The sequence below is a fragment of the Mustela lutreola genome, chromosome 3 (genome assembly GCF_030435805.1).
Source record: "Mustela lutreola isolate mMusLut2 chromosome 3, mMusLut2.pri, whole genome shotgun sequence".
In the NCBI taxonomy this organism is placed as follows: domain Eukaryota; kingdom Metazoa; phylum Chordata; class Mammalia; order Carnivora; family Mustelidae; genus Mustela; species Mustela lutreola.
This window is the reverse complement of record NC_081292.1, coordinates 50,003,387-50,054,995: the sequence shown is the minus strand read 5'-3', so window position 1 is coordinate 50,054,995 and position 51,609 is coordinate 50,003,387. Positions and strand designations below refer to the sequence as shown.

General features: G+C 37.5%; 1 protein-coding gene across 2 annotated transcripts; it reads left to right on the top strand.

Annotated features, from left to right (window-relative positions):
* The first annotated feature begins 34,114 nt into the window (after positions 1-34,114).
* Positions 34,115-43,506, top strand: LOC131826650 (solute carrier family 7 member 13-like). 2 transcript variants are annotated; one of them, XM_059166111.1, is made up of 5 exons: positions 34,123-34,227; positions 34,693-34,830; positions 35,732-35,863; positions 39,321-39,682; positions 42,632-43,506. In XM_059166111.1, the coding sequence occupies exons 1-5, from the start codon at positions 34,164-34,166 to the stop codon at positions 42,905-42,907; spliced, it is 972 nt and encodes a 323-aa protein (XP_059022094.1). In that variant the 5' UTR covers positions 34,123-34,163; the 3' UTR covers positions 42,908-43,506. The 2 variants fall into 2 exon arrangements, with proteins under 2 accessions (XP_059022093.1, XP_059022094.1); XM_059166110.1 differs by having other exon boundaries at positions 34,115-34,830.
* Positions 43,507-51,609: the final 8,103 nt, after the last annotated feature.

The window sequence follows — 51,609 nt, the reverse complement described above, 5'->3', positions numbered from 1 at the left end:
ACCTGGGGCGCCTGGGTGGCTCAGTGGGTTAAGCCTCTGCCTTCGGCTCAGGTCATGATCTCAGGGTCCTGGGATCGAGTCCTGCATCGGGCTCTCTGCTTGGCAGGGAGCCTGCTTCCTCCTCTCTCTCTCTGCCTGCCTCTGCCTACTTATGATCTTGCTCTGTCAAATAAATAAATAAAATCTTTAAATTAAAAAAAAAAGAATAAACTGTGGAGAATTACCAAAAGTTATAGCTTAAATATCTTCTGAGTTAAGGGTGGTGAGGGAATATTATTTTAAAGCTATCAGCAGACTTCCTCTTAAGGAGAAAAGGCTTATTTAGAAAAATAAAGCCCTCAGGACAATGGCCAAAATGGACTAAGACAGACATAGAACTGAACTGTTCTGCCTAATAGACTTGGAGAAACTTTGAATTCTGGGGTCTGTATGAGAAGGAAATTAATGAATAGTGAGCTTTTTGGAGAGCCTGGAGTAGCCCAAGGCAAAGGGATGGGAGATTTAGGAACAATGTTAGTTTCCTGGAGTGAGGAAAGAAAAATATAAAATATTCAGTTTTAGTTCATCCAGCACCCTATTCCAAGATATAGGAAATCCTCCAAAAAACAAAAGTTCTAACACATGTAAATGGCTCTGTAAGTAGTGTTTTCAGGAAAAAAAGGAAAAGGATGGTAGTCCTTTGAGGTTGACTTAAGAGAAAATATCAGGAATAGAGGACAAGATATGAGTAGCCAACAACTCAAGAAAAAGAATTAGAAGCAAGAGAAGCCATAGAAAATTTTTAATGGAAAAGATGTTGGATATCTCATTACAGTTGGAAGGATTCAAGACATTGCTATTTTTTTAAAGATTTTATTTATTTATTTGAGAGAAAGAGAGCATGAGTGGAGGTGGATGCAGAGGGAAGACTCCCTGGTAAGCAGGGAGCCTGACAGAATGACATGGGGTTCAATCCCAGGACCCCGGGATCACTACCCCAGCTGAAGGCAGACACAACCCACTAGGCCACTCAGGTGCCCCAAGACATTACTATTTAAATAGTAGAAGAAGAGTAACTCCAAAACTGAACTGGATAGAGGCAGGCAATAATCAAATTTAACTACTAAAATTACGTTTGTATTCAAGTATTCACAGTACACTATGCATAACAATAAACTATGGGAATGAATCAATCAGTCAATGTCAAAGAATGAAATTCATTTAAGAAATGAAATATGAAATAGCTAGCCATGATTTCTCACTGGGTAGTACTATTTATATATTATTTGTATATACAGGGGCTTTGGAGTTCCATTATATTTTTGCTTTCCAAGCTAACATTTATTTTTAGCTGACTGCGTTCCAAATACTTAGTGTTTTATAAGAACTCCATAACCTAGGTATCATTACCACCTCACTTTAAATATCAGAATATCAAGTCTCAGATAAAGGTATTTGATCAAGGATGTATAATCTTTTGGGAAAAAGAGGGCAAAACCAGGATTTAAATTCAGACTGAGGATTTCAGAGCCCATACTCTTACTTATGTCCCTGTATTCTTCTGTTTCACATGTCACACATCCATCATCCTGTTTCAGCTCACAAACATGATATTAATTCAAAACATGGAAGAACTGAATCTATTTGGAGAAAAATCTATGAGCAATACTAAAATGTACAACTGGAGGATTTCAAATCCCATTAAAAACTAACTAGTGTTTACAGTAGAGGCAATCTAAATATTGTAATACAGAAGAGAAATGGACAAAGTAACCTCATTCCACAGGATTAAAAACCAGAAGAAAGAAATCACCTGGAGTCATAACAGCTTTGAAGAAACACATTTTTAAAACATTTGTTTGGAGCCCCATGTCCTCAATACAGCTATTCTACAAGTCTGATCCAGGCACCAATGCTATAGTTAGGATATTCTAGCAACAAAGAGAACTGGAGATTGTACAATTCTTGATACAAATAAGAGGAGTTTTAACCAACATGTCTTGACCAAGGTTATTGTGTGTGTGTATATGTGTGTGTGTGCGTGCGTGCGCGCGCACGAACACACTTAATTCTTACAGCTGCTTGCAAGACGAATTCAAAATGATGAGTCAGCCATCCTGGGCTTGTGGAAGACACAATCGAAGTATAACATGATTAGATAATAAGGGAAAGGACAGAAATCTCTTTCTGTCAGGAAGAGATTAAGAAAGAAGAGCCCTGAGATGCTGATAAGACTTAAACTTACATTGACAATTTTTTTTTTTACTGTAACTAGAAAACGCCATAACTTATAAAGTGAGTGCGAAGAAGTAATGAGGTTTTTGCCCTTGAAATACTTTTTTCTGAAAAAAATAAAATTACTTCCAGTTTTATGACATAATTGACTCTAGAAAGAATGTATAAACAATCAATGGAAATTAATGAGTGTCTGGTATCTCAGGTACTTCTGCAACTGCTTGTCCTCGGGGTTGTCAGCTTTCTTCTAAAAGCAAAGCGGTTCGAGCGTCCTTTCCCTCTCTTTACGAGCTCAGGCAACACAGCTACACGCATTCAACATGTGAGTCTGTCAAACACCGAGGAGACACTGGATATTGTTCATCTAACAAATATTGATTAGCCATCTACTATGAAGCAAACACTGTCTTACGATGGGGGATCCAAAATTAGAAAGACACAGTTCCTGCCTTGACTTACTCTTGGTCCAGAGGAGAGTAAGACATGCAAGCAACTGATAGTTGCCTAGTGTGCACCAAATGATCCTTCTACCTGTTTATAACTGGGTTCCTCCTATTATATAAGTATCTATGCCAAAGTGGCCATTAAATATTTTTAACAGCACCCCTGTAAGCAATTACAATATAATGTGGAATGTTCTATATTGAAAGCACATATATAATGCCAAAGAAACAGACAGAAAAGACATTCATCACATCTTAAATTGAAATGGAAATGATAGTTAATAACCTCACATCCTCTGTGACACTCTCTCCAAACACTCCAGCCCACAGTGATATTTATGAAGAACGACAAATTCTTAAGTCTGGAAGAGACCCTAGAAATTAGCTTGACCAACCTCCTCACTCTAAAGAGAGAGAGTTAGAATCCCCCAAATGCTTCACGGACTTCCCACAATCACCCACCTAGTTAAGATCACAGATAGAATAAGAATGCAGATCTTCTCATATCCAGGCCCAAAACTCTCTGAACACTATCCCACAACGAGTCAGTAACACATACTTTTGTACTTAACTGAGCACTGGTTTATGCTCATTGTCCTGCCTTCAATTACTTCCATCCACATTTCTTTTTTTTTTTTTTTTCAAGACTATGATATGTTTTTTTTTTTTAATTTGTTTTCAGCGTAACAGTATTCATTGGTTTTGCACCACACCCAGTGCTCCATGCAATCCATGCCCTCCCTAATACCCACCACCTGGCTCCCCCAACCTCCCACCCACCCACCCCTTCAAGACCCTCAGGTTGTTTTTCAGAGTCCATAGTCTCTCATGGTTCACCTCCCCTTCCAATTTCCCTCAACTCCCTCCTCCTCTCCATCTCCCCTTATCCTCCATGTTATTTGTTATGCTCCACAAATAAGTGAAACCATATGATAATTGACTCTCTCTGCTTGACTTATTTCACTCAGCATCATCTCTTCCAGTCCCGTCCATGTTGCTACAAAAGTTGGGTATTCATCCTTTCTGATGGAGGCATAATACTCCATAGTGTATATGGACCACATCTTCCTTATCCATTCATCTGTTGAATTGCATCTTGGTTCTTTCCACAGTTTGGCGACCGTGGCCATAGCTGCTATAAACATTGGGGTACAGATGGCCCTTCTTTTCCACATTTCTTACCTAAGGACGAATAACTTCTCCAGAGGAATGGCAGCAAAGATGAGATCAAAGCAGCTGGGCTAAGAGGCATGAGGCCAAATCCCTGTTCCACCACTTTCTTGCTCATATCATACCCTTGGAGAGAAAATGACCTGATTCCTTTAAATCTCAATTTCCTCATTCATTTAACAGAAATAACAATATCTGCATTTTCATGAGATTTACAATAGACTCTGCATATAAACCTCCCTGTGACTCCTTGCCCTCACACCCTCCCCACTTCAGTCTATTTCCAAAGTGAAACTTCCTAATACAGATCCAATCAAGTTATTCCTCTGCCTAAAAGGGGAAGGCTTAAACATCTAAACATAATATACAAAATTCTTTACAATCTTGACTCAACCTTCTTTGTAATCTCATCTCCAGTCACTCCCCACAATATTCTATGTCCCACTGACATTGAACTACTCACTCATATTTCTTAAATATGCCATTGTCTCCTACACCTCCACTTTGCACATTTCTACTCCCTGGTGTGTCCTCTTCCCTCTAGAATTGCCTCCTACTCGCAGATTCATTTCCCTCCCTAATTCATCCTTAAAGACCTTGCATTCGTGTACTACTTTTTTTAATTAAAAGACTAAATAATGTTCTACTCCAGAGAAAAATGTATGACAATATTTAAATGTTACATTTTCTGTTATAATTTCCTAACTCCCCTCGCCCATGTAATGGCATTTCTATGGTAACTGTGTAGCTGTACACTCCTCTGTTATTAATATCGTAATAAGTTTATGTATCTGCCTCTACTCTGAGTCACTGACACAGGAAAAAAATCCTGTATCTCCCTCATAAGCAAGCTGAAGCAAACTAAACTCATAAAGAATGCACAAAATTCATCCATGGGAGAGGTTACACAACATGGAATCAAGGTTGCATCTGCTATTCTTGGACAACCCAGACTAGGGCACATGTTAGAGCTTTGCTTTTCCAGGTCAAAAATCTGAGACAAATGTCAGGAAACCCAGTTTAGATTTCCATGCAGTACCTTAAGGGTGATCCTCCTTCTCCTCTGAAAACTGCTATATGTCATGTTGTCTGATATATTGGAGAAAATCACTAGATTAGACTTGTCCTTAGAAACTGTTTTTTCCTTAAAACTCTTAATACTAGACATGCATTTTCTTCTTTTTTTATTTAAATTCAGTTAACTAACATATAGTACATCATTAGTTTCAGATGTAGTTTGTTATTCATCAGTTGCATATAACACCCAGTGCTCATCACATCTCGTGCCCTCCTTGATGTCCATCACCTAATTACCCCATTGCCCCACCCACCTCACCTCCAGCAAGCTTCAATTTTTCCTTATAGTTAAGAGTTTGTCATGGTTTATCTCCCTCTCTGATTTCTTCCCAGTTTTCCCTCCCTTCTCCTATGATCCTCTGCACTGTTTCTTATATTCCACATATGAGTGAAACCATATGATAACTGTCTTTCTCTGACTGACTTACTGCATTCAGCATAATACCCTCCCTTTCCATCCATGTTGATGTAAATGGTAAAATATCATCCTTTCGACGGTTGAGTAATATGCCATTGTATATAATTTCAACCAGGCACTACGCACTCTTGAACACGTGACCCCTGTGGAAAAGTAGTGTTAGAGAAACTAAGGCATGGTTCTTGTCCTTTTCAGGGTGGATAAATAAGAAGTAGATAGCATACCATCCACGGAAAAATATTAGAATATAATTATGAATGTCTTACAAATATTAAATGAAGATGTCTCAAAGATATTATTAGACTCATTAATCTTGAGAAAAACAGTAAGATGTTACAACTCTTTTAAAGTATATTCCAAAGAGCAGGGGGAGGAGATGGTAGATACATAGTTGATTGATAGGTACATAGATACATAGATATGCACAGAAATGTTGAAATAATAGATTTGTTGGGGTGCCTGGGTGGCTCAGTGGGTTAAAGCCTCTACCTTTGGCTTAGGTCATGATCCCAGGGTCCTGGAATCAAACCCCACATGGGGCTCTCTGCTCAGCGGGGAGCCTGCTTCCTCCTCTCTCTCTCTCTGCCTGCCTCTCCGCCTATTTGTGATCTCTGTCTAATAAATAAATAAAATATTTTTTTAAAAAATAGATTTGTTTAAAACACAAAGTTGGCCAATACCAATAGGACAATAACAAACTATATCTGCATGGGACACAAATTGTCTTTCTGTGGAAAAGAATCATTTAATCATTAGCAACATCCTACTGCTTACAAAGTTGTGAAATAGTTTTTGATCTATAATATATAACCCGGAAGTGTATGTTAGATAATTCTAGCTTTCCACTGAAGACATCCAATAATCTTTTTGTCCATTTCTAAGTTTTTTTGCAATTTTTCCTATACCATTATAATGTATTAGCATATTATAGCACTAATGCATTTCCTTTTTTAAATTTTTATTTATTTTCTTATTAACATATAATGTATTATTTGCCACAGGGGTACAGGTCTGTGAATCATCAGTATTACACAATTCACAGCAACTAATGCATTTTCTATAAAAATGTTACTTCTATAAGTTTAGCAGCTAGTATTTTTTCTGCTTATCCTATTCAATATTCTGATAGCCCTTCAATGTTGACTTAAAACAATATGATCCACAAAGTAGAATGGTGTCTCCCTAATTATTTATTCATAACATTTAATTGGGGGTTCTTTTTAACATTCACATTTTCCAGAACCTCATATCTCTAGGTCCTCCCCTGGAAAATCTCATTGAGTAAGTACGGAAAGGGACCTGAAAATGAGTATATTTTAATAAGCACCATACATGATTTTTATGACCAGGTTAGTCAAGAAGTGTTTCATTAAAGCAAGGCTGAAAGTAATCCCATAACTAAATATAGTTTTGAGTACCCTTAAATTAATTAAACAATCATTAATTAAAGTTTTACTTAACTCAGGAGGTTTACTGAATCTTTTTTTTAGAAATGTCTAAATTTATGACTACTTCCTATCTCCCAAATCACTTAAGTATTTCACCAAAGCATAAATATTAATTGCATCTGAATTAATTGCACTAATTGCATCTTTTAACTTTCAAAGGTCCCTATGTTGTCTCTATATTTTCCTCATCTTATATTGAATAATGTAACAGCATCCTTTGAACTGTCAAAATTATAGCAAAATAACCATTCGTCGGGGCACCTGGGTGGTTCAGTTGGTTGGGTGACTGTCTTCGGCTCAGGTCATGATCCTGGAGTCCCAGGATCAAGTCCTGCATTGGGCTCTCTGCTCAGTCAGCAGGGACTCTGCTTCTCCTTCTGACCCTCCCCCTTCTTGTGTGCTCTCTCTCTCTCTCTCTCTCCCATTCTCTCTCTCAAATAAATAAATAAAATCTCAAAAAAGAAAAAAATCAACATCAAAAAACTGAGGTTAGTCACCAGGAACAGCAGAGACAGTTGATTCACCAAATCCTAAAATATCAGGGCACTTGGGTGGCTCAGGGCTTAAAGCCTCTGCCTTTGGCTCAGGTCATGGTCCCAGGGTCCTGGGATCCAGCCCTGCATCGGGCTCTCTGCTCAGCGGGAAGCCTGCTTCCTCCTCTCTCTCTCTCTCTCTCTCTCTGCCTGCCTCTCCACATACTTGAGATCTGTCTGTCAAATCAATAAATAAAATCTTTTTAAAAAATCCTAAAATATCAATAGATGTGAGGAGAGGCAAAAATGAAATCATGAGTCTTGGTGATATCTGAAGAACAAATCTATGAATTCATAAATGGCTAAGTGGAGGAGTTTAAGAAACAAATAAGGTAAATCCAGATAAATTTCCAGCACAGCAGTTTTCAAAGAAACTATTCCCATAACGAGGGCTAAATCTCAGCCAGAACATACCAGTCCATTGAAATAGCTTTTTTTTTTTTTAAGATTTTATTTATTTATTTGAGAAAGAGAAGAGCAACAGAGGGGAGAAGGTCAGAGGGAGAAGCAGACTCCCCATGGAGCTGGAAGCCTGATGCGGGACTCTGGGATTATGACCTGAGCTGAAGGCAGTCGCCTAACCAGCTGAGCCACCCAGGCACCCAGTTCATTGAAATATCTTTATTCTACTAGTAAATGGTTACTAAGTTCCTGATCCCTTCCTCCTAGTCAATCCTGTATCCTATAACTGAAGGATAATATCTGACATGGGAGGGATCCCCTAAACCTTGCTTCTATAAATATTAAATGAAGCTCGATTGCCAGCAATCTTTCTGTTTTTGTTTTAAGCCCACATCTCATCGTGGTTAAATACTGTGATTATCACTCCTACTCACAGGATGTCTCCACTGATATTTCATGATGCTCTTAACCAGACTCTTAAAACTAGCAAAAAGAAATCCATTTTCTCCTAGGCTGGGGGGGGGGGGGGATGAGTATTTGTTCTGTTATTCTAGCATTTGAATCTTTATGTCTTACTGACCTGAAAATGAGAGTGATGTCCTTATATTCACATTGTGACTTTAAAATGATATAGCACACTAATTGGGGAGTTATACTTAATTCTTTTGCCAATTCTTAACTGAGAAATATTTTGCCACTTCTTCTCTACTAATTCCTGTGCAGCTTCCTACTAAATACTCCTAAAAAGAACCAGAAAAAAAAATTATTGGACATCTATTTACCTGTAAGGGACTATGGTAAATACTATTATACCTAATCATCGATCTAAACGAAGCAGTACAATTTAAAAAAGAAAACTACTTTAGCTCATACTGCTACAATGTTTTTTTTCTCTTTCATAAGCCCACTGTATAACTCTTAATTCCAGTCTTCTCTGGGAACTCTATTATTAAAATAGCTGGGCCATCTCTTTAAAACAACTTATATGAATTTATTTACATATCAGCATATTTGTGTAGGGAATAAAATTGGTGAGTTTCCTGCACTGAACATCTAAGGGCAAGTCTTATTTCTTTCATTAGGACCTGGAAAAATCTATTTACAACACTTATCCTCAGTGTCCACCCATGAAAATGAGTATTTGGACAAGATCAGAGCTTTCCCAACTTTGCAATAGTATAAAGCTCTCTTCAAAGAAAACATTGCACAAAAGTTATATAAGCAGGACTTCTCCAGTTAAAGGGAAAAGGTGGGAGGACCTTTGCCACCTTGAACCTTTATCTTCTTCCCAGGCAATCCTAAGACACCCTAAAGGAACTACTTCAAATTCCACAAAATGGTGTGAAATGCACAAAAATATGATCACTAATATCCTTTCCAACTCTAAAAATTCTATGAAAATTCTATAATATGTTCCTAATGCTTGGTTGTTCAATTAGATCACATGAAGGCTCAAAAGATAAAAGCTAAACTAGTATAAACACACAGCAGAGGACAATATTAAGTTACACATAATATAAAAGAAATGACCAAAATTAGGCAAAGTTATGCCATTGTAACTCAACATTTGTCCCTTCACACTTCATGATATAATCCAAACCAAGTGTCAATTAAAGATAAAGTAATAGCAGAAAAAATAAAATCATTATAATGTAGGTCATGTTGACTGTGACCATGCATCTGAGGCTTGCTTTCTCTCTCTCTCTCTCTCTATATATATATAATATATTCATTATATATTCATACATTATACATACTCATGCAAACAATATGTATTCATACACTCATACATATTTCTCTTCTAAAATTTTCTTGGATCGTTTTATTTTAGGGATTTCTATGTCTTCTAGGTTATATCCTCAAAGCCCCTGCTCCTATACCCAGATTTCAGTTATTCCTGGTGACCATTACCAAGCCAGTGATTTGAATGACTTGAGAAAAGCTGGAAACTTCACAAAATTGAATTTGTGTTATGTTGCACAGGCTAACAAGAGTTATGTGTTTAAAATGTAAATATGTAAAAATGTAAATATGTAAATATGATCAGTGTGCTTAAAACACTGTATGGCTTGTCACTTCTCCTAGACTCAATATGAAATCCAGGACCTTGAATAATTTTCCTCTGTGGGTCTCCGCCGTTTTATCTTGTCCCACTCTCCCCCTGCTCACTTCTGCTCCTGAAGTGGCAGGTTGGCCACATTCTGGGTTCTCTGCTCTGTTGCTGGGGTCTTAATTATGCCATTCCTCCACCTAGGAAACACATCTTTTCAGCCTACTGTCAATTCATCCTTCGGACTTCAGCTTGTGTCTCCTGTTCTCAGCAAAGCCTTCCTGCCCCAGTCTAAGTTAGGCAACGTGACATATATTTCAAATAGTGTCTTATACCTGATTTTTGCAGAACTTTACATATTTGAAATTGTTTAATTTATCATTTGTAATTATTTATTTCATTTCTGAATTTTGGTTGCCAGGAAATTCCCTACAGACAAGACTGTGTCTATCTTTCTTATCCTTAGAGCTCCATTACGTCTCATATTACCTGGCATTTGGCAGATATTTGACAAGTATTTATGTCACAAACGGCACTTAGAAAGTTTACACATTTCTGAATTCACTAGTAGTGGTTTTAAACTCATTTTCTTATAACTAAAAAAATTAATTTTCATTTGTTATCACTTTATGATGTCTTTAAATTCTTGAACCAAATGTAATGTTCCGAATATATATGCTTTTACAGAGCCATCTAGTGTCCATTTTGTTTAGTGAAGCTTAAAATGAAATCAGGCATAAATAAATAAATAAATAAGGCCATAATTTACTTAACAGTGAGAAATGAATAATCTCCATCTGGCAGTAGCAATTTAATGCATCAAATGGCCACTTGAATAACTTTTTTTTTCCTGAGCTTCCTCTGCCCTTCACCTTATAGATTTTGTATTAGCCATTCCATAATTTTAGTTACTAAAACTTTGACAAGAGATCTCTGTTTCATGTGGTACAGTGAACATATATGCGGCTACTTACTCCCTCCTAAAACGCCACTAAAATGACCAGTGATGAATAAAATATGCATAGACATAGAAGGATGAATAAAACGGGATAGGAAACTACAGCAGATAAGAGATGTAACAAAATTTTGGAAGTTAGAGAGTAGAAGGATGGATAGTAACTGACATCGCCATCAGAGAAAGCTAAAAGTTAAGGAAGGGGAACCAGGAAGAAGAAAAACCTCAGAACATCTCAAAAATTGAAGGCACTAGTAAAGTTACAACCCTTCTCAAGAAGCTCCTATAAGATATATGCTCCAGGAGAGGATAAACCAAGAAAACAAAAAATAACAACATATCTAGGACACAGGATATCCAACAAAGGAGAATGTAAAGGGGATGCTCAGAATGGTTAAGAAGGGAAATCTCAGGACTCTAATTGAGAAGTAGGATAGAAAACAACCAGTGTAAATTGGAGCAGGATGGGGTCTCTAAGAAATACCAAAAAGAAAAAAGAAAAAAAGAAACAAAATAATGCTGTTTAAATATGGGGAGAAGGTACTGAAGCACTGCCAGAATATTTGGGAATGAATGTCATGGGTACATGAAAAATTTAGAAAAATTTTAAAAAGACAAGAAAAAATATGAGCACAATAAACTGCCCAACTGAGCATCATATTTAAAAGGTAGTAACAGGGGCGTCTGGGCGACTCAGTGGGTTAAGCCTCTTCAGCTCAGGTCATGATCTCAGGGTCCTGGGATCGAGCCCCGTGTCGGGCTCTCTGCTCGACAGGGAGCCTACTTCTCCCCAATCCCCCACCTGCCTCTCTGCCTACTTGTGATCTCTGTCAAATAAATAAATAAAATCTTTAAAAAATAATAAAATAAAAAAATTAAAAATAAAAGGTAGTAATAACGTAGAAACTAAATATTGATTTAATCCACTGTGGCAGAACTATACTCAGAAGATGGGAAGAAAGAAAAATGGGGGGAGTGAGTTCATATAAAAGAGCTAATTTCTTTAGCTAAATATTTTGATATCTAAACTAAAAATGTTTTAAAAGAACAATAAAATTATATTATTTAAAAATGGGGACAAAGTCTGAAATGAGCAGAAAGTCTTTTCCTCGGGGAGAAGGAATCAGGAGTAGATGGAAGTGTGACTGAGGACAGATTTTTTTTTTTAAATTATAACTTAACTTTGAAATTATGAGGTATACATAAAAAATTTTAATTGGCTTAATAAAAATATACATCATATATATTTTTTCTTTTCTTTTTTCCATTGTGCATTCTCACACTGAGCTGTATGAGACAATTCATCTTCAAGTTCTTTCTAAAATGTATGAGTATTGAAACCTCATTTGGTTTCATCTATAACTTGGAGCACACAATACTGACAACAAGAACACTTAATTTAAGACATGCACAAAAGACCTCTCACCACTTTTGTAGTCATTTCCATCAACGGTTGTTTGAGTATATACTGTCCACTGTGTTCTCTCTGTGGGAATATTTTTGTGATGTCTGGCATCACAAAGCACTTGTTCTGAAAGATCTGCAGAGCTACAGTACCTCATCCTTGAACAATTTCATACCAGATTTTTTCCGAATAACTCCTTTAAAATTTGGAGCCAATTGCTGGCATTTTGTAGTGGCCTCTTTGAATCTGTCTAAATAATCAGCTTCTTGGGGTACTATATGGGTCACTATTTCACTGAGGGCTGCCTGTCAAGTATAATCTGTCATCAGCGAGGGCATTTCTTTTACACTAATGTTCTGCCTTTTTGTAGGGATCTATGTTTATAGTCACACTTGTAGAAAGCATTAAAGTACTTAAAAGTTAAGCAGTTGATCATTTTAAATTGAGGTTTCTACAGAGGAACATCTCTCATTTTACAGCTTTCCCAAACTATAGACTGCTTCAAAGGCATACTTGTTATGAGTGTATATATTAACTATGATTATCACTTGCAAACTCTCAAGCTTTGGAGAGTGCGGTAAGTTCTGCCATCAGATTCTACCTCTGAAAATAGGTCATATTCTAGGCAACAAACAGTGAACACATTGCTTACACATCTCATATTTTGTGTCTCTTCAACCAAAATGTTAGACTGCCTACCATTATAATCTGAGAAATACGCATTTCCCAGCAGACAACTGGTATGGAGAGATCTTTTCTAGAACTAGACTCTCATGGACAAAATAAGACCAGCATAGGAATGGTGTTCATCACATTTTTGATAAGTGACAAAGATAAAATGTATCCAAAGGATGTCATTCTTTTTTTTTTTAAGATTTTATTTATTTATTTGACAGAGATCACAAGTAGGCAGAGAGGCAGGCAGAGATAGAAGAGGAGGCAGTTTCCCTGCAGAGCAAGGAGCCTGATGAGGGGCTCAACGCTGGGTTTGATCCTAGGACCCTGAGATTATGACCTGAGCCGAAGGCAGAGGCTTTAACCCACTGAGCCACCCAGGCGCTCCCCCAAAGGATGCCATTCTAAGGAGAAACCTGAACAATCATGTTCCTAGGACTGACTTGAAGAACAGATCTCATATTTCACTTTTGATCACATAATCACATGATTTTTTTTAAAAGAGATTTTATTTATTTATTTGACAGACAGAGATCACAAGTAAGTAGAGAGTCAGGCAGAGAGAGAAGGGAAGGCAGGCTCTCCACAGAGCAAGGAGCCCGATGTGGGGCTCAATGAGGGGCTCGATCCCAGAACCCTGGGATCATGACCTGAGCTGAAGGCGGAGGCTTTAACCCATTGAGCCACCCAGGCGCCCCAATTACATGATTCTTAAAAGATATCTAATTTCCTAGGTGACAACATTAATTTAGCATTTATAGGCACAACACAGAGCACATCATTGGTCAGACCCAAGGTGAACTTCATCCCACTATTGTGATAAGAGAGACCCGCAAGCAAGAGACTCAGAAGCTCCATGGAGCTTACTGTTTTTTTTTTTTTTATAAATTTTTTATTTTTTTATAAACATATATTTTTATCCCCAGGGGTACAGGTCTGTGAATCACCAGGTTACACACTTCACAGCACTCACCAAAGCACATACCCTCCCCAATGTCCATAATCCCACCCCCTTCTCCCAAACCCCCTCCCCCCAGCAACCCTCAGTTTGTTTTGTGAGATTAAGAGTCATTTATGGTTTGTCTTCCTCCCAATCCTATCTTGTTTCAACTATCATATGATCTCCCTGATATGAAGAAGTGGTGAGCTTACTGTTTTTGAGTTGAGGGCAATGAAGGTTTCTGACATTGACCTTTGTAGAAATTCCACATCATTGAGTTCCTAAAAATATCACCAAATCTTAATCAAGCAAAGTTAACTTATTACAATTTACTGCAGTAAGCTAGAACTTCACTTCATTTTTTTTAATGTATCAAGTACACAGAAAAAAAAAAAAAGTGTTATGCTTTGAAGATCTCTAATTTGCTAATTTGTGAGGCTGGCATCTCTCTCTCTCTTTTAAAAAAACATTCCCTGACGGAAAATCCTCCAGCCATTTATTTGAATCTTTCTTAAATATATTATTGATAAAGGAAAAAGGGTCCTTTTTGTACAGACCAAATATACATAACTGCTCACATAAAATTGGGCCAGACTGGGCAGCTCCACCACAAACTTCCAGTGTTATATGAAATGCCAGCTTAAGGCTCAGGAACCCACACTAGACACATATTCGTGTCATCTTCTGCAAGTCAGTAAATGGTGAAATAACAAATAAGTGCATAACATGTTACCAAAGATGGTATCTTATAGTTTTTACTTTCTTCTTTCTTAAATACTTTTGCTTCCCTGGCTTTACATGTATTTTAAGGAAAATATGCAGAGAAGTGATATCATTTATAAGTTAATTTTGTAATTAACTTATAATTTGGTAATTTTATAACTTATCATTTATAAGTTAATTATGCTCATATCAAGCTCTTACCTTTCTTTAGGGGTGAGATTACGAGCAAGTTGTTAAATATGTTTTCAGTTCACCAAATGTAGTCAGTAAATTGTGGAAACAAGAAAAAAAATAGATGAAAGAGAAAGTATGTGGTGTTTTCAACCTCATTTCTTTTCATACAGAATTCACTGAAACAATAAATAGACTCACAAATTTAAAAAAAAGTGAGTTTCATTTCAAACAAAAAATTATTACATACTTTTATCCTTTTTAATGTGAAAACTGGTCCAAATATTTTCTCTCTAATCTTTCCAAAACAAGTTATTAAATTAATTTCTTCTAATATTTATCAAGAGATAGAGATTTTAGATTGTGTCCTTTGCAAAATTTCAATTAAATAGGACATGGATAAAATTGGATATTTCGACCACTATCATTTGATGGTTAACTAAATATCAAATCCTACAATGTAACCGTAGATGTTAAAGGTAGAATAAATACCTTTAATAAACAATGAATAAAATATCTATTTGGAAGGTGTGGGTGTGTGCATTATTTTTAGTTTTTAAAAGTTCACACTTACAAAAAAGTTGCAAACACAGTAAAAAATAATTCCCATTTAGCCTTCAACCAGATTCACCAGTTGTTAACACTATCACATATGTTTCATCACTCCCCACAAATATATAATCATTTAAGAGTTTACCATAGATAACTTGTCTCTTTACCTATAAAATCTTTATTTAAAAAAAATATTTTATTTATTTATCTGACACAGAGAGAGAGAAAGAAAGAGCACAAGCAGGGAGAGGAGTGGGAGGCAGAGGGAGAGGGGGAAGCAAGTTCCCACTGAGTAGGGAGCCCAACATGGAGCTCGATCCCAGGATCCCAGGATCATGACCTGAGCTGAAGGCAGGCACTTAACTGGCGGAGCCACCCAGGCACCCCACCTATAAAGTCTTTAAATATGATTCCAAAGAAAAAGGACATTCTATAAACAGGTACAACTCACTTAACAAAATTAGGGCATTTAACACTGATACAATGACAAATTGTATCAATTGTCCCAATAATGTTCTTATGCCATTTTTTTCCCAATTCAGAGTCCAATCCAAGATCACACATTGTATTTATTTGTCGTGTCTTTAGTGTCCTTAAATCTAAAAATTACCTCAATTTTTTTTCATGACATTAACATTTTTTAAAAGTATGGTCACTTTATAAAATTTGGGTTTCTTAAAAGCTTCTTTGTGGTTAAAAGTTCCCTTTTGGGCAAGAATAACTAATAGCTATCACTTGTTCTAGTACTAATTAGGTTAGCTTTGAAAACTTGGCTAAATGGGATCCTTCTCCAACGTGGTCACTATTTTTCCTTTGAAATTACTAAATAATTTCTAGGGAGAAATGTGGGAACTATTATAAAACTTTCAGCCAAGTTTTGGCAGTCATTGATCATTCTTGCCTGAATCAATTACCGTATGGTGGCAAAATGATTTTTTAACTTCATTATTTCTTTTGATTTTATTGATTGGCATTTTATTGTATACACTTTTTAAATCTCTGGTGTAGGCTGAGATCTTTGTAATCAATGTCTCTCTGAAATGTGAAATAAAACAAAGAAAATCTGACTTTATAATTTTTTTAAAATATTTTAAAAGTTCTTCTTGAGGGCCCTTGGATGGCTCAGTCAGTTAAATGACTGCCTTTGGCTCAGGTCCTTATCCAGAGTCCTGGGATTGAGCCCTATATTGGGCTCCCTCTCAGCGGGGAGTCTGCTTCTTCCCTCGCCCTCTGCCCCTCTCCCCAGCTCATGCTCACTGTCTCAAGTTAATAAATAAAATCTTAAAAAAAAGTTCTTCCTAGATAAAGGCGAAGTCCACCAACCATAATATTAGTAATGTATAAATCCAATATTTATTTAATGTTAAACATTAAATACCAGCACTGTCCTTTTCTAACTTTAGTTTTATTTCTTGTGTTTACCAATTAACATGACTTGCTTTTTAAATATATATTAACCACAGTGTTTCTGAAAAACCAAAAAAACTGAGTAAACTTACATGTTTCTTTTCTTAAAATCAGCAATTATTAAAACTCAGGAGTGCTTAGAACTACCTAATTCCATATATTGCAGGCTAAGAAACAAAATTTGGGGGGTGCCTGGGTGGCTCAGTTGGTTAAGCGTCTGCCTTTTGCTCAGGTCATGATCCTGGGGTCCTGGGACTGAGCAAGCTCCACCAAGCTCCCTGCTCAGTGGGGAGTCTGCTTCTCCCTCTCCCTCTGCCCCTCCCTTTGCTCCTGCTCTCTCTTGCTCACTCTCTCTCTCACAAATAAATAAAATCTTTTTTAAAATTTTGTAAAGATTTATATCATGCAAAATATTTTTCTTCAACCATGATGAAATCAAAATAAAAATCAACAAACATGTCATGTGGGGAATCCCACATATTAGAAATTAAATAACTGGGGTGCCTGGATTACTCAGTTGGTTGAGTAAACAACTCTTGATTTAGGCTCAGGTCATGATCTCAGGGTTGTGATGATCAAGCCCCACATCCACCTCTGTCCTGGAGCTTGCTTAAGATTCTGTCTTTAGGGCATCTGGGTGACTCCATTGGTTGAGCATCCAACTCTTGGTTTCAGCTCAGGGAGTGATCTCAGAGTTGTGAGATCGAGCCCCAAGCAGGGCTCCACACTCAGCTGGAAGCCTGCTTGAGATTTTCTCTCCCCTTCTCCCTCTCCCCTTCTCCACTCTAAACAAAACAAAATAAAAAAAGAAATTAAACAACTCACTTCTAAATAACTCATAGTTCATGGGTCAAAGAAGAAATCACAAGACTCTCAAGAACTGTGACGAGTCTACAATTTAACTGGAATTGCAAGGTCACATGTTAGCCTAGCACGGTTTTGTGAATGCCAGCACTGGAGACAAAAACAATTTATTATTCACAGCAATAGCAATGGCAAAAATACTATTTTTACACTGCTTCTCCAAACCTCAATTCCCACAAGACAAAGTAAAGAAGGCCAGGTAACACTTGCACATGACAGTAGAATCCCAAGCTTAGAGAATCCAAATCTTTCATAATGGGTAATAAGTCTCCTTTACCTTTACCCTAAAGTAAGTCACTGTCTTACTATATAGTAAACAAACCTGCCTTTTCTTCTAGATAGAAATGCTATCTATATGTCCATGGCAGTTCACTACACAAACAACCTTGAAACTGCAGTCGAGGACAAAGGCAGTCATTGTCTCTGCCCACTAGATGTACATAAATGCAAGAAACCCGTGGACAATTGTCTCCCAATGATACCCAGCCTTCATTCCTACATTTGGCTGCTAGTGAACTGCCCCATGACCATACTAATCCATCAACTATTCTGTTAAATCTAACAGAGGCTGGGACCAAACACATTCAATTTGTCTCACAGAGCATTTAATTAAGGCTGCTATTTATAAGATCCCAAACAACAAGATGAGGGAGTATTGACCTCAACCTTACTCCCCTTCCTGCCACAGGGTCCTGAACCCAACCAGATGAACGAATCCCAACCGAATCACTGAGTAACTGTTATGGAAATGGATGTAGAGAAGACTATTTGGAGATGTTAGAAGCTGTTTTGTATAGGAGGTGCTAAAGTTGAGGCCATCACCTCCTGTTTCAGATATACTTCTTGGTCACATAAAAGGACATAGCAATCAAATCATTGTCAGCCATTTGGCTTGGAACAGTTTTGAAAGAGAAGCACCAGGTTATTTTCCTTCAAGAGGAAGGTCCCACGAATGGCTCCGAAAGACAAAAGATCATTATTGTCCATCCATCCATATTTTCCAGAATCTAGAATGTTCTATCCTGGAAACCTACAATGGCCATAGGAAGACTCAGCAAACAGTGTACTCAGCCAAGTATTATTTTTATAAACTAGTACCATGTCAATCTAACAAGGGAATCCTGGTCAATGAACCAGAATTAATTTTGAATTCCCGAGGCTTTCTTTTGGCAGGCTGCTACACAGAGGTTATATCAACCAGATGAGCTTTAGTTTGTTTTGTAAGGAAAGGAAGAAGCATAATAACCAGCAATGATCCGAAAAGCCTCCCAAATTTATAAAATTGGTATAGATAACTTCCTATCGCATTCTTCCTGATTATTACCCAGGAAGCAGCCAAGAATGGGTTATCACTTTCTAACAATGATTATATTCAGTGTCTAAGCTACCTAAGGCATGTGGACCGGAAGAACGTGCAGGAGGTAAAATCAGAAAGATTTTTGTGTTGATTTTTGAGACTGTCTTCCAAACATTAAACTTTTCTGTTACGAAACTACTGACAGTTTTATGAGGTTTCCCTTATATATAACATTTCTCTTTTCTTTTTTTGCTCTTAAAATTCTTTGCCTTTGACTTTTGACAATTTAATTATAATGTGTCTTGATGTATCCCTATTCAGGTTCAACCTATTTGGGATCCTTGGGGCCTCATGGACTGGATGTCCATTTCTCTCCTCAGTTTCAGGAAGTTTCTAGCTATTATTGTTTTAAATATACTTTCTGTCTCTTTCTCTTCTCCTTCTAGATTCCCATATTCTCAACTAGGATTTCTGTTTTGTTTTATCATTTCTATTCCCTTGTCAAACTCTTTGTTCATGCATTGTTTTCCAAATTTTGCTTACTTGTCCACGCTTTCTTATAGTTCACTAAACTTCCTTAAGAAAGGATTATTCTGAACTCTTATCAGTTCATTGGTCTCTATTTTAGGGTCAAGTACTGCAGTTTTATTATAACCTTTGGTGGTGTCATATATACCTGATTTTTTTTTTTATCTGTAATTCCTCATATTGGTATCTGTGCATTTGAGTAAGCAGGCTCCTCTTTCAGACTTTACAGGTTTACTTAGACAGAGATAATTTTTCACCAGTCAGTTCAGTTCAGGTTTCTGGGTGTGTCTGCTGGTAATGACCTTGGGGATGTGGGCCTGGTGTTAAGGTCAATTTGGGGGGTGAGCCAACTGTTTGGGCTCTGAAAACAGGGATAGGGGTTGTGCCTCTGATTGAGAACAGTTGGATAGAACTGCTTTCTTGGTTTCCTATCCAACTAAGGCTGAAAAATGGGCTCTGTGGTGCCTGGATTCTCTGCTCAGGCTTAATAGATGATCAGAACTGGGTCCCATCTATATTCAGTAATAGATGGGATTATGAATTAGCTTCTCTGCCCTGGTAGGCAGCAGGATGGACCCATACAACTCTTGGTTTAGGAGTCTGAATCGGTAGTGCACAATGAATTCCCTGCTTAGGTGGAACCACTGGTTTTGCTTGCAGAGAAGGAAGTCACAGGCTGTGCTTCCTGTTTGAGAGCTACTGTACATAGGGCTGTTGAATGGGCTTTGTAGCTGCGCATGCATTCTGGTTAGCTTTCCTGGTCAGACAGGCTAAAGACTGTATTCAGCAACGAGCAGGGCTACAAATTAGAGTCCTTGGCCAGGCTCAGCAGAGAAGTGGTTCTAGGAGCATCTGGGTGGCAGTTGGTTAAGTATCTTCCCTTGGCTCAGGTCATGATCTCAACTCCCTGAGATCAAGCCCCACATTGTGCTCAGTTTCCTGAGATCAAGCCCCACATCGGGGAGTCTGCTTCTCCCTGTCCCTCTGCCCCTTCCACCACCCCATTTCTTTCTCTCTCTCAAATAGATAAAATCTTTAAATAAAAAATTTTTAATTAAAAAAAAAGAAGCAACTCTAAAGCTGTTAAAACTTTTATTGTCTTAAACCGACCCACACCTCAAGTTTCCTGACCCAATAGGGCCACTGGCTTTACTCTGCAAACTATCCGATCCACCCTCATCTTACCTGAAGTACCCCTTGGTAGCAGCTCCTGGAAGCTGTTGTTTGCCCTTTGGGCTAGATGAAGCTAGAAGGAACTCTCCATAGTGGGTGGACCTCTGTCTCAGCCCCTTGTTTGGGTGGGAAGAAAAGGGGACATTCCAGGCTACTTGAAACTTCTCAAACAGGGTCTCTCCACCCTCAGCCTGACTATGAATTAATTCCCCTGCCAGTGTATATCATGGGAAGACTCCATACCCAGTACCAACCTTTTTCTGAGGGTGATCAGCTCTACCCACCTGCCTCTTAGCTTGAGCACCACCAGGTCACCAGCCTAACTGGTTAGATGGTGCTGGAAGACAGTCTCTGCAGCAGGTGTGGCTGGGATTCAAAGCTTGTCTTGGCATGGACAAACCAGGATCCAGGGCAGCCAAACCCCTCATATGAGGATCTGAATCAGGCAAGTCTGCACCCCAAAGTGTTCCCTGATGAGAATATGCTACAGATTTGGTTTTGCAGAGGAGCAAAACCACTATTTGGAACTAGTACTTGGGCACTGCAGTTACGAACTTAGTCTGCCAAAATCCACGTGCTGGATGTCACAAGCCCCTCCTCCACTTTTTCATCACAGTCTGACTGCCAGTGGTTGAACCCCACAGATTACCCTGAAATCTCTGTAGTGCAACATCAGAGTAAAAGCTCACACAAAGTGACCCACAACACTGGAGGGCTCCTGATTGTCCCCCCTGGGTTCTCCTTTCCCACTAGAAGAGCTAGAGGTTCAGAGAGACCTCTCCTCATGATGTTTCACTGGCCTAGGGGAGGGGCAATGCAGTCAACATGTAGCCGCATCACTTATGCTTCTGATTCAGCCTGTCTTCATCTCCTTGGTGGAGGAGAACACTTCAGCCTTACCCCCATGTTCTAGGATTTTCTCAGTGGTATCATGTTCTCAAATAGATGCTAGCTGTTTTTATTATGAGGGGAAGCAAAGTCAGAAACAACCTAAGTTACCATCTTGGTGGCATCACCATTCCCTTGCTGTATTTCTAATAACTGAGGCTATTGCAAATATCTTGTATGTTTGGTCCATCACTTAGAAAACTACACACTGGCGAGTAAAGATACTCTTTTTAGGGATGATAAAGTATGGAAACAAATCATGGCTGCTGACAGCCATTTGCTGACTGCCTGTTCATGTCCACCGAGTTTTCAGTTCCATAGCTGGTGCTGAGGTTAAACAGCTATAGCAAACTAATGAAGAGTTGCTACTGAGCCAAACCATCCGTAGACCATGCCCAGACATTTATGGGAACGCTTGTAAATAGAGAGCACTATTGAACCAGCAGCTCTCCTTCAGTCAGCAAATTGGGGTGTAGCTGATGCTTTTTCATGAAAAGCCAGAATACCACTGGGCCAAGCTAGTTACATTCTTGAATATGCCACTTCCATTTGATACAAGAGACTTTTTGGGCTCTTCACACCTTCTTAATAGCTGAGTCTGAGCTGATTCACCCCAAAATGAGAACAGCAGGCTAGAGAGTCACAATGCCTCCATGGGTCAGTTGTTCAGTTTGACAGCATCCTAGTAACAAGCTAATAATTGTTTTTCAGTAGGGGTATACCTGGTAGTTACATTAAAGGGGAAACAAGTCAAAACCTCAAGGCCAACCTCCAGCTATAAGCTGCATCTCTTTGCCAGAGGACAGATGCAATAGGAAAAAAAATAAAAATCATAGCGACTTCTAGGTCAGTGGAGTATTTATGGTTGTAGATTCCCAAAGGTGTATGCCACAGCTTGCTGGACAGCTTCCAATACAGTCTGATGATCTTTGCTTCCCACTCAAATAATACTGATCCTTGAATTAGCTGATACAGAAGAGCAAGTAGAGTACCCAAGTGAGACATATACAATCTACAGAACAGAAAGAATCCATAAGGTGCTGATCCTCCTTTAATAGCAGGGGTTTAGAGATTTTTTTTCTTAAGTACCAGAGGGATTGAGTGTTATGAATCTGCCTTCATATTCCCAAGAAACCTCACTTGGTAAGCAGTACTCTGAATTTTGTTGGGCTTCATCAGCCTGTTGGTGGAGGCAAAATAACACCATCTCTGGTCTGTTAAGACTGAGGCTTCTGATCTACCAACCAATAGGACATGAACTATACAATATGAATTTTGGATATCAGAGGGCAGAGGCACTCACACAAAATCCTGACCACCAAATGGTGGCAAACAGCAAGAGAGTTTAAGGTTCCCTAGAGGAATACTATGAAAGTATATTGAAGGCCTTGCCAATGAATGTGAATTAGTCTTGGTCTTCAGGTGCTAGTGGGATAGGAAAAAAGTGCTGGCAATGTCTAAGATAGTGTACCAACTAGCATCAATCTGTACAATGGTTTCCATTACAGTCTCCAGGTCTGGAACAACCAGGGCTATAGGAACAACGGAATGCATTTGGCAATACATCTACCATAAATCTGCATCTCCCACTAGATTTCGTCACTGGCCATAGAATAACAGTTGTATTGAGATGTGCACCTTAGCCCACACAATGAGGGAAAAGGAGGTGGATCTGGGAGAAACTTATATGTCCCACAAGTACTCTCTATGTGCATTTCTACCTGAACAGGAGAATCACCTCTGGACTTTTTGATCATTCATATCACAAGCATGCCAATAATACATTCAACAGAGGAAGTCCAAATAATACATTCAACAGAGGAAGTCCAAAAATAGAGTACATTGAATTGACCAAAGAGTTTTATTGACAAAGGAACTTGAATGGATAGAAGGCTTCCTTTCCACACTGAATTCTACCCAGATCACTTTAGCTGTGTGTTGCCTATAGGACTGAGTTTGTTGATGAATCAGGAACCTGTATCTAAAAGCCTCCACAAAGTTTCCCAACATATTTGGCTGGGTATAGATAGAGAGACCTCAGTCACCTCCTTAATTGTCTTTCTTCTCAAAATACCTACAGTTGAGGAAAAGGGGGAGAGAGACCATGGAGAAAGAAAGAATGGCTTTGTGCCATTAAATCTCAAATTAACAAAACTGCCTCCAAAAGAAATACAATATGTGGGATTAATAAACTGGATTCAGCACAGGCTAATGATGATAGGTCTGCTTAAACTGAGATTCCAAGAGCCCAACTTATCCAGACCTTATAAGGTAAATCAAACCCCCAAAAGAAAATATTTCCTTTATCTTTGTAAGGAACATTTTCTACTTTTAGCATTTTGTCTCTCATATCTGTAGGTAAAAATCTTTCTAGCTGTGTGAGCCCATTTAAAGAATATTTGATCGAGTATGGATTTTCTATTTATTATTCTGTAAGTTTCTTAGACTATTTTCAATGCGAGATCTTAGGAGAAAAATTACAAGACTGATTCTTGTTAGAAAAAGCTAAGGATCCTGAGGATTTTTTTATATTATGACAAATACAACCAGTGAAATTTAAGTCAAAAAAGACCATATGTGAGGTGTATGAGGTGTATGATGTGAGGTGTATGATGTTTGTACTAGATCAGTAGAAAAGATTGACCAATGCTCAGGACCAATGTTGCGTACCAATGATTATTTGAGTGCTCTCTTAATACTACCTTATCTTATCTCATAGCATACACACTTGAGCTTGCTTACTATGGCAATAATACATGGAGAGTCTTGTGATTACCTGGTGAACAAGTAACAAATTAGAGCCCATCTCTTCCTTTCAAAGGTTGTCTCAATGAGGTTTTTGGCAAAATATGTCTGACAAAGAAACTCATAAATAGCAGGTATCTGAAGGGCAGGTAGTATATGTTCCATTTGAAAGTTCTTTCAAATACTCTAGAATCCAAGCCTTTTCGCTAAAATTTTGATGTTTGTAGTGATAAGTAAGAAGCCTGTTTTTTAAAACACAGATCAAAGTAAAAACACCAATTCTGACACTTGTGGCCGACTCAAACTAACCTATAGGTAAAAAACTGGCAGATTGCAGGTAGTTTTATAGATTCTGTACAGCCCAGGAAGGTATTTTGGCTGTATATGGGGTAGATGGGGCTGAATGAACCAAGTGTGCCACTCTAGGAGACTGATGACCTGCCCCTTCACATTTTTTAATAGAGGGGCTGGGAAACAGTAGGGATTACCCAGCTGTGTAGAAAGACTCAGAACTTGGCAGTTAAAGTGTTGATCCAGAAGGCATGAGCAAATGCTAACAAGTTTACTTCTCCACGGTTTACCCATGGCCCCAGATCTCATAGCTTACTAAAAAGAAAACCAGATTTTTAGAGCTAATATGGAATAAAAAGCTCAAAAGAGGCATTTAACCTTTAAATTTCACCTTAAAGTACCTTTAAAGAAGTGCTTTCCAGGTGACACTTCCAAGTGCTTTCCAAGTGACATTTCCTTCCTTTATCAAAGTCCATCATCCCACCCACAAGGAGCCAGCTATCCTTTCCATGGAATAGTATCTATAAAATCATCTTCAGGCAGAGCAAGTGAATGCCCCCAAGCAAAGGACAGTCATCAAAACAATGCCAAATTAGTAATCATGACCTGAATCTCTCATTCATAGGTAACATCTATAGTATGAAAACACAAAAAAGTTGGCGCCTGGGTGGCTCAGTGGGTTAAAGCCTCTGCCTTCGGCTCAGGTCATGATTCCAGGGTCCTGGGATCAAGCCCCTCATCGGGCTCTCTGCTCAGCAGGGAGCCTGCTTCCCTCTCTCTCTCTGCCTACTTGTGATCTCTGTCTAGTAAATAAATAAATAAATAAATAAATAAATAAATAAAAGAAAACACGAAAAAGGAATTAATTTACTCTGGTCTTTCTAGAATTCAGGGATAAGAGTCACTAAGCATCCCTTGTTGGGGAATCCAGTTGTCTGGCCATCCCTCTTCTTTTTTAAAAAAAAAAAAAGATTGGTTGACTGATTGATTGATGAGAGAGAGAGAGAAAGAAAGAGAACACAAGCAGGAGAGGCAGAAAGGGAGGTAGAGAGAATCTCAAGCAGATTCTGCACTAAGCGTGGAGTCTGACACGGCCCCACCTGAGATCATGACCTAAGCCAAAACCAGGAGTCAGACACTCAGCCAATTTTACCACCCAGGCAGCCTGGCCATCCCTCTTCTTTGTACCCACCTCTCTATTTCCACCTCAGGTATAAACCTGAACATTTTTGCATCTTTTTTTTTTTTCCCCTCCACCCTTGAAGCAGAATATATACGTTCTTAGAAAGCAAATCATTTTCTAGGGCAGGTACTTAGCAGGAATGGACTACTCTGGATATGCCACATCCTACCAGCCGACTCAGAATTCCAGATTTCCCTTGCATGAAACTCTCCAAATTTCACTGCTCCAGAGCTTCAGTGATCCACAGACAACAATTCTAAACCACCATGTCACTGACCAACCCTACTTGGTCGTGTCCTTCCCCTGCCCCTATAAGGAATGTTCCCCAAATCCTGGATATCTCAGCTGACCATGGTGCTGCTTCCAACGGACCACTTCACCAGGAAAATGGACCCATATTTACACACTTTGAGGTTCACTGGTCAAAGCCAATAATAACACAAGATACAGTGTAGGATCAAAGGAGCTTATAGATATGGTGCTATGGGGTACATGAGGCTCCCCAGGTACTCCTCCCTATGTTCTATGAATAGATATGCTTAAGCCTGGATGATGCAAAAGTTCTACTCCAGGAAAGAAGGCCCTAATATTCTGAAGATTTACACATTTATAGAAGGAAAAATTGGAAAAGATACTGTCTAAACAAGTCCAAAGCCTCTGAGTTTGATAATGAGGATTCTAGTATTCCCTTTAAATTCATCCTCATTGAAGCAAATACAGTAAATACATAAATATTAAATTTGCTGAGCAGAAATTTAAATTCAGTTCATTTATCTCTACCACCAACCAATAATCAAGGCACAACTAACCAAAAAGAATAGGTACCATTGCTGCTTTTAGCATTCATTCACCTAAAATTATGCTGTGTAATTAGCATGCTACACATATGCTATAGACCAGAGACTATCAAAATGAAGCCAGGCATCCATAAATTCTATAGAAAACTTAGTGGGAGCATTATAGATATGAACAGTTAGCAAGTTAATTGTTCTGAGGTACTGAATAAAGATCAAGAGAAGATTTTTTTCATTATACATTAGAGATCACTAAAAAATTATTCATCGGGCTCAGCTGAGTTTTCTATGATAAATTGACCCCTATTTCTAACACATAGGGAGAAAAGAAACTGTTTTAATGTTTTGATCAGAATGGAAATCATTTTGCAAAAAGTTCATGTGTAGACAATTTAAAATCTGAAAGAAAAGCAGGACAAATGACGTATATTAACTTTCCATCTTGCCACTTACTAGGAAAGTGTTTTTGACCACTCTAGGGATGCAGTATAGAGCAATGGTTTAGAGTATAAAATTTAGAATCAAAAGACCTAGGTTTAAATCTTGGCTTTAACATGGTATGTGGATATCTGACAAATTACAGAAGTTCTCTGAGCCAATTTATTACGTCTAAAATAAGAATAATAACAAGGTCAATTGGAGTAAACATTAAATGAAATAATTCCTGGAAAATATTAGCATAGACAACGTGAAATATCAATATATGCCCTTATCTCTTTTTGGAGAGTCCACAGAATTTTTAAAAATGTAAACATTTGACTTCCCGAGATTAATACTATGTTGATTCCAAAACCTCAAGTGGACCCAAATACCAGAACTGGATGAAACTAATTCACCTAAACATGGCCAATCACTCCCATGGGCAGGTTTCAAGCTTAGTTATCTTAAGTGGGAAAAAAGCTTGACAAGGAGTCAGTAATTACTGAGCATAACAGTTCTGGCCTGCCCAGTTTCTGAAGCAGTAGAAACAAGAATAGGAATGTATTCACGATCTTCAAGTCACAAGCAAAAAAGATCTAAAATAAATCCTGCTGTTAACTGAGTGCAGAGATACTTCCTGGGTACCTCACAAGGTTCCTCTAATTTATGCCTTCCACTCCTCTCTGCTACATCCCACTCACAAGATCCTATCCCCTTTGCACTGGCTTTATTGAGTTTCCTATTGTAGCAATGCTGGGTATATTTTTTATTATTACATAACAACCACCCTCAAAACTTAATGATTTGAAACAACAAATATTTATTATCTCAAATTTTCTGTCAGGAATCTGAGAAAGCATTTGCTGATCTGCTGAATCAGAGTACATCAAGATTTCAATCATGTGGGCCAGGACTACAATCATTTGAAGACTTGATTGAAGCCAGAAGATCCTCTTCCAAGATGGCTAACTCACATGCTTCTGACAGGAGGCTTCAGTTCCTCACCAGGTGGGTCTCCCCACAAAATGTCCTTATGACGCGGCCAATGCCCCTCCACAAAGAACGGGAAAAAGAGAGAAAGAAGGGAAGAGGAAGGGACAGGAGGGGAGGGGGAAGAGAAGCTTCACTGCCTTTGAAAACATAATCTTAAAATTGATATACCATCTCTTTTTCTGTATTCTTTTGTCACACAGAACACCACCAGTACCAGTACAATATGAAAGGAAACTACACAAAATAGTGAATACCAGGAGGCAAGGATCATTATGGACCACTCCTGAGGTTGGCTACCCCAATCAGGACCTGAGCCTACAGTACAAACACAACATCCATTATTATACCATTTTGTAAGCTATCAAGTTGGTCATTCTTCTGTCACTTGCCACTTCACTCACTACAGTCCAGCTGCAACACATGTCTTTCAGTACATGCGTACAGTTGTTTTTCCTCTAAGAAGGTTTGCATATGCTCTTCCTTCTACCTAGAATTCTCCTCTCTCTCAGTCTCTGCCACTTAGATTCTCAGTTTAAACATCATCTCCTCTGAAAGGTCTGTCATGATCAAATTATGTCATCAGTGATGTTTAAAATAACAGTGTTAACTGTTAATATTTACTAAGTATATCTTATATGCCAGGTACTGTTCCAAGAACTTTTTATATTCTAATATATTTAATCCTCACATAACCCAATGAGATAGGTACTTTTATTACCCACATTTTGCAAACGAGCAAATAGACATAAAGTAACCCGCTTAAGGCCAGAAAGCTAGGAACTGGTGGAGGATGTGAAGAAGAGGAGAGAAGAATGAGAGGAGACTTGAGAAATAGCCAGGAAACTAATCTTGTAGATACACAGACCGTGCTATGTTGATATTATTCTAAGGGCAATAGGAAGCCACTGGAGAGTTGTAATCAGGGGATATAATGGATGATCAAAGTAATAAACATTTTTAAAATATAAAGAATAATATAATAAATATCTTAGACACTCAAGAAATTAAACACTACAAATATTGTTGAAGAATCCTATGCATCTCTCCTTTCCCATTTCCCCACATAGCCCTGGAGGTAAGCCTTATGTTGAATATCATTATATTTTTATTACATATGTACATATCTATGCATAATATATGACATTTATTTTTTTTTTTAATTTTTTTTATTTGACAGAGAGAAATCACAGTAGATGGAGAGGCAGGCAGAGAGAGAGAGAGCGCGAAGCAGGCTCCCTGCTGAGCAGAGAGCCCGACGCGGGACTCTATCCCAGGACCCTGAGATCATGACCTGAGCCGAAGGCAGCGGCTTAACCCACTGAGCCACCCAGGCGCCCCGACATTTATTTTTAATATTTTACCATTACATAGGTACATGCTACATGTTATATATTCCACAAATTGTCTTTTTTTGGTTCAATTTTGTGTTTTTAAATATACACATGTTAACACTATTCTCTAGTTCATCCATATTGACCACCTTGATATACTTCCGTTCTCCTATTGATGGGAATGGTTTTAAAATTTTTACAGCGACAAACAACACTGCTATAACCATTATTTTACACTGATCTTTATAAGGTAGGTCCTAGGTATAAAAGGATTTAAAAACAATAGAAAGGAAAAGAAAAAGAGACACCAAAACTGTCATTATCTATGAAGTAAATCATTATCAGTATTTTAGAATCATTAAACAAATAATTATTAAGCAATAAAGCAGAGTTTATGCTTACTTTATTAATTATGTACCAACATCAAATAGTAAGAAAATGCTTAAATTACAAGCGAATTTTTAGAATTTACAAATGAATGTTTAGAATTTAAAAACAAAATTAAACATGATGTACCTAAGCCTAAATTTAACAACAAAAAGACATTAAAAACCTTACTCTTAGAATATTCTATCTTTTCCTGGAGAGTGGATCAGGAAAAGGCAGGGGTTGAAAGCAGGAAGATAAGAGCTTTTGCCATTACCTAAGAGAAAAATGATAGTGGCTCAGACCAAGTTACCTGTAGCAGAATCAGACATATGATCAGAAATAGATACAATTTGGAAATAGAATCAAGAAGACTTGGTGAGGGATTGGATGTAGAAAGTAAAGTATCAAAGATATTTGGACAGTTTAATCAATTGGGCATGAGAATGAAATTTACTAAGGCTTGATATGGAGAGAGTTACACTTCCAACTTGTATCAAAATAATCCTCCACCAAAAACAGTAAAAAGCTGTATTCAATATAAAAGTGTCTATTTGCAAGAACTAGAAATAAGTCAAGCAGCAAGGGCTTAAGGAGTCAGAGTCCTAGAAAAAAAGGAAACCAAAAGAGGTTAACTTCACATTTAGCATCACCTTTCCCCTAGAAGCATTTGACAACATGTAATTGGTGAACTAGATGTATATCAAAATAAAACACCTAGACAGAAACATGGAAAGAGAAATAAGAGATGGAAAATACAGAAAATAGAATAAACATGTATAATATGGGCAAAGACCAATATACTTTTGAAATATAATTTCACATCCATCAGCAAAAACTTTAAGTCTGACAATACTGTGTCGGCAAAGAAGTGAAATTTGAAACCATCTAATAAAACAGCAGTACCATGTCATCTAACAATTCCACTCCCTATGCATATCCTAGAGAAACTCAAACATGTATCTAAGAATAAACTGTAAAGGATGTTCACTGCTGCATTGAATTTAATGGTGAAAAAGATGTTCTCCAAAGGCAAAGAGATATATTTATGCAATAGAAAACTATAAAGGCAACTCCAGTCTTCCAGTGCCAGGCCCACACACCTTGGCCAGTCTTATTGCTGTCCACCTCTTACAACCCCACATCCAATCCAGCAGCAGTTGTGTGGTGTCTACTTTCAAAATATATGAATATTCAATCACTTCAAACCTCCTTTGCCAATATTCTTGCCCCTAAGCTTAAATACCTTTGAGTCCTATATACTTGGACTGACCCAGGTCTGGCTCTCTTTCATAAGTGAAGCTCTAATTCAATAATCGTAAGTTATACAAGAAATAATCCAAACAGCCAGCTACAGCATGCTTAAGAAGAACATCCTTTAGGGGTGCCTGGGTGGCTCAGTCATTGAGAGTCTGCCTTCACCTGGGGTCATGATCCCAGTGTCCTGGGATCAAGTCCCATATCTGGCCCTTTGCTCAACAGGGAACCTATTTCTCCCTCTCCAGCTCCCCCATGCTTGTGTTCCCTCTCTCACTCTCTCTTTCTGTCAAAAAAAAAAAAAAAAAAGAACATCCTTCAATCAGGAATTAGTAAATAAAGCATCTGCAAGATATTCATTTATCTCCAATTGCAATAAGTTTAATTAAGGATAAAACTTTTCTCAAATGTCCCTGTGCTTAGGAAAATATTATCCGTTAACTATCAACCTTTTCATTCCACACAAACACTACCATTACCACTACCACTATCAACATTCATCAGTCATCGCCATCTGACATATTGCATATATGTGTTTTTGTGTTTACTTTTCTTTCTCTTGACAAAGATAAAGAAGTATTTCTGGGGGCAACTGGGTGGCTCAGTGGGTTAAGCCTCTGCCTTTGGCTCAGGTCATGATCCCAGAGTCCTGGAATTGAGCCCCACATCGGGCTCTCTGCTCAGCAGGGAGCCTGCTTCGTCCTCTCTCTAGGCCTGCCTCCCCATCTACTTGTGATTTCTCTCTGTCAAATAAATAAATTTTTTTAAAAGCATCTAAAAAAAAAAAAAAAAAAGAAGTATTTCTGTCTGCCTGACTAGAATACAAAAAGTCTTTGCCTGCTATGAGCTTTACACAGTTAAGTGCTCAATAAATTTTTGTTAACTGAAGTAAACAATAGACCAAAAAAAAAATCACAAATTAATTTTTCTGTATTTTATCCTGCTGCAAACAAATAATGGGTGAATGAATGTATGAGTTAATAAAAAAAATATTGAGGGGTGCCTGTGTGGCTCAATGGGTTAAAGACTCTGCCTTCAGCTCAGGTCATGATCTCCAGGTCCTGAGATCAAGCCCCGATCTGGCTCTTTGCTCAGCAGGGAGCCTGTTTCCCTTCCTCTGTCTCTGCCTGCCTCTCTGCCTACCTGTTATCTCTGTCTGTCAAATAAATAAATAAAATCTTTTTAAAAAATTGAATGTATTTTAAAATATTGGATGTATTAACACTTGCATATGACACAAGCTGCACATGTGATTTGGAGACTGTAATGGCCTAAATAAATATATTTATTCAAATTGTATTTCCTTTAAAAGTGAAAAGTCATTTGTCTTGTAGCTTTCAAATTTTTCATCTTTGGTGTTTAGAAGTTTACAATTTTCTTGGGGTGGATTTCTTTGGATTTATCATGTTTAGGACTCATTCTCTGTCTTATATATGCAGCTTTATATCTTTTGACAAAGTTGGGAAATTTTCAGCTGTCATTTCTTTAAATATTTTTCAGGCTTATCCCCTTTCTCCTCTTTTCTGGAACACCAAAGACACAAGTGTTAGATCTTGTATTATATTCCCACAAAAATCATTCAGATACTGCTTTTTTTTTAAGTTCATTTTCTTTCTATTGTCAAGGTGAGTATTTTGACTACTCTATTTTCAAGTTCACTGATTCGTTCCTTGTGTTCTCCATTCTGCTGTTGAGCCCATTCACCGAGTTTTTAATTTATTATACGTTTCAGTTCTAAAATTTCCATTTGGTTTCTCTTTATATATTCTATTTTTTTCCTGGCTCCTTCTATTTTTTTATTTCTTTCAAGCATGTTTGTACAAGCTTATTGAATAATTTTTATGATGACTACTTTAAAATCCTTGCCAGATAACTCCAAAATCTATTGTCATCTCAATATTGGTGTCTGTTATCTTTCTTCATTCAAGTTGAGAGTTCCTGGGTATATTGAATGATTTTCTATGGTATCTTGGACATTTTGAATATTACATTATTAAATATGAGATATTACCCTGGACCTGGAAGCTCCTAAATATGTTTATTAATAGATTGGTTTATATCTACAGGGACAATATTGACATCAAATTGTAATAAAAGAATGAGTGCTTCCACAAAATAATTTCATTATATATAACCTAAACTATTACGCTAAGATGGCCAAAATGACCTCTGCCTCCTGGTATTAATGTGTTAAATTAATCCTCTTCCCTTGAGTGTGGGCAGAACTAGGGAATTCTTATTTCCAATGAATAGAATACAGCAAAAGTGAAGGGATGTCACTTCCAAGACTTCTTTCTTATCATCTCTTCTCTGATGGAACAAGCCAGATGCCACACTGTGATCTGCCCTATTAGGAAATCCACAGAGGAAGAACAAAGAAAGGTCTCCAGCCAATAGTTTTGAGAGACTGAGGCCTTTGGTCCAACAGTCTTCAATAAACTGAATCACAACCGTATGAGTGAACTTGGAAGTGGATCCTTCCCCAGAGGAGCCTTGAGATTATTACAGTTCCAGCCAGCAGATGACTGAAGCTTCATGAGAGACTTAAAGCCAAAGGTCCCAGCTACCAGCATCCAAATTTCTGACCCACAGAAGCTGTGAACAATGTTTTTCAGGTCACTAACTTCTTGGGCAATGCATCAGGCAGAAGTCCACACAAGTGCAATTATTAAGCCATGAAGGTCACTACTCCAACAGGTGCTTCGCATAGTTCCATGGAAATGACTCTATGATAAAATGAAATTATCACCCTCATTTTAGAGATGAGGAAATATGTATTCAAAGAAATAAAACAACTTACTAAAAATCATGCAGCTGCTCAGTGTCAGATGTGGATTCAAAACTTGGCCTACTTAAAAGTTTATATTTTTTACATTAAACTACGGTTCCTCTCTTTGGAAAAGGAAAAATCTCTGCCCAGAACTTAAATCTTTCTTTCTTAATTAGCTTTCACCAACTTGTTTAGTGGCAAATATGATTTTTTAAAACAGATTTACTGAGATAAAATTCAGGTACCAAACAATTTATCCCTTTAAATTGTACAGTTAGATGGAGTTTTTTGGTATATTACATTAATAACCTTTTAAACTTGTGGTAAAATTTCATTATATACATTTTGACCATTTTGAGCATCTTTAAGTGTACAATTCAGTGGCGTTAATTATAGTCACAATGTTGTGCAATCATCACCAGGCATATTTGAATTTTTAAATAATTAACATGTGAAACATTTTAACTCTGGAACACTCTAAAGATGTTCACAAATTCTTAGAACAATTCACCAGTTAATCATCTCTAAAACAGAGTTAAGTTCAAAAAAATGCTTATGTAAGGATGATGGCTAAATCAAAGCATGCTGCAGAAGAATCATGGGGGAAGTGTATAAAAGTAAGCAATCCACATGAAATTTTTAGATTAGCTTTCAGGATTAAAAAAAGAAAAGGAAAAAGCATGCAACTCCTGAGGGCAATAGGATTTTTCCATGGAAATATTTTATTATTTTGTGTCACAACAGGTGCAGGAATCTTTGTGTCTCCCAAAGGGGTATTAAAATATTCCTCATTGAACATAGCTGTTTCCCTGAGTATTTGGGCTGCTTGTGCTGTTCTGACTATGATCACCGCTCTCAGTCTCGCAGAGATGGGGACCACCTTCCCTAGAAGTGGAGCACCTTACTATTTCCTCAAAAGATCTCTTGGATCTTCTGTTGCTTTCCTCAGTCTTTGGATCAAACTTTTTACTTATCCCTTAGGAATAGCTACTCAAAGCTTGATAATATCTACCTATCTAATTCAGCCTTTCTATACCAGGTGCCCAGCCCCAGAGTTACTTAAGAAATGTCTAGCTTTGGCTACTTTGTGGTCATTGGGACTTCTTAATGCTCGAGGGGTGCTAACAGTGGCTTGGTTTCAAACTATCAGCATTTTGGTGAAAATGGCTGTCCTCTGCTTCATTTCCCTTACTGGGATTGTTCTGATAGGGATTGGGAAAAAGGAAAATGTGGCCAGGTTTGAGAAAGCTTTCGATGCTGAACTTCCTGGTGTCTCACAGATTGCAGAAGCCTTTCTTCAAGGATTATTTGCATATTCTGGTACATCAGTCCTGATCAACATAGCAGGTAAATTCATCTCTGAACTACTTTTGCAGCAGGCATAAGTTTTGTCTACAACTCTGTAGAGAAAGCTAGAGCTGATTCATTTAGTTTTTTACAATCAAATTTAATCTTTCTGCACTAGTTGGATGTATCACAGTCATCATTAAGGCTCAGTGTACAATCATTTATATAGAAAATGTGGAATTTAGTATTCCCCAGGTCATGTCCCTTATTTAAAACTTAGAAATTTTATGGGCGCCTGGGTGGCTCAGTGGGTTAAGCCACTGCCTTTGGCTCAGGTCATGATCTCAGGGTCTTGGGATTGAGTCCCGCATCGGGCTCTCTGCTTGGCAGGGAGCCTGCTTCCCTCTCTCTCTCTCTGCCTGCCTCTCAGTGTACTTGTGATTTCTCTCTGTCAAATAAATAAATAGAATCTTTAAAAAAAAAAAAACTTGGAAATTTTATAAAGTTTTCAAAAGAAAATTAAGACCAATCTCGGAATTTACTGCATTTTATTCTAGTATTTTTTCAAAATATTTTAAGTATCAATTATGTAAGAAATATATTAATATAGTCTATTTGTAAAAGATAAAAGTATCAGATTTTATATATGTGTGTGTGTATATATATATATTTTATATATATATATATGTGTGTGTGTGTGTGTGTGTATACACACACATATACATAGAGAGATTTTACTCATAGTATAAGTTCCGAATCATAATTTTTAACAAAATGGTACAAAATAGTAAGAAATCTAAGCTTTCAGGCCAAATATGTGCAGGACCAATGCAGAATCAGACCAAGCAGATGAGGAAGCAGCAAATACATGAATAATACTTCCTCCTCCTCTTCATTACAAAGAACTTTTCATAAGTCCCACAGTATTTCCTTTTCTGATGAGTTTATTTGTGTTTTTCAGGAGAGATAAAGAATCCTGGTGAGAATATTCCCAAATCTCTGATTACTGTCCTTCCCACAGTGGCTGTGATTTACGTATTGGTGAATATATCCTACCTGGCAGTTTTGACCCCTCAGGAAATCATCTCTACAGGTATGAATGTGCCCAGACAAAGAGGAACTAGTCACTACAACTACCTACTCTCAATAAACATGGTCTCCTGTGAACTGTAGATATGTTTGATACACCCATAAGAATACAAACATGATGTGTTCATGCTTTGGTTTTTATAAGGAGAGGAAAAATAGTCATCTAAACAATCTATAAAGAAGGGGCTACATGCTAAGGATGGAGGTCTAAGTGTTGTAGAATGTGAGACAGGAATTAGAAAGAGAAAGAGGAGGAGGAGAGCGCCATGGAAGAGAAAGGGGAAAGAGATGAGGAGAAATAGGAGGAATCATATCAAGAAAGCAAAGAAGAGATACTTTGTCAGAAGAATTTCCACCCTTGGGGTACACCCCAATACCTATCCTCAAATTAACTGTTTGGAATAGGCAGTACATTCTTCATTTTGTAGATAGGGAAACTGGAGCTCAGGGAACTAAAGTGATGGACAGAGTTAAGATTCAAAAATGTGTCTCCAACACCATGCACTTCTCATGATAAGAGACTGCACCTTGTCCAGGTTACTGAAGGTAATGTGTTGTAAATGTAGACAGCAAGTTGCAAGACCTGATCTTCAAACGAAACACTCTTCTCCGTTCCACTAAGTATGGTGCTCAAAGGTACACACCTAGTAACTGACAGACTCAAACCCAAATCCAAATCCAAATCCAAAACCCGTGTTTTCAACCACCATTCTAAAATGCCTCAATACAAACAAACCAAATCAAAGCAGTACCACCACTAGCAGGGCCTATTAGCAATGCAAGTAATAGTATGAATACATATTAATATATATGGGATAATAAGTTACATTAAAAAATAATCATATAAGAGACACACACAGATGTGACTAAACAGGGATACAACAAAAGGTTAATAATAAGTGGTGTCACAGTTTTACTTCCTTTTTTATATTGTTCATATTTTCCATGATTAGCATGTTGTACTTAGGATCAGAAAAAATATTTTTCCAATGTCAAATAATATTTCCACAAAATCAAGTAATAAATTTTTATGAAAATGTCAAGTCTTTAAGAAAATGCTAAATTGGGACACCTGGATGGCTCAGTCAGTTAAGCATCTGCCTTGGCCTCAGGTCATGGTCCCAGAGTTCTGGGATCGAGTCCCGAATAGGGCTCCTTGCTCATTGAGGAGTCTGCTTCTTCCTCTCCTCCCCACTCTTTCTCATTCTCTCTCTCTCTCAAATAAATAAAAAATCTTTTTTAAAAAGAAGGAAGGAAAATGGTAATTCTATTCACTTTTAAAAGGCAGAGGAGTATTTGAAATACATCCAAAAAATTCCACCAAATCTTAATTTTAAAAAAATAGTTACTCTTGAAAGAAGTTATCTAGAAAGTTCATTTACTGAGAACAACTCAGTCTTTATTCTCGAGGAAATCAAGTAATATAGCAGCAAAAATACATAAACTACAAAAATGTTGTATAGACAGGCACAGAAGTGTACAACCATGTACAAACACACTGTGTGGTTTGGGAGGAGCTGTGACTACAACCAAGACAGTGGGTCGCTTCCGTAACTAGAATTCATCCGCAGCGGAGGGGTTTTTAAGGCAAAGGTCACAAAGAGGATCAGTCTGATGTGCAAAGCCTTTACAAAAATAAGAAGCTTTGAAATTTATTTTGAAAAAACTATACAAGTTTCAAAAAGTCAAAAGGTGGCCTTATGTATCTTCTCTGACACTAGTACAAAAATGTTATGTTGCTTCTAAAAGGAAAATACAAATTTTTTAAAGATTTTATTTATTTATTTGACAGAGATCACAAGTAGGCAGAGAGGCAGACGGAAAGAGAGTGGGGAAGCTGGCCCCAGCCAAGCAGAGAGCCCAATGCGGGGCTTGATCCCAGGAGCTTGGGATCATGACCTGAGCGGAAAGCAGAGGTCACTGAGCCACCGAGACACCCCGGAAAATACATATTTTAAGAAGTAAACATTAACAGGTTACCATTACACTTTTCCACAATTTGGTCTCACAGGAATATAGAAACACACTAAAGGAGATTTTTTTTCTTAACTATTAAAATGAGGGACAGAACTGTACCAGTTATTTGTCTTAATGAAGCATGTAATATTTACCCCATTGAATATCTTTTCCTTTTTTACTTTTCATCATAGTACTTATGGCTGTATCATTTATCTATTGTTGCAAAATAAGCCTGCCCAAAATGCACCGCCTCACAACCATCACTTATTTGGTTCACAGTTCTACAAGCTGGCAACTTGTGCTGGGCTCAGCAAGGCAGTTCTGGTTGCCTGCTAGTCATACATGTGTCTGCAGCCCCCTGCAGTTTAGATAAACAGCTATACCTAGGTTGGCCATGCTTTCCTATTTGGAGGGGGCGGTGCTAAGATGGTAGGACGTTTGAGTCATTTAAGAAGCAAATGCCAGGGGCACCTAGCTGGCTCAGTCAGTAGAGTGCGCAATTCTTGATATTGGGCTTGTGAGTTCAAGCCCCACATTGCGTGTACAGATTATTCAAAAATTAATCTTAGGGGTGCTAGGTGGCTTAGTTTGTTAAGCATCTGCTTTCCAATTAGGTCATGTTCCCGGGGTCCTGGGATCAGGCTGCACTCTCAGTGGGCAGTCTGCTTCTCCCTCTCCCTACCCCTGCTCATGTGCACAGGCTCTCTCAAATCAATAAATAAAATCTTTTTTAAAACAAATAAAATCTTAAGAAAGAAAGTCAACACAGTTAAAAGACAGAGAGAGAAGCAAATGCCAATAAATAATTAAATGTGCAAGAACTTTATTTTAAAAAAATGCTTGCATTAGAGAAACCAAGAAGGAAGCCAGGTAAGGCTTGAGAGCCATGGGACCACAATGCAAGCTGGACTCAAAGTGAAGCTAAAAAATAAAAGGGGAAGATAGGTAACAACACCATAGATTGATAGGTAGTAAAGGGAAGGTTTGGCACATCTGCCAGGGGGCCCTTTAGCCAAAGTTGGCCATCAGAAACATGAGTACCTCTTGGTGTCTCTACCTCATAGTCATTAGCTGAGAACAACCTGTAAGAGCATGCCTTTGGCAGAAATACCACAACAGATTTCATTGTGCCAGTGTTGTGCTGGGGCCTGAGATCAGTGAAGCTCCCTGCATTTTGAAGTCTGTAAGGTGCAGTTTCATGGCTCCAGAGTTACTATGGCTTGTCTCTGACAGAATTCAATGAGTTTGTTAGACGGTCCTAAGTAGTGTCCCAAGAGAATAAACCGAAGTCTGTGATACCTCTCAAGGTGTAGGCTCAGAGCTGGCAAACCACTATTTTGAATGCATTTGATTGGCCAAAATAGAATTGATAAGGAAATGCACTCCCTCTTAGAAAGAGGGGCAAAATCTTATTACAAAGAGTACAGATGTAAGAAGTAAAGAATTACTGCCATATTTGAAATGAAGCAAAAGTGACTGACTTTTCTGAAAAAATCTTTTAGATGCTGTTGCTGTCACCTGGATGGACAAAGTAATCCCTTCCATGCAATGGGTCATTTCGTTTGGGATTTCAACTTCAATAGTTAGCAACATGTGTTGTACAATACTTTCAGCCTCAAGACTGTTCTACACAGCAAGCCAAGAAGGACAACTGCCTTTGATCTTCTCTATGCTCAATAACTACTTCAGTCCAACTGTTGCTATCACCCAGATAATCATTTTAGCTTCTTTTCTTATTATATCCTCAGATTTAATCAATTTAATAAAATATTCAGGATTAGCAACCTGGGTTTTAAGAGGGCTGTATATGATAGGTTTACTTAAACTAAGGTACCAGGAACCCAATCTACCTAGACCTTATAAGGTAAATAAAGATAAAAATGCTAATATTAAATATCTACTCTCTATCTAGAATATAATTTTTTTTAATCTACAGGGGATGCTCCTAACCAATCTTTAGTTGAATTTATAAAACATCTGATCTGGACCTGCATGTCCCAGTTTACTGATGTATAATTGGCTGTATTGAGCTACTTTTTGGCTTGATTTTTAAGGAGTAAAAGGTCAAAATTGATTCTCTAGAAGGAAAATAATGTTATTTATTTTCATCTTCTAGGAACTACATAATAATGCTTTGGGGTGGGGAATATTGGCCCAATTCAAAATCACCCTTCAGTGCTCATCCCAGCATAGGTGATGTGGCATTCCATTTTTTATTATGTCCTTGATAGAGTCCTTGTTTTCTATAAGATATTAATCTAAGCATCAGTTTGGGTGATTATAAAATTGTGAACCTGAACTTAAAATAAAAGCACAGTCTTCTAGTTAATGCCAGTAGAGCCACTGCAGGCTCCTAGAGTACCTTTGTGAAAATATAAAAAAGCATCCCTTCTTCTAGGTGGACATAGCTCCATGTCCAGGCACAGAGCCTAGTGAGCAGAAAACACAAGCCAGATATCAGCTCCCTTCTGTCCCCTTACATGGGAATACCTGTGTAATGTAGTAACAACCTAAGCAATCATATGCATAATAAATAATCAGACTCATTCAAAAAAGACCATTCTGCCGATAGTATAGAGAATGAATTAGGAAGAAGCATGAGTAGATTCAGGCCAAAGAGGCTGCAGAGGTTCACTTAGTCAACCTGCTTATCCAAGAGAATTCCAAAATTCAGAGATTACATAATTATCCTAGGTAAAGATTATATCCCGTAAGGACTTATTTAGGAAATTTTTTCTGATCTTAGGATCATATTTGGGTCTCTCCTAACTAACAGATTTTGCTTATACTTTATGATGACCTGCTCTCAGAATCTATATGAGGTTTTGTGGCATGCATTTTGTGAACCAAATTCATTATGGGTGTTTATTTCCCTCTTTCTCTTTCTTATTTTCATCTATTTTGCCTTAGTATAATGCAAGCCATACCTTGCTATGATATAAATCCTAAGAGGTTTCAAATGGTCTGGTTTATTCTTTAATCATATCATAAATATAATCAAAATAGTCCATTTAGATACTTTCTGGCTGTAGGGACTATGTGGAAAGTAAAACAAGAGTCCCATATTTCATACCAGTGACCATAATAACCACTTGAGTGTGCTTTTTAAAATATGAATTCCCAGACTCACACCAGGTGATTCTAATTCAGTAGGTGTCAGTTGGGCCCTAGGAATCTATATGTTTATCAATTATCTTGGGAGTTCTTATCCAAAGAGGTCCACTGGCCATATTTAAGAAACACTGGTCTAGATAATCCTTTCTTTTCCTCAAAATGGCTCCTTCTTTAGCTATGCCTCCTGTTGAAAAAGGTGAATGATAATATCTTGGATTCGAGCCATCCATTTGTTCAACAAATATGCAGTAACTATCTGCTGTGTTTCAGGCACTCTACTAGGCAGTTCAGAGAAATAAAAATAAATTTTTCAATCAAGAATCTTCTTAGCTTCACAGAAGTTTAAGAAATGTGTACAAATCACTGTTACAAAGTTAATTAAGAAATGCCATTTTGTTGAGCACATGCTACTGAAGTACCCTTTACACAATTCTCAAGAAGACTTCAGAAGATCAGCATTAGATAAAACTTCATTTTGCAAATGGGTCTGAGAGGACCCATTTTCCCCCCAACATCAGCTTAATATTTAAATGGCAATAACACAGATATATCATAAATATTTTATTAAAAACCCCTCAACACATTTCTCTTGTAGCACGCACCAGCCCACCATGTAGCTTCCTTCACTTGAAACAAGGTGCAGAGTCCCAAGGGTCTCACTGTGCAGTGACAGTGACCGTGGCCGCTGGTGGTGAAAGCCCCACAGGACTGGCAGTTCAGGACCTTCTCCTGGCTCCTTTCTGGAAATGGTTCTGAGGACCAGATTAATTAAATAGCCCAAAATGATACAACTAGACAGTGGCACTAAGGTCCTTGAAGAGGAACCTTCTTTATTTGTCCTAATACCTCTATATCCCTAGTATAGCAAATGGCACATAGGAATTCAGTGACTATTTCTTGAAGGAATGAGCAATTAAGATAGCAGAGTTTGGGGGTGCCTCAGTGGCTCAGTTGGTTAAGCATCTGACTTTTCAGCTCAGGTCAAGATCTGGGGGTCCTGGGATCAGTCTCCGCTCTCAGCAGGAAGTCTGTTTCCGCCCTCTCCTCCTTCTGACCCTTTCCTGATTCATAGTCTCTCTCTCTCTTTCTCTCTCTCTCAAATAAATAACGTATTAAAAAAAAAAGTAAAGCTTGCATTTCCAACCAGACTTTTCTGATTCCAGTCTTTCTGTTGTTTTTATTAGTTATTAGTGCTTCTCCAGGAAAAACTGGCACATGCCCGATTAAAGAAACATTATAACTAAATATTACAGTTATGCTGTGCATGGCTGGTTTCCAAATTCCCAAAACAAAGCAAACTTCAATGACTAATACTAGTATGACAGAGTCAATTTTTTATTTTTTGACAAAGATTTCCTATATCTTTTTTCCTATGCCAAAAAATAAAGTACTGATTTTAGCAAATAATTGACAATACCTGATCAATAGAGTAGGTAATCATAAGAACTATGGAATAAATATAAATAAATAAATACAGTTCCACCTTTTTACAATTATTTAGTCTGCCACTGACTTACTTTCTATAATACAATACTGAGACTGTCTCCTTAAATACATGTGAAAATATATTTGCACTTTTCTCCCTGGTGTTTAGAAACATTTGTTCCAAATAGAAAGGGAATGTTCTTATATTGTTTATAGAAACTTTTGAGGAAAAAGTCATCGCTAATTTTCTTTTCTTTTTTTTTTTAACTTTCAGGTGCATTTGCCATTTGTATTGGGATCCATAGCTATATCTTTGTTTCTAATTTTGACACCAATGATTCAGTCTCCTAAAGTAGAGTATATATATGGGTTTATCTTTATTTTTAGTGGACTTCTATGTTACTGGCTTCATGTTCACATTAATCAACATTATGTTTGTTTTGACAAAGTCACTTGTTATTTACAATTACTATTTAATGTTTCACCACCTGAAGACCAGGATGATGGTATTTCAACAGGAGAAAAACATCTTGAAGAAATTGTTTTGTAAATAAGAAACCCTAAATGGTTAATGAATGGGTACATTTTAAAGACAATCTTTGCTTTCAAGTGTATACACTCAAGTATACACAAGACTTCCCTCTTCCTGCCCAATCCCCAACTATATCGAATCCAACCCCCAGCTACATATTCAAATTCTTTACAATTCAAATTCTTTTACTTGTAATTGAAGCCCGAGTTCCTAGTACACTATATGTTTTTTACCACTTTCTTTCAGGTTAAAATTTTTAAATGAAAACACACACATACACCCAACAGATTAAAAGGTATAATAGGCCTACTTCTGTGTATAGAAGGAAATTAATATGCACCTGAAATTAATATAATGCTATGTGTCACTTGAAATTAATATAATGTTATATGTTAATTATATCTCAAACAAACAAACCAAATCAAAGAGTCATTGTCAGGAAGACAAGATCATGGGTGAACAGTGCCTAGCAGATATTAAGATGCACATGCAAAAAAAAAAAAAAGGCAATATTCTAAGTCTGAAATTTATATTAATAAAACTACATACTGCTTCCTACTCACTGGTCTAAACTCTCCACAGTGATACCAATTAAAAGAATGTATTTTACTTCCAAATCCTTGTGTTCATCTTTGAAAAGTGTAACAGACTCAATCATGACCTTCAAAAATTTGAAATAGAACTGCCATATGACCTAGCAATCCCACTTCTGAGCATTTATCAGAAAGAATCAAAATCAGGATCAGGAAGAGCACTCTTATGTTCATTAAAACACTGGAAAATGTGGAAACAACATAAATGCCCACTGATATATGAATGGATTAAAAAAAGTGGTATGTGCAGAGAACGGAATATTATTCAGTCCTTAAAAAAAAGAAGGGAGTCCTGCACCATTTTATATTCCCACCAACAGGACACAATGGTTTCAATTTCTCCACATCTCCAACATTTGTTGTCTGTTCTTTTTTTATATATAGCTATCATAACAGGTGTGATGTGATCTCTCATGTGGCTTTGATATGCATCTCACTGACAATCGGTGACATTGAGCATCTTTTCATATACCTAATTGTCATTTGCATGTCTTCTTTGAAAAAATGCCCCTTTTAGGTCCTTTGTCCTTTTTTTTTTAACAGGTTGTTATTTCACTATTGAGTAAGATGATTTCCTTAATATAGTTTAGATATTAATCTCTTATCAGATAGATGGTTTGCAAATATTTCCCCCATACCAAAGGTTGTCTTTTCACACTATTTATTACTTCCTTTGCTGTGCAGAAACGTTTAGTTTGATGTAGGCCCACTTACTTTCGCTTTTGTTTCTGTGCTTTCGGTTCATATTCACGAAATTGTTGTCAAAACCAATGTCATGAGGATTTTCCCTTATGTTTTTTCTAGGAATTTTGTATTTACAGGTCTTACGTATAAGTCTTTAATCTACTTTGATTTTTTTTAAAGATTTTATTTATTTATTTGACAGAGAGAAATCACAAGTAGATGGAGAGGCAGGCAGAGAGAGAGAAAGAGGGAACAGGCTCCCTGCCGAGCAGAGAGCCTGATGCAGGACTCGATCCCAGGACCCTGAGATCATGACCTGAGCCGAAGGCAGAGGCTTAACCCACTGAGCCACCCAGGCGCCCCAACTTTGATTTTTTTTTATATGATGTTAGACAAGGGTCCACTTGCATTATTTTACAAGTATATATCTCTCTTTCCCACCAGCATTTGTTGATGAGACCATCCTTTTCCCAATGTGTATTCTTGGCATTATTATCATAGATCAGTTTACCACATATGTATGGATTTTTTTCTATACTCTCTATTCTATTCCATTGGTCTATGTATCTGTCCTTTTTTTTCCCCCCCCAAAGATTTTATTTATTTGACAGAGAGAGAGCACAGGCAAGGGATGGAGCTGAGGGAGAGGGAGAAGCAGACTCCCTGCTGAGCAAGGAGCCCAGTGTGGGGCTCAATACCAGGACCCTGGGATCATGACCTGAGCTGAAGGCAGATGCTTAACCAACTGAGCCACCCAGGCACACCCTTGTGTCCCTCTTTATATGAATATCATACTGTTTTAATTACAACAGCTTTGTGTAATACACTCTGAAATCAGGGAGTATGATGTCTCCAGTTTTGATCTTTTTCAAGATTGTTTTCACTACCTGAGATATTTTCTGGTTCCAAATGAATTCTAGAATTGTTCTTAATGGTTCTATAAAAAATGCTATTAGGATTTTGATAGGGGTCATATTAAATCTAGAGCTAGCTTTGGACTGTAGGGATATTTAATGGTATTAAGTCTTTTAATTCATGACCATAAGATAATCTATTTATTTGTGTTTTCTTTATTCTTCTAATCAGTGTTTTTTTTTTTAAGATTTTATTTATTTATTCGACAGAGAGAGATCACAAGTAGGCAGAGAGGCAGGCAGAGAGAGAGGAGGAAGCAGGCTCCCTGCTGAGCAGAGAGCCCGATGCGGGACTTGATCCCAGGACCCTGAGATCATGACCTGAGCCGAAGGCAGCGGCTTAACCCACTGAGCCACCCAGGCACCCTAATCAGTGTTTTATATCTTCAATGTGCAAGTCCTTCACATCCTTGGCTAAATTTTTTCCTAAGCATTTTATTATTTAAGATGCTATTGAAATTGAGATAGTTTTCTCATTTCCTTTGCAATTAGTTGGTTATTAGTGTACTGAAACACAACGGATTTTGTATCCTGCAGCTTTTCTAAATTCAAATATCAGTTCTAACAGTTTTTTGGTGGAGCCTTTACGGTTTTCAACATTTAAGATCATGTCAGGTGCAAAGAGAAACTATTGTACTTCTTCCTTTCTAATTTGGATGTTTTTTGGGTTTTTTTGTTTTCTGTTTTCTGTTTTTTTTTTTTTTTCTTGGCTAACTGCTCTGGCTAGCACTTCCAATAACGTGTTGAATAGAAGTGGTAATATTGGACATCTCTTGTTCTTTTCCTGATCTAAGTAGAAAAGCTTTGGTTTTTAATCATTGAGTATAATATTAACTGTGAACTTGTCAGATATAGCCTTCATATTTAGGTAATCTCTCTTGATTCCTACTTTTTAGCATAGTGTTGAATTTTATACGTTTTTTTTTGCATCTATTAAGATTATCAGCTTTGCATTCTAGGGATAAATCCTACTTGGTTGAAGTGGGTTATCCTCTTAAGTCGCTGTTGAATTAAGCTTACTAGTATTTTGTTAAGAATATTTGCATCTGGGGGGCGCCTGGGTGGCTCAGTGGGTTAAGGCCTCTGCCTTTGGCTCGGGTCATGGTCCCAGGGTTCTGGGATCAAGCCCTGCATTGGGCTCTCTGCTCAGTGGGGAACCTGCTTCCCCGCCCCCCTGCCTGCCTCTCTGCCTATGTGTGATCTCTGTCTGTCAAATAAATAAATAAAATATTAAAAAAAGAAAAGAAAAAAAAAAGAATATTTGCATCTGGGGTGCCTGGTTGGCTCAGTGCATTAAGTCTCTGCCTTCAGCTCAGGTCTTGATCTCAGGGCCCTGGGGTTAAGCCCCGCATTGGGCTCTCTGCTCAGTGGGGAACCTGCTTCCCCACCCCCTCTGCCTGCCTCTCTGCCTATTTGTGATCTCTGTCTGTCAAATAAATAAATAAAATCTTTTTAAGAAAATTTCTATCTATGTTCATCAGGGATATTGGCCTATAGTTTTCTTTTGTTGTCGTTTCTTGTCTGGTTTTGGTATCAGGTTAATGGTCTCACAAAATAAGTCTGCAAATGTTCCCTCCTCTTTGACTTTTCTGAACAGATTTAGAATTGGCATTAATTCTTTAAATGTTCGGTAGAATGCTTTGGTGAAGTCATCTAATCCTGGGTCTTTCTTTGTTGGGAGGTTTTGATTACTGATTCAATCTCCATACTAGTTATAGGTCCTTTCAGATTTTCTATTTACTTATGATTCAGTCTTGGCAAGTTGTATATTTCTAGGAACCTATCCATTTCTCTAGGTTATCCAGTTTCATGGTGTATCATTGTTATACTGGTCTCACAGTTCTTTGTATTTCTTTAGTAACAGTTATAATGTCTCCTTTTTCACTTCTGATTTTACTTGTCTTCTCTCTTGCTTAATCAAAAGGAAGGATTTTAATTTTGTTTGTTTTCAAAAATCCAACTCTTAGTTTCATTGATTTCTTCTAGTTTTTCTAGTTTTTTATTTCCCTCCTGGACTACAAGGTTTCTGCTGAAAAATCTGCTCAATAACCTGTTGGTGATTGCCTTGTATGATTTTTCTTTTCTCTTATTGGTTTTAAAACTATCTATTGGTCTTTAATTTTAGACAGTTTTATTATATGTATCTTGGAGAAGATCATTTTGGATTGAAATTGTGGGGTATATATTTAGATGGACATTGGATGTGGACTTAATGTTGAAGTATTTTCCCAGATTTAAGAAGTTCTCAGCCATTACTTCTTTATATAAGCTTTTCTGTCCCCTTCATCTTTTGCCCTAGACTTTAATAATTCATAGATTACTTCTCTAATGATATCCTCTAGTTCACAGAGATTTTCTTTGCTCTTTTTCATCCTTTTCTCTTCATTCTCCTCTAAGTGGGTAATTTCAAAAGACCTATATTTTATACTCTCTCTTCTGATTGACCTATTCTGTTGCTGATACTTTCCATTGTTTTTTTATTTGTTTCACTCATTGTATTCTTTGGCTCCAGAATTTGTTCGGTGTTTTCAGTGATTTCTATCTATATGTTAAACCTTTCATTTTATTGATTTATTGTTTTCTTGATTTCATTAAGCTGGTTTTTTTTATTATAGCTCATTAAGCTTTCTTAAAGCTGCTATTTTGGGGGCACCTGAGTGGCTCACTCAGCTAAGTTTCTACCTTTGCCTCAGGTCATGATCCCAGCATCCTAAGATAGATGGTCTCACAAAATAAGACCCCTGCTGTTTAGCAGGGGGTCTGCTTCTCCCTCACCTGCTCTCCTTGATCATTCTTTCTCTCTCTCTCAAATAAATAAATAAAATCTTTTTTTTTTTAAAAACTGCTATTATGAATTCTGTATCAGGCAAATCACAGATCTCTAATCTTTGGATTACTGGAACATTATTGTACTCCTCTGGTGGTATCATATTTCCTTCATTTTTCATGTTCTTTAAAATAAAGTTTGATTTATTGCTTTTGGATTTAAAGGAGTCACCTCCCTCAGTCTTTATTGACTCGTTTGGGAGAGAAATACCTTGTCAGCCCTACTACAGATTCTCTGAGATTTTCTCAGCCCTTCTCTACAGGTACACCTGTTCCACACTTCTAACTCCCTCTTATGACAGAATTCTTAAGCTTGTATGCATTTTCTTGATACTGAAAAGCCAGGTTGTGTGCTAACAGTCGCCTCTTTGCTTTCTCTAGCATGAAGCTGAGTGCTCAAGTTTGTGGTTTCTCCCAGCCCCACGTATTTGAACCAGCTTTCTGCACACACTCCCCAGCTGTCCGAAAAAGCTCTCTCTTCACCCACAAGAACATGGCCAGGGAGCCAGCCAAGGAGTGGGATTGTATATAGATCAAGTGCACAGAGCACTAAGAGCACTCTGTTAGTGAGTTGGGGGATTCCCAGCAGCTCATGGAAGGAAGGCTTGAAGGAGACTGTGATGTGGTTAGCAGGATCCACATTCCTTTGATTTGTTCCATTCTGGACCCTGGCTGCTGTTCTCCCAGCCACTCACCTCTCCCCATCATTCTGCCCACAATTCAGTACCTGGATATGGCAAGAGTTAAGTGGGCCTCTTTAGCAGTATCTTGAAGCTAAACATTCACTTATACCTTGACTTCCTCCTTCGGGAGAAATCACAGATCAAGAAGGCCTGAGCTGTGCTGTACTGGGGAAGGGATGATGTGGGTAAAGTCAAGCTATCCATCTTACCTTCTTAAAATGTGTCCAATCTCAAAATTTTTGTTCCTGCAGTATGCTAGAACTTCACTACTGGACTCCTGGACTTGCACAAAGGTTCTGTCATCTGTGAATGACTGCAACATCAGTGTTCTTTGAGGGAAAGATGGTAGAAAACTCCAGTTCCACCATTTTCATGACAACACTCTCCTTTTGATGCGTTACAATGTTCTCTAACATGTTAGCCACAGATCAGAGTTTAGCTCCAGCTCTAGCTCCTCTCAGATGGCCCAGCATTCAGTATTTCTAAGCTATTGTATTCTCATCAAAGAGACTCATATTAGGATCAGGGATATTGCACTGAGACACCAAAACAAAATATAATTTCACTGCTTCTTGAATAATTAATTCTCCCCAGACATGATAAGCATTCAAAAAAAAAAAAAAAAGTTCAAATAAGCTCATGATGTTCTCAAGGTCACTTTCTTTTTTATGATATGTTATAGTGAAGCCACTTTCAAAGGTTATATATGAGGCTATTTTTTTTTATAAATGGCCTTTATGTTTTCACAAGAGAGCTAAAATAGTGAAAATCCCCAAATGTAAGATTACTGCACTTACCTTGGTGGCTAATTTACTTTACTGGTTTACTTACTGGTTAACATTTCCTACCTAATAGTCCTGACTCCAAAGGAAATCATGTCCTCAGGTATGGCTACATAGAACCAGAGGGAAGATACTGCCCCTTCTCCTGAAGAAAATGGGTCTCTATACACAGTATATCTCTTTGCATACCTTAAGAAAAATATGCTGCATTGGTTCACATCTGGTTTATCTGTTTATTTAAAAATAAACATTTAAAAGTTCTAAGCAATCTTTAATTTTGAGGATCTCCTAAAAGGTAAAGTCTAGGGACGCCTGGATGGTTCAGCTGGTTAAGCGGCTGCCTTCAGCTCAGGTCATGATCCCAGCATCCTGGGATCAAGTCCCACATCTGGCTCCTTGCTCAGCAGGGAGCCTGCTTCTCCCTCTGCCTCTGCCTGCCACTCTGTCTGCCTGTCCTCACTCTCTCTGACAAATAAATAAATAAAATCTTTAAAAAAAAAAATAAAGGTAAAGTCTAGCAGCAAAAATATGGAAAGCATCAAGAACAGGAATAGAAAAAAGGCAGAATACAATAAATTAAATTGAATAGAATAGAAAATATAAATCAAGAGGAGAGTTACATAAAACATAATAACACAAGCAATACTAAGACATATTTAATTTTTAAATCTAGTGCTTCCAGATACTTTATGTATATATATTGTCTTTAACTGTCAAAATAACTTTGAAGGATAGGCATTACTAACCATTATTTTAAAAGTAAAGAAACAGGATCAGAGAAAGTTCAATCAGTTGAATGAACTTACAGAGGCAGTAAGTGATAAGGCCTAAATTTAAAAAAGTTTTTCTGAATTGAAACCCTATAATTTTTCTACATAGAATATGTGTAAAAATAGATTTCCAGATTATTTTTATTTGCAAACCAGAATACATGGCATTAGGACTATTGGTTGACAAGGATAAAATAAAAATGGATTCCCAACTCACATCATGTATCATTAAAAAAAAAAAAAAAAAAAGCAAGGTGCTAGGCCTAAATGCAAAAAGTATATATTTTAAATTTAGAAATACTTAAGAGAGTAGTTTACTGCATCAAAACAGGGATCAGCTAACTAAATATGAAAAGCACAAGTCATAAAAAAAAAAAAGATCTGGATTACACAGTATTTAAATTTTAAAATTTCCAAAAAAATACATTTTAAATTTTTCAAGAAGAACACATACTATAAACATAGTAAAAATGCAAGCCACAGGCTAGCAAGTTTGTGATTAAAACCAAAACAGATTATGTGATGGCAGCAAAATGGCAGAATAGGCAGCTCCAAGCTCTCATTCTCTTACAGAAATACCAAAAACAAGCAGAAACTATCAGACCCAATAAGATACTCATTTATTTGTCCCCAAAAGATAAAATCCTGTAGTTGATATTGTGAAAAGATCAGCTGAAGGTGAAATTCTCTTCTTATGTCCCTGTGGTTGGGAAATATTTATCTGCCAATTACTAACCTTTTCCTTCCACAGAAACATCAACACCACCTCTACCACTCTACCCCAAGCAACATCCATCATTCCTCACCACCTGACATATTATCCATGTATTTATTTGTTCACTTATCTCTCCTCTAAGATACAAAATACTGTGTCCTGATTAGAATACAAAAGGTTTTTGTCTGTTTCAATCCTTCATATAGTAGGTGCTAGATAAATATTTGTTGCATTTTAGGGGGTTCCAGAGACTTTGAGGCTGATCAAGGAAAAAGATAAGATCAGGACATGGTGGTAGGAGACACAAGCTTTATTTGGATAACACTTTAACTGGTTTGGATGTAGAGGAAAACACTCACAGCATGAGACTTCTCAGAGGCCTTGGAAAGCCACCAACCAAAAGGGGAGGGCAACAAGGGAATTCCTGGGGGAAAGGAGATTCCAGTTGGAAGGTTTGCATATCTAGGTGTTATCACTCAGCAGCAAGTAGGCAGACTCTGAGTCAGAGAGCCCCCAAAGGCAGCAGTGGCTTGGGATCTTAATTGTCCTGGGCTTACCTTACCTATTAAGCAAAGTTTACAAGTGAAGCACAGTTTTGTGCGATATGCAAAGCAAGCAAGTTCTAAATGGCTAAAAATATGTTTATTTGGACTATGCTTAAAATAATTGGGTGTGTAAAAAAAAAAATAAAAAACAATTGGAAGTGTAAAAGTTTGAGCTAATGAGTCTCAGTCTGCTATGAAGAAGTATACA

Bases quoted from the DNA above. Each gene is read 5' to 3' on its own strand.
- LOC131826650 (XM_059166110.1), top strand. From the start codon at position 34,164: ATGCAACTCCTGAGGGCAATAGGATTTTTCCATGGAAATATTTTATTA. The intron at 34,831-35,731 runs GTAAATTCATCT...TGTGTTTTTCAG, and splicing joins AGTCCTGATCAACATAGCAG to GAGAGATAAAGAATCCTGGT. The intron at 39,683-42,631 runs GTAAATAAAGAT...TTTAACTTTCAG, and splicing joins ATCTACCTAGACCTTATAAG to GTGCATTTGCCATTTGTATT.